Source organism: Rhipicephalus microplus, chromosome 6 (genome assembly GCF_043290135.1).
Source record: "Rhipicephalus microplus isolate Deutch F79 chromosome 6, USDA_Rmic, whole genome shotgun sequence".
Taxonomy (NCBI): domain Eukaryota; kingdom Metazoa; phylum Arthropoda; class Arachnida; order Ixodida; family Ixodidae; genus Rhipicephalus; species Rhipicephalus microplus.
Window position 1 is genome coordinate 90947253 of NC_134705.1, and position 72089 is coordinate 91019341.

The 72089-nt window shown below is 46.0% G+C and overlaps 1 protein-coding gene and 7 non-coding genes across 8 annotated transcripts; all 8 read left to right on the top strand.

Moving 5' to 3' along the window:
• The first annotated feature begins 16621 nt into the window (after positions 1–16621).
• LOC142765945 (iris-like) lies at positions 16622–20476 on the top strand. Its single transcript, XM_075867750.1, has 2 exons — positions 16622–16692; positions 19312–20476. The coding sequence occupies exon 2, from the start codon at positions 19325–19327 to the stop codon at positions 20474–20476; it is 1152 nt and encodes a 383-aa protein (XP_075723865.1). The 5' UTR covers positions 16622–16692; positions 19312–19324.
• A 23057-nt stretch (positions 20477–43533) lies between these two features.
• Positions 43534–43607, top strand: TRNAT-AGU (transfer RNA threonine (anticodon AGU)). Its single transcript has one exon. It is a non-coding gene; the product is annotated as a tRNA-Thr (tRNA).
• A 1513-nt stretch (positions 43608–45120) lies between these two features.
• On the top strand, positions 45121–45202 carry TRNAS-AGA (transfer RNA serine (anticodon AGA)). The gene has a single exon. It is a non-coding gene; the product is annotated as a tRNA-Ser (tRNA).
• A 9974-nt stretch (positions 45203–55176) lies between these two features.
• Positions 55177–55248, top strand: TRNAQ-CUG (transfer RNA glutamine (anticodon CUG)). Its single transcript has one exon. It is a non-coding gene; the product is annotated as a tRNA-Gln (tRNA).
• Positions 55249–55855: 607 nt separating this feature from the next.
• Positions 55856–55927, top strand: TRNAE-CUC (transfer RNA glutamic acid (anticodon CUC)). The gene has a single exon. It is a non-coding gene; the product is annotated as a tRNA-Glu (tRNA).
• An 11-nt stretch (positions 55928–55938) lies between these two features.
• Positions 55939–56010, top strand: TRNAQ-CUG (transfer RNA glutamine (anticodon CUG)). The gene has a single exon. It is a non-coding gene; the product is annotated as a tRNA-Gln (tRNA).
• A 337-nt stretch (positions 56011–56347) lies between these two features.
• Positions 56348–56419, top strand: TRNAE-CUC (transfer RNA glutamic acid (anticodon CUC)). Its single transcript has one exon. It is a non-coding gene; the product is annotated as a tRNA-Glu (tRNA).
• Positions 56420–70320: 13901 nt separating this feature from the next.
• TRNAE-CUC (transfer RNA glutamic acid (anticodon CUC)) lies at positions 70321–70392 on the top strand. Its single transcript has one exon. It is a non-coding gene; the product is annotated as a tRNA-Glu (tRNA).
• The last annotated feature ends 1697 nt before the right edge of the window (positions 70393–72089 follow it).

A 72089-nucleotide genomic window follows, 5' to 3' on the forward strand; every position in this document is an offset into this window, starting at 1 on the left:
CCATGCCAAATTCCCAGCCATTTTGGTGCCCATCTCAAATGTATTAAAAAAATATTGTGCTGATTAACTGCATTGAAAGCAGTGAAACGGTAGAATATTTCCGAGAGAAAAAAAAAATGGTTGGTCACGTGGTTGGCTTCAGCACTTCGCCGAATGTCATTCAATTGTTGTTTGCGAAAAAAAATTATTTTAAAAGTACATTCTATACCAAACTTGGTTTATATGTTGAGTAAAGGTTCTTGTGTAAAGTGTGTGAAGATCAGTATTATTCGTGCAATTTTACTGGTGCATGCGCCTCTAAGACTTTATCCAAAAATGCGTTATATTTGCAATTTTTCTATTGCAATACTGCACTTTGTATGAATACCTGGGTAGTGAATACTTACTCCAAAGAAGGTATATTTTGAAGGAAAAAATACTTGATACCTCTCAAGCTGTTAAACTTTACGAGAAAAAAACATAAATTTAACAAAATCGTTACTTTTGCCCATATTGAGATGTAATTTACACCATGTGGTGGTCCAACTAAAATTACCTTTACACAAAAATTGAAAGCAAATAAACAGTTCTTTTCGTATGGCAAATCTCATCAATCTATTTTGTTTTTGTTTTAAGGAAGACAATCATTTTTGAATTCTCTCATTGGCGCCTATCTTCCCATTTGGTCATACAGCTGCCGCCTTGAAATTCTCCATTGCCATTAATGGGAAAGTTTAAATATTGTTTTTTTCCTTAAAACAAGAAATGTGTGATAAAATTTGGCTCATGAATATTAACTGTTTGTTTTTCTTTCGATTTAGGTTTGAAGGATATTTTACTTGGACCACGCAACGGTGCAAATCGCGTCTCAATATAGAGAAAAATGACGATTCTGCAAAATTTGTGATTTTTTCGCGTAATGTTTAGCAGCTTGAGAGGTCCCAAAATATACCGTTTGTGTAGTAAGTATTCACTGCTCGGATAATCACACACAGTCCAGTATTGCAATAGAAAAAATGCAAACACATTTTGGCTATGTTCTTGGAGGCGTGGTAGACGAAGAAAGTGCCTAATAGCAAAAACGACAAGAGGGGATAGAAGAGACGAGAACAGAATGCTGAACTAACAACCAAAGTTAATTCTAAACCAACTGCAATATATAGGAAACAGAATTTGTGCATAACCACGCAACGTAAGCAGAATTGCACATACATGCGCCATATGGCATACCTTATCATGAACCAGTCATATCCGTGGACCCTAGATAACTAACTTTACATCCGTGAAGAAAAATCGAGGGTACGCTAGCACAGGAAGCACCAAGTTGTTGAATGTGGAAGGCGTCACTAATCTCGTGCTCGCGCTGATTTTTATATCGCCTCATGATCAAACACGTTTCACGAATTGGCTGACCACAGGACTTATTACAATGGTCCGCCAAGTATCTGGGAAGGGAGCCTTTTAGAGAGTTATAGCATGCTCCCTCAACCGATCATTCATGCATCGCCCTGTTTGGCCAATGTAGTCGAGCCCACAAGTAAATAATATCTTGTAGGAAATCGCTAAAGCACATTCAGCATGGCACACAGCGTGTTTCTTAGTGCATGCTTCTTTTTTAGGTCCTTTGCTATTGACCCTGTGACATAGCCCAGTGAGCTTGTCGCGTGCGCAGAACACAACTCTTACACCTATTTTGCCAGCGACCTTCTTTAGCCGATGGGAAACTTCATGTACGTAGGGTATAACAGCCTTGCTAGAGTGAGGCTTGTTGAGTTAGCCATTGCTTTGTTTCTTATCAGGCACTCTTAGTGAAGTTAGGAGAGCCTCGGCAATGAAAGTTAGCAGGGGATTAGGAAAACCGGCTTATTAAAGGCAGTGAACTTGGAGCAGAAAACTGCATTCTAATTGGTGGTGACAAGAGCGAGTTAGACCTGTCTTTAGGCAGGAAAAAGTGAAGCTTCACTTGACTAGCTTAGAATTGGTGGACGAAAAAAGAAGGCTCTTTCTTGAGCGTTGTTTGTACCACCAATATACATGGTCAACCAAAGAAAGCATGTCCAAGTCTAGACATCGTAGCTTGTCGTCAGTAATAAACACTGACGTTAATTCCAGTTACACCATTTCACGCTGAAAAACGTCAAATATCTCACTGGTGCAGGTGTGTGCATTGGCTCATGTTTAGCTCCGTTTTTAGTGACCTTTTACAAGCGCGGTATGAAGCTATGTTGACGACTTTTTAGTGATTTACCGCATCGATCAACCTGACCCTCGGCGAACCATCAGTGAGATATTCAACATTTTTTGACGTGAAATAAAGCCACTGGAATTAACATCGAACTTTAATTCTGACAATAAGATATGATGGACTTTGGAAATGCTTTTTTCTTGTTGAACATGTATATTGGCGGTACGAACCGCACTCAAGGAAGAGCCTTCTTTTTTTGTCCACCAATTCTAAGCTAGTCAAGTGAAGCATCACTTTTTCCTGCCTAAAGGCAGCTCTAACTCACTCGTGTCACCACCAATTAGAATGCAGTTTTCTGCTCCAAGTTCCCTGCCTTCAATAAAGATTTGTGGGGTTTAACGTCCCAAAACCACCATATGATTATGAGAGACGCCGTAGTGGAGGGCTCCGGAAATTTCGACCACCTGGGGTTTTTTAACGTGCACCCAAACCTGAGTACACGGGCCTACACCTGCCTTCAATAAGCAGGTTTTCCTAATCCCCTGCTAACTTTCATTGCCGAGACTCTGCTAACGTCACTAAGAGTGCCTGATAAGAAACAAAGCAACGGCTAACTCAACAAGCCTCACTCTAGCAAGGCTGTTATACCCTACGTACACGAAGTTTCCCATCGGCTAATGAAGGTCGCTGGCAAAATAGGGGTAAGAGCTGTGTTCTGCGCACGCGACAAGCTCGCTGGGCTATGTCACAGGGTCAATAGCGAAGGACCTAAAAAAGAAGCATGCACTAAGAAACACGCTATGTGCCATGTCGAATGTGCTTTAGCGATTTTCTACAAGATATTATTTACTTGTGGGCTCGGCTACATTGGCCAAACAGGACGATGCATGAATGATCGATTGAGGGAGCATGCTATAACTCTCTAAAAGGCTCCCTTCCCAGATACTTGGCGGACCATTGTAATAAGTCCTGTGGTCAGCCAATTCGTGAAAAGTGTTTGATTATGAGGCGATATAAAAATCAGCGCGAGCACGAGATTAGGGACGCCTTCCACATTCAACAACTTGGTGCTTCCTGTGCTAGCGTACCCTCAATTTTTCTTCACAGATATGAAGTTAGTTATCTGGGGTCCACCGATATGACCGGTTCTTGATAAGGTATGCCATAAGGCGCATGTATGTGCAATTCTGCTTACGTTGCGTGGTTATGCACAGATTCTGTTTCCTATATATTGCAGTTGGTTTGGAATTAAATTTGGTTGTTAGTTAAGCATTCTGTTCTCGTCTCTTCTATCCCCTCTTGACGTTTGCGCTGTTAAGCACCTTCTTTGTCTACCATGCAGCACCAACTAGCCCAATCAAGCACTTTGTCAAAGTCTTGGATGTGTATGTGCCAGTGAAATTGCACTAATATTACTGAGATTCAAACGTTTTACACAAGAGCCTTCACTCAACATGTAGACAAAATTTGGCATATAAAAAAGGAGTAGTACTGTTAAAATACCTTTCCACAAACCACACTGAAACGACATTTCGGTAAGTTCAGAAGGCAACTACGTGACCAAATTTTTTTTTTCTCTCAGAAATATTCTACTGTTTCACTGTTTTCAATGCAGTAAATCAGCACAATTGTTTTTCAAATACAATTGAGATGGTCGCTAAAATAGCTGAGATGTTTGGCATGGAATGACCCATTAGTGAATCAACTTTTTAAGTTAGAGACATCTAGGAGGTCTCCACTTTCTCATACAATTCTGTTAACATTATGCATCTGCACATAGTTTTCTGCACGCACTGCTGTTAATATTATGGCAAATTGATACTCATATTGGAAAAAAAGATATATAGGTCACATAGCTTGAGATGAAGCCTTTCCATCATAGGCATGTTTCTAACATGTACAAGATGATTGGTGCACTCTCTGAGTAGCGTCCACCACTGCTGAAACCCTTTGAGTGAGGTCATGAGCCCGGAACAGCTGCTTTCAGGTTGCGATGAAGAGTGCACTGCATCATCAGCACCCAGTTCATCGTAAAAGATGTAGTGTGCTTTCCTTTCAACATTCTGCATGTAAGACATGGACAACATTCAGCTAAGTATTTAAAAATACTGGGAACAATCAGAACCTCATTATGATGCATCATATAATAAAAAGCTCTAGCTTCCCCACTATTCACTTCTATTTTTACAAGCATCTGTGCATATTAGTGTACGAATGCAAGAGCCGTGTTTGAGTGCACACAATGGTGGTGGTGAAAAAGTATTTCTCTCTTGAATCATGCACCTGCCAAGAAGTTTGAAATATACTGCAGTGCTCAAATTTCAGCGTCTATACCAAGATTTATTGCTTAGCTATAATACCCTAACCAAGAGGCCACTACAATGGGTGATACAAAAAATTATATAAAACAATTCAGACAAAAAAGCAGCAATAATTATCGTTTACTTTGAAGGATACTTTTGTAGACATGTACACATCACAGATGTACAATCTACTGTGTGAAACTACTGTAAAGCATCGAGCAAGCCCCAATCTGAAAGGATCAACAGTACTTATAAAATGACAACTGCTGCTGGAAACACAGCACTGCGTATTTGTGGAAGCTCACCTCTAAATTTCTTCTCCAGTTACATAAATTTGGTATGCTGAATAATTTTATATCATGTCTTTCACAGGTTGCTTATTGGTCAACAAAATGATTACTTTAGGCCACGAGTAAAATTGACTACTCTCTAAAATCAATAACATGTGCTAATCTTATTCTTCTTCGAGTGCATGCATAAGCAGCTTTTTTGCAGTAGAATTTTTTTTTTATTCATAAAAACAGCCATGCAACAGATAATGTATCACAAGTAAGTTAAATAGATGCTCAATAAGCTCTGAACTGCTGGACTATAAGTATGTATTAATTTTTAAAAATGCACGACTTATTGCAGAAGTAGCTAACAGGAATATATGGATGGAGGGCTTATTAGTTGGACCAGTGTGTTTACATTCGTAAGGATGAAACCTGCACAGACAAAACGCATGAAACAGACAAGAGCTGTTAGGTCTGCCTGCTTTCATCCACAGCCACCTGTGCCGTCATCCTCATTCTGTTTTTCGTGAGCGTGTTCTTTAGTGGCTAACTATACCTCCACCATTATCATCTGTGCTGTATCAGTGTAATTGTAAGTTTTGTGTGGGTGTGTGTTGGTACACTTTGGCTAAGCTTTCATATGTAACCACAGTGCCAAAACCATACACCAAAATATATAGAAATGTTTTATTCTACAACATTCTATGTGCCGCACTACAACGGTGCAAGAATGCAAAAATATGTGTGCAATTGAGTGTGGCTGTTCAAGCCCTTAATAAAGCAGATCAATATTTCTATATCCTGATTATCTACGATAACCTAGTAAAGATATAAACAAACCTAACAAGGCCTAAAAAAGCGCAAATCGCTGACCAAACAAGGAACATATAAATTCTTTGGTTAGCTGCACGATTTTTAACAAAACACATGTCACGCCGCTGCAAAACGCAAGCATCAAAAGGGTACTGATACGAATTTTAAATATTTTTGAATTGTTGCTTTATATAGCGTATTTACTCGCATTAAGAAAGCACCCCTAACTTTAGTCATTGAAATCTGGATTTTTTTTCCTCCCGCGTAATAAACGCGCCACATTTGTCTACTGCAGTCCCGCTAACTGACAACTGGCGCCTCCTTTTCCGTTGATCCGTTTCGTTTTTTTTTTTATTATTATTAGTATACCATCTCTTTCGCCCACCTCGACTCGCTCCCCCCCCCCCCTTTTTTTTTCTCACCCGCTACCGCATCGCCGTAAGGTCTATCTATGCACGGCATATCCCCTCGTTTTTATTTTTTTAACCGTGCCCCACAGCGAGGTTCACGAAATCTGCGATTGTTGAGACATTGCAGCTGATAAGCACACAGCGAGCGAAGGTCATGAAGCACCAAAAGACGGTCGCTTCCTGCAATTACGAGTATCGCGGGCAAATCGGTAGTTGGCAGGCAGGCACGCACTTCTGCACTTCGTTGTTCGCATGCACGAAAGCTTACCTTTTCAGCAATAGCACGAAATCCAAAAGCGTTCTCCATGCAGCTCCCAGCGTACACTCCGTTGAATGCTTGATCGGAAACACTCTGCTTGCGGCGTGCACAAGCTTCAACGAAAGCCGTTGACAGAGGACCCACACTCCGCCGCACCGACGTTGTTCTGTACTTGCCGACGCGCCACAGATTGCAGTGACTCGTACTGTGTCTACTGTAAGCGTGAGTTGAACCGCGCAAGCCGTATAAGTACACACCCTGGACAAAGCAAGTCAATAGTAAAATAATGCAACACCGTCAGCCTGCAGCAAACACGCACACGACATGTTACCACCCAATTCAAAGTCGGCCTGTTGACGATGGCGATGCACAGTTGCCCCGGGATCTCAAGACCCAAACCGAAACCTATAGCAGCACCGTTTTATTATATAATTTCCAAGCTATGTCAAGCCACCAAGATATAGTGTAATATTTTATGCTTGACAACATATTTATGTGCTAGCAGAGCTTAAAAGTTGTTTTTTCGCCACTGACGTGTGCAGGTGGCAGATTCGTAGCCTTCGTAATGCACATTTTTCTTTTCCCGAGTGAGGCGTTATTGCGGCGTTGTTTCGACATTTTGGAATCCGAATTTGTTACTTGTGCAACATAGATACAAATAAAGAATTAGGGAAGGGCAGCGGGAGGTTGTTCTATATTTGACACATCCCCAACCCTTTTTTATGTTCGTTTGAGGAGCTTTTTTATTCAAATTGGGGCAAATCTGGAACGGAACAAGCTCAACTAACGCTGCATTGGTATATACATGCTATCAACGTTTTTCTAGATCAGTAATATTTATAAATAGTGTTTTATTATTTCTAATTTAGAGGAAAGATGAAAGTAAGTATGAGCCAATGGAGTGATATTTCAGCTACTTTCGGGTCAAGATTTGGCTCATTTCGCAAAAAAAAAAAAAAAAAAGAAAGCTCTCGATTCGGATCCGCACGTATGCAACCACAGGCAAAAATGTACATACAAGTGAGTCAGGCCCCCTTTTTTCATCTTTCTATCCCCCTCCATGCATAAATCCTAGAAACACCCCTGCTGTGCTATCAGCTTCTTTTAAATAACACTCTGCCATTCAGCAAGAACCTGGGGACTATGCTTTTTTTTACCGGCAAAGAATGAATGACGCTTGCTTTTATTGCAAGTCTTAAATTTTGTGCGAGCATACGAATGTGCGATTATCAGTGCATTGTAACGCCATTGTAAGAAATGTCAATTACAATGCTGCAATTAGTCAACTACTCTCCATTCTTGTGGCACTGGCACAGTGCGCTAGTGTTGTCTGTGATCGTTCACGTGTATATTGTACGACGCGCAAGCGTTCATATCAATAAAATAAAAAAAAAACAGCAGCAAGTGCCCACAGAGTGGTGCGTCTCATTGGACGAGTTCACCCGTGCTTAGCGGATGTGCGCCAAGCTTGTCCTGCGGCGCGGCATGCGTGCACAGCAGCTGCATCAGAGTAAGCTTAGCCTGGTAATTGTAAACATGCCTAGTTCCATGGCAATGCGAATGCTGCAAACATTCACTTTGAACTGATCCATGTTCATAGATCTAAATATAACTCACTGAATAAATCAGCGACTTCTGTATTGAAGCGAAATAATTCAGTGTGAGGAAATATGTGGACCACCATTGTAAATAAACCAGGACCTCTGGTACGATAAACTTAGTGTGATTTCAAATGAACAAGCGAGCACGATAGCCTGTCGAAAACCGTGTGTAATCATTTCATGTTATGTTTAAGCGCAACATAATCTCTTTTACCGATGTCTCTGTGAGAATTAGGGATGAATGGGCATGAGCGGCAGCAAAATATTTTTTAGTAAGAATCCCAAAAAGTCAACCCATGAATTAAACCATTAAACATGTGAGGAATCTTCCGAATAATGTAAATAGGGGGTGGTATAATAAATATATTACATAGCACGATATATTTTGGCGAATGAAACGGGAAATGAAAACAAATGCCGAAACATTGATCTTTTCACTAGAACTTTGGCATGTGGTTTGATTGCATCCGTTGAGATGCGATATGTATTGATGCTCTAAACTATATACATATAAGATACGTGTAACCTTCAAGGAAACACACTTTGGTGTGATTTGTGAACATACACCTATAGTACACCCAATATTGACAAATGGGTGTACAAAGGTGTAATTGCATAAATTACACCCGTTCAGATAAGTTTGGCAGAAATAATAGGTGTAAGACGGGTGATTTATTGAAGAATCCACCCTTAAGGGTGTGAAATGGTTTGCAGTGTAGGCTCATTGCAGACGTGTCACGTTGCTCACCAGAATGGTTTTAAACGCTGATATGATGCACCATTTGAGTATGCAGTTTTTTAGGCTAATTTACAACCATCTTGGATGTACCCATTGTGATAGCGCTCGTCATCGTTCACAAAATTTATTTTGGCTTGGCGCTCTTTGGCCACAAATGACCTTTGCGCCACAAAACATTAAATATTAACATCATCTTTCTATACATAACCACGGATAATGAGCGCCGTCTATCAGTATATAGCCAGATACAGGCAGGATACAGGTGCCTGTTTCTACTGCGTACAAAACCTGCAGCCTAAGCATTCATTTCAACCTAAAATAAAAAAAAATACCTTCCCGTTTTGAGTTGGCAACTCTCGTATGCAGTGCGTATACCTCTTCACTGATTATCCGTTGCTCATTAGGTGGCGTCGACTCCTAGGTCTCGAGCATACCTACACAGCGTAAAGCTACAACTTCCAGGCAACTTACGTGACGTTATGAAGCGTGGAAGCTTGGGCAAGTTGGTAGGACATAACTGAATGCAGGAACAGCGCAACCTAGAAGTAGTTACGAAGTAACTACTTCTAGGTTGCGCTGTTCCTGCATTCAGTTACGTGACGTATTATGTCGAGTGCACGAAAACGCCGCATTATTCCGTTGTGTATCGATTTGCCAACTCCTTAACGAGAAGCTGGCTGCGTTTGTAAACAAAGGAAATCACTGCACAGTGAAGTAATATGTATTAAATTAAACAGCACCATATCCGAGCATGGGATGCGGTAGTTTGACACGGTAGCGATGCACAGTGGCTAAGGGTGGCCTTAATGTTGCTCTTGATTATTATGTGCCATAATTTCTCTTGAGCTAAACCTGATTCATAGATGCGGTGTTTAACGTCCCAAAACCACCCCATATGGTTATGAGAGACGCCGTAGTGGAGGGCTCCGGAAATTTCGACCACATAGAGTTCTTTAACGTGCACCCAAATCTGAGCACAAGGGCCTACAGCATTTCCACCTCTATCGGATATATATATATATATATATATATATATATATATATATATATATATATATATATATATATATATATATATATATATATATATATATATATATATATATATATATATATATATATATATATATATATATATATTTATATAAATATATATATATATATATATATATATATACATATATATATATATATATATATATATATATATATATATATATATATATACCCGATCCTGCGATCCTGGGCCAGCTGTTTTTATTCTGACTTCGTTCTTCTCTTTCTTCCTCTAGCTACCCACGCGCCGAAGCGCCAGCGTCTTTCCTGGTCATGACAATATATATATATATATATGTATATATATATATATATATATATATATATATATATATATATATATATATATATATATATATATATATATATATATATATATATATATATATATATACATATATATATATATATATATATATATAGGATCGCGGCGCTTTTCGTTTCCCCCTTCAACGTAAACGTAGCTTGCAAGACAGTAGGACAGTAGTATCGTTCAAGTCTAGTTCATTTAAATCTTGTAAAGAAACTCTAAACAGATCAGTCCCCAGTAAAAAAAAATAGAAGGCGACGAGTCACACCTGCGCCAATTTTGAGTATAATTTAAGACTCTGTCTTGCTAGGTGGGATGTTATGACAGCCGAGACTCGCAAAGTTGGCACTGTTGTTCCGCTGAATGAATTGAGTGGACGGTGGCTTTGTATTTAGCGTGACTTGGCAATCAGCAAAATGTCGCAATGCCATAAAGATGCTCATCAGAAACGCGCAAAAGATGTCGTTCGCCTGTGCGATGGTCATAATGCGATACTAAAATACGAACTGGGTGGTATCTTCCCTTGAGCCGGCCATGAATTCCTGGCCCGTTGCGGAACTTAAAACTAAAACCTTCTTACCTTATTTAAGGAAAAAAACATGAACTTTGCTCTCCTGTTAAGCAGGTTACTTTAACATGTTTATTTAGCACTACATAAACTGCGCTGCAGTGATGTTAAATAGCACATCTTCTATTATCATATATTATTGTGCAATCTATGATAATGTTTATAAATCACACTTAGTGCATGTACTAAGTGTAATTTCTAAGGCTGGGCCACTCCACTGCTTGAATTCTCAGAGATATAGCTTGCAATTATGTGCACACAAATGCCCGAATGGCGAAGCTCAATTTGACTTGGCCGAAATTTAGGCTTCTCATCCGCTAACCATCAAAATGCAATTTTCAAAAACGCACCTATTCGTAAACTTCAATGTGCGATATCTGAATTCATATCCATCGTAACTGCACGTGAAAACACTAAATCGTTCTTTGAATCCCAGGCAATAGAAACAGCATGCTCTACAGGAACATTGAAGAGGGCACCTACTGGTGCTGCTTCGAGTAGCAGCATTTTTGCACTAAGAGATACAATGGAAGCATTTGAAGAGGAGAAAAAAAGCACACGTGATGGTGATTTCAGTCAGTGGCGCAGCCAGGGCGTGGCGAACCAGGCCCGTGCCTTCCCTAGTAGTCCCTACCCACAATTGTTTTTCTTGCCATGGCATGCGGAGCACAAAATGACTCTCGACCAGATCTACCTAAAGGTGCTGCCCCCCCTCCCCCAACTCCTGACACGCCAAAAAAACTTTGGCCTACACAATACTACTTCCAGTGATAACGCTAAAATGTATTCGCTCACGCATCCAGCTTAAAGGGCCCTTAAAGTAACCTCGAAAAATATTTCAGACCAGCCCCTAGCGTTTCTCAGGTTCCACGCGTTTACCGCCTTTTCGACATAATTCGTGAGGTCATCAGTCCGTTCTCTTGACGTCATGAGGAAATACAGTCTCGATTGGTCCACACGTGGGGAATGTGTATCGTGAACTACCACTTACACCGTTTGGTCACGCAGTGGCACGCCCGTTCTGCCTCGTCTCTCACGACTATCGCGTGCTATGGAGCGATTTCACTTCGTTTTGTTCGTTTTCTATTACGCAGGCAGCGATGACAACATGTATGAGACAAGCGTAAGATCTTGATAGGCTCAACGCTGAGTGCTGACATCGTCCACCTGTTTTGAGAAGACATTGATGGCGAGGAGGAAATAGAGTCTTGGAGAACGTTAGCGAAGGCGAGGAAGGCACCGCTCTATCGTGTTTAAAATACTATGTTTAGGGCACATTTAAAATTTGTGATGAGTGAATGCTTTCTTTTAACGCCGCCGTATGCCACAGCGTGCTATGCGGTCGTTTCCAAAGCCATGCCAAACGTGTTCACACGCACAAGGTTAGAAAATATCAAGACACCACTGGAACCTTCCTCTGCAGTTTATCCCAGTGGTGTGAGGACAGTTGTCACATGTCATCTTTAGCAAACGCCGCAAGTGACCGCTCTCAACTGATGCAAATGCTGAGCCGCGGAGACTGCATCGAAATATTGCACGGTATTCCGGCCGCCGGCCATCAGACCCGCGCGCCGCCTGCGTTCTCGAACGCAACCGCACACATGCACGGGCGGACGCACTGTCAGACAGACGGACGCATGCAAGCACGGGCATATAGACGGACGGACACACAGACGTACAGACAGACAGAGGAACGGACGGACGGATGGACGCGCCGACCAACACCCGGACGGATGGATGGATTGACAGAAGCATGGATGGACGTACGGATGCTTCGCCCCACTCATCATAATTCACTCCGTAAATATGCTGCTGTTTTTTATACTTGTTTCTCCTCTACGTCGGTTTCTGTTTCGTCCGAAAAGCTTCCGGTATTGTCGCCGCCGATGGAATTCGGAGGCGCGCGCTTTCTTGAGCTCTCGTTTGTGACACACTTCGCGGGGCTTTCTTCTTTTAAAAACTCCTCTATGCAGTGTGCTTGTTGTGGCGATGACATGACCTTTCTGCAGAAACGTGAGTGCCGGCGTCGCGTTGGACCAGTGTACTCGGCATGCCGGGTTAGCATTTGATATTACGCCCAGCGCCACCCAATTTGCAAAAAGACATCGAACCACCTTGTATGACTACATGCTGCAGTCAAGGCGCCAATACATTTCGACATGACGCGGTGCGCATGCTATACTCATGCTATAATATACTCATGCTATGCTCAGACTATAGAGTGTTCGCGTTTTGCTAACGTAGCGACGCTGTGCAACGTGCGCGCGCGTCAGCGCTACATTGGAGTATATTGAGCCCTTCATGATGCACTCGCGGCCGTTCTGCTACTCCAGATATACCGAATTATGTGTTACGGGACGTCAGTAGATCACGAAATATATGACTGGTGCAAATATGATAATTGTGACACGTGTGTCATGTAAGAACATGACAACATACCACGCTCATAGCATGCTCACGGCCGTATCGCTAGCTCCACACATACTAAACTTGGTATCACTTGACTTGACGAAGGTGAACGACACATCCAAACATGATAATCATGACACGGAAGTCATGTACGGCATCGTTTACCTCCACCTCGTAACGTTGTGCTGATTTTAAAGTGACATATCAACGTTTCTCATTCTTGCTTCGCATATCATCTATTCAACGTATACGTGGGATCTGCCAAGTTTTATTTATTTAATGGTTTTCTCGCAATAGTTTGGAGCTTCATTTCGCCTAAATTTAGAGGTTCAGTGCGGTAGTATGCAAAAACTCTTTTTGCTGTCAGATTCTATCTTCGTGCAGAATCGTAGCAACGCTGCTGTCATGCTCGAAACTATACGAGTTCAGATATCCACCTTATGAATTTATTCTTCCTTGCAATTTAAAACGTAGGCATGACGTGCGAAACCAGTCGTCGACTCATCAAGTCAAAGGTGTGTAATTATTACTTGGGTCCCGTCGTACTGCGCGATCAAAAGAATTCATCGCGACTTTCTGGCATTTGTGTTCGAATTGTTGCTATGCGGTGCTCCCACGCAACGAAAAGAATAATTGGTGTACGCAACGAAAAGAATAATTTTCACAATACATGTTCGGTTCGGACGCGAGTCAGCGTACCCTGAGCTAACAACAAAAATTTTTATGTTATGGCCTCGCCCAATTTCACTAGTTATGAAACCTTGTACCTTGAATGATTTACGCCTCGAAGTTGAGGAGGGATTGACAACGTTTTTCATAGACACAAAAGGGAAGACCTTTACCACGGGCTCCGTAAGGACCAGATCGTCGGAGGCAGCGGAAGAAGTGGCCATTGCACTGGCCGTAGTCAATGGTCGAAAACACGACAGATTAATAATCAGTGACTCCAAGATGGCCATTCGGAATTTCACAAAGGGGTGGGTCTCCACCGAAGCAGCCAAAATCCTGAACCGCAGAGCAGAAGACTTCCGGAACGGCAAAATTGTACCCAAATACCTCAAGTGGATCTTGGCGCACATGGGGGAATTAAACATCGAAGACACAACCATCCCTCAAAACCTCAACGAGAAGGCCCACCGAACCGTGCGAGAACTAACCCACCACGGCTCGGACAGCGACGGCCCGGCCCCCCGCAACCTCCACAGAAGGGGGGACGACTCCGCTGGAGGCGATGGGGACGATGGAGATGATGACAATGATGAATATGCTATACAAGACGACAGAGACAGACTGGTCACGTATAATGACATATTGGCACATTATAAGCGACAACGAGAAGAATATCCGCCACCACACAAACAGCTAGACAGATCTCAAGAAACAGATTGGCGAAGATTGCAAACCAGAACCTTTTGAAATCCAGTACACCTGAACAGAGTAAATTTCATACAATACCCGCAAACAAGCTGTACCCTCTGTAAGCACGAACACGCAGATATGGCACATATTCTATGGCAATGCACACAGGTCACAGTAATATACCGAGACGACAAAATAAAACCGGACCTCCTCGAGGAGCGTTGGCTAAGTGCACTGACTAGCTCAGATCTGCACGACCAACTGTGGGCAATCAAGCGGGCCTTGACAGCGGTGGAAAGGCTACGCCTCACCGCACAAAACGTCGGGGTGGCCTGAGCCCGGGCCGGTAACCCTGCAGGGTTTCCTTTTTTTTTTAAAATAAAGTTTTCCGTCCGTCGGTCCGTCCTAAAGAGCGGGTGCACGGCGGGCGCCGAAAAGGAGCCAACGGTGGCGGAGCAGGCGAGTCCTCCGTGACGTCAAACCACTGCGACCGCAGCGACACCAGTGTTCGTTCTCGGTGCTAAGGAAAAAAAAAAAGCCGCCCGCATCTTCTTACGCGGGAAGCGGGGAAACTCGAGTAAATGCGTCGCAGAGAGGTGGGGGTATAAGTTAATGTTGCATAATTGGGTATGACTTAAGAATGCTTAATTGTAATTTCGTCTTTATTATTCTAATTTATTGAATGAACGAGAAGCGTTGCCTCCGGCGAGTGGTGGGACGCTGATGCTGGGTTAAGCCCCACTATTGGTTGAAGGTACTGTTGCTTCCATCGCATCGACTAGAGTCAAGCAAAGCGTCAAGTCAAGCGAAAGTCAAGTAAAGACCCCCTTCCGTCGCTTGTATACACACCGCCCGCGTGAGGGGCAGAGGAGTACAGGGGATAAGTCCACACAGCCACTGCGCATGCTCGGCTTGCTGAACGCCCGGTGGTGTGTTATTCTCTTTTGGACGAACTTTTTTGGCGGTGTCTTCCTGGACCGGCCCGAGACGCGATCATGCGCAGTGGGGATCTGGACGGTGCCGCCGACGCCGAACCGCGACACCACGCGACTAAGAAATGCTCCTCATTAAAAAAAAATTGCCCGCAGCTTCCCTCGGGGGAACACTGAGGAGGATGCGGACCATATAATTGGTTAACGGGGTGTTAAAGTGCGACTTACTTGGGTCGATGGCTAAATTGGTTAACGTGGTTGTGAAATGGGGTGTTAAATTGCGACTTACTTGGGTCGATGGCTAAATTGGTTAACGTGGTTGTAGGAGGGGGTGTTAAATGAGTGAACACGTACACAAGTATGCGAAAGGGCGGCGCTGGTCGAAGGGACGTCGATCATTGTGTTTGTGGATTCGTTGGAATTCATTTCACCGCGACCTTGGACGTCGACACGCCGTACAAACCAACCGACGAGCGGCAACTGAGCGAGCGAGCGCCGACCTTGAGTATATATACAGCACGACGGCGCATGCACTGTCAGCTGTTGAATGTTCTCGAAGCGCGACGCCACATGCGCGTCCACTGGAGAATCAGGAGAATTGTAGATGTCGAACGCGGTGTGTAGAGGAGGAAGGGTGCACAGATGGTGGAGGAGTGAAGCGCGCGCGGTGTGTAGAGGAGGAAGGGATGCACAGATGGTGGAAGAGTGGGCGACGGCGCGACGGCGCATGCGCGCGCGTCAGCTGTCGAATGTTCGAGAAGCGGTGCGGACGGCGCACTACAAGGCGCGAGTATAAGATGCTCCGCATCTAAAAAAAAGTGGTGCAAATTTCCAGATACCACCCGCCATGACATATGCCTCACAGTAATTATCGTTGTTTTGACCCGTTAGACAACAGGTATTATTAATATTATGGTAGATTAGGCCACTACCTTTCTAATTTGAGTGCAGTGCCAGCCTCGGTTAAGCCTCGGTGTTACTATGAGTCGATTATCGCCCAGATATAAGGGCTTTTTCAGTTCACAGCCGTTCTCTATTCACGCATACTTCCCATTCAACAGCGCTAACGAGGTGCATTTGTTTACCGGCTGAAGCAGTTGCCTTCAGCTATAACCTCTTTTGTTAACTCAGGCTGGCCTGTAATGAGGGGGGGACGTACTTCGCAAGCGTTTTCTACTTTATGTGGACGCTGAAACACGTCTCATAAAACTATCGTGGTAACTTTTTTTTTAACTTCTAATCAGCCTCCTCGTGCGCATTTGCTTTTTTTTTGCAACGCATTAAAGATAAAAGCTCTTGATGACTGTCTATCTTCACTATTGCCGCTTTTACGGCGCCACGCTGACGCCAAACGCATTACAGAATGAATGTCTATAGTTATACATGATATAATGCTATGACGGTCCAGCTTAGTAGTGAATACCCTTGATTAGTGTCATCGCGTGGCGCAACTTTTCTTTGACCTGAAATTTTCACAGCATCAAATCATTCTAGGTTCGTATGCTTTGTATGAACTTTGTTATTTCGTTAGCGTTTCTTTGCTTCCTCTAAAAAGATCGCAGCACATCCACGGTGTGAATGATGATGAGTGGGGAGAAGTGTTCATCCGTCCGTCAGTCTATCAGTCCGTCCATCCATCCGCTCGCCCGCCCGCCTGTCTGTCTGTCCGTCCGTCCGTCCGTCCGTCTGTCTGTCTGTCTGTCTGTGGATATGCCGGGCTGGCTACACCACCAGGTGGACACGTGCGCCCTAGACCATAAAGAGCTTCGCCCCTTAAAAAATGCGCCCACGCACACAAGCACGAAAGTGTCACCGACGTTTTGCGAGTTCCGTACGCCGCAGAAGTTAACTCCAGCTGCGCCTTCCTCGCTTACTGGTTGGAAGGTCGAATGTTCCGTCACTCAAAAATTGACTGCTCCGAAACCGGCGTCTCATCGAGCCGTGCTAACGTTGCCCAAAGCTGTTGTCCTTGGAAGATAGGAGCTACAATGATGATATAGCCACAAAAGACGTGGGCGATGGTTTACTCACTGACACTGTGATCACACGCAGCACTGTCACTGAGCCATTCCGATTCAGCAAGCAAAACTGTTCGTGTGTGACACTCCAGTGACACTCAAACCGCTCGTGAATGACACTTTTGGGGGCCTGTCGTCTGCTGTCATCGTATGCTGTCATCGTATGCTGTCCATGTCGTTTGGCGTAACTATCCCTGAATAACATAGTCATTTGTAGCGTACGGAACGCGCGCTCTTGACAAAGAGAAGTCTTTTTCCTGTTGTTAATTCTTTGAGCGCGTTGATGATGATGTTAACGCAGGACAAACCATATTGTTGAGCATACATTGAAGACGATATCAATTGTGGAGCGTTTTGGGGTGCAGGACTGTTGTATTCTGCCTTCTCGTTGCGTAACCTAGGCAAAAACCACGTATAAAAAAAAAGTTGAGGCACACGAGAAATAGAAAGACAAAGAAAAAGGAAGAAAAATTGAAATAAATAAAAAAAACACATAGAACACTGGAAAAGAGAAAAAAGGGGAAAGGAAAGAAGGAGAGAAAGAGAAAACTGACGAAGGAGAAAGAAAGCCGCCCAGCCAGGCACTTCTTCCACGCTTGGTACCACTAGAGCAAAGCTGCCGTTTTTTTTTTTTTGACACACACATTTCTAATGTGTATTGAGTGAAACGCCGAAAATCAGCATCGTGATTGCGTGCTAAAATGAGAACCCTCGATCTCACCAAGTGCTGAGCGGTGTGTTTATATGTAATTTTTTTATTTACGTTTATTTTCAGTTAATATTAAATCAAGTAGTATGGCTGTAACAAAGAAATGATGAAAACTTTTTCGTTTGTCATTCATTGCAGTAAAAGAAAGTTACTGCCTACCCTTTTTTAGAAAACAAAAATAACGTGCGGTCATGAACCAATGGGACGCTAGAGAGGGAAATTGCCAAGTAAAACGTGTTACGTGAGTAATAAGAAACTCTTCGGGTACTTCAGGAAGTCGCCTAAGACGGCTCGACAACGAGCCGTCTTAGACGCCTTAGTTGTCTTAGGCATTAAACTATTCGTGTGATCGGTCAGCCAGTTGCTTTCCTGAGTAAGTTAACAATCGATATATGTTCACAGATGGTTTCACAACACGTGTCCTCCAACATCCTTCGACACGGACACCAGGCCTATGGTATACGAAACTCGGTTTTCCGCCAAAACGTGCGAACCACACGAGAGACATTGAATTTGGAGAGAATAAGAGCAGCATGAGGCTGAATAAAGTACAAGAAATACTCCAGCATCTTTTTTATGGCCGCCAAGGTCAGATCCCGATGAAAATAGTGCACCGTGGTGTTCGCATTTAATTTCATCTCCTCTGTACGGCACCTTCTATAATTGCCGGTCATCACGTCATGAACATTCTAAACCACTAGTTGAATACTTCTGTAACACTGGCACACCTGCGTGTTCCGGCCTTTTCCCCTAGTGTGGTCAGGGAGTGGAACAACCTTTGCGCAATAACAGTCACTCATTGAGTCACCATTAACATTTCGGAGATGCAATAAAAAAATGAACACTGACTACACAACGCTATCTTCTTCCTTATGACAAATCATTATTATGGTCTTTACGTGAATTTATTACTCTGCGCAAGGATGTGTCCACCTTCAACGGTCTCGTTGAGGAGATTTGGTTTTTAGGAAATCTATAGTATAGACAGCCATTAGTAATTCGTTATACCATAGTCATTCAATAATCTTGAGTGGCTATAGTTATAACAGGCCCCACCGCGGTGGTCTAGTGGCTAAGGTACTCGGCTGCTGACCCGCAGGTCGCGGGTTCGATTCCCGGCTGCGGCGGCTGCATTTCCGATGGAGGCGGAAATGTTGTAGGCCCGTGTGCTCAGATTTGGGTGCACGTTAAAAAACCGCAGGTGGTCCAAATTTCCGGAGCCCTCCACTACGGCGTCTCTCATAATCATATGGTGGTTTTGGGACGTTAAACCCCATATATCTATCTATCTATAGTTATAACAGAGTCATTCAATACGTATACTAGTGTGACATTTTCCCTCTCATCTCCTTTCTTCCGTATACATATTTTGTTACTGTTTTTCAGGGCTGCTAACGCCATGTTGTCATCAATAGGATCTTGCCTGCTGCGGTTCGCCATTGGAATGCTCATGGAGCTGCGGTCCGAACACGAACACGGGAACATTCTCTGCTCTCCGTTCATCACCGGCACCGCCCTATCGATGGTCGCCTTCGGAGCCGGAGGCAACACCTCGAAGCAACTGTTCTCCGCCCTCCACCTCGCACGCTGCAGTGACGGCGTGGACGAGCACCTCTCGACTCAAATGGGCAACTTGTCCGAGCACTCCCCTAAAACGTCCTTACTCACGGCCAACCGACTGTACATCGATGCAAGATTCCAGGTACTCGAAACGTACCGGCTGCTTGTGGAGAGACTCTTCGAGACTTCCGTGGAGCTTGTAGACTTCACGTACGACGCGGAAAGGGCCAGGTCCGAGATTAACTCCTGGATATCGGATCAAACAGAATCGAAGGTGACACATCTGCTTCCCAAAGATAGCGTGGACAATAGTACGCGCATGGTGCTCATCAACGCTCTTTACTTCAAGGCCTTCTGGGAAAGGCCCTTCAGACTTAGGAAGACGAGAACGTTTTCCATGAACCCCAAGAGAGAAGTGGACGTCGTCATGATGCACATGCACGGCGAACTCAACTTCGCCTACGACGATCAGTTGTTGTCCGTCGCTATAGAGCTGCCTTACAAGGGCGGACATTGTTCGTTGGTCATCTTCCTCCCGTACGAGGTGGACGGCCTGCGGTCCGTCGAGGAACGCTTGTCGGTGGATACGCTTCGCTTGGCGTTATCACAGCTCAGCCCGGGTCGAGTGGCCCTGACCATGCCCAAGTTTAAGATCGCCATTAAGACAGATCTTGAGCACACCCTGAAAAGGCTCGGCGTCAGGGATGTGTTCAGGCCGGGCGTCGCAAATCTCTCCGGCATTGTGGATAGTGGCGACCTCTGGTTGTCGGACATCTTCCACGAGACGTACTTTCGAGTGGAGGAGGACGGCACGGAGAGCGCAGCCGGCACGGTTGAGGTCAGTGGAGCCAACGCTAGCTGGCCTCCACGTGACCCGAGTGATCTCACGTACATCGACGTAGATCATCCATTCCTATTCGTAGTCAGGGACAACGTTCAGGACGTCATATTGCTCATGGGATCGCTTATAGATCTGAGAGAAGGTTATTAGCGTGCCAGTACTTTCGCGTATGGCTCATCCTGAAACTCAATAAATTTTAATGTTTTGAAAAAGTTCGATTCATTGATCGTTCTTTATGCTGTTGAGCGGATTCCATCTGATTATTTACGGTGGGGGTCTTAAAAGCATTTGAGTCGACCGCATGCATCCCGTTCCGTACATTTTTTTTGTGATTGTGTTTATGAGCTTCGCAACGTCACTGGAATTAAACAATTTTTATTTCGTGAGATACCCATGTAGTCCCCGTGTGTTAAAACCTTCTTAACCTTGAACGAAAATTTTATATTTCAGAATCAGTGTCCATAATTCAGTCATCATGGGCATCACTGTCGATATTTTTTTCGATACTTCATCTCAAATACCCTTCAGAAATGGAGAGAGAGAAAGAATATGTTTGAGAGAAAAGCAGGGAGGTAAAGCAGCCTTGTAGCACCCGGCTTGCTACCCTGGGAGTGGGAATGGGGAAAAAGAACAGGAGAAAAGTAAATGGAAAAGTTGACTCGCGAAAAGAAAAAGCGAGGTGCTATAGCTTATTTGGTTGGCCACTACCACGCAAGATCATCAATAAGTCATTGAATGATTTTCTGAACAAAGACAGATCATGTCGGCATTCGCACCCTGACTCTTCTGACTAGGGTTTCTCATCAAGGTTAAAGTCCCTGAAAAGTAATGTAACAACGATAAGTAATGATATGGTCGATTTATATCTTGATCTGTTTAGCGAAAAAAAAAGCATACAGCTGGACCAGAGTGAAGTTCACATGGAGGCATGTCGGGCTGCAAGGCTTCCTCTCGCTACCTGCGTATCACCTGCTGCAGTGAACAACAGCATTTGGGCACATGCCCAAATGTTTCTATACTCTTATCTTGTTGTAAATGCACAGCAGCTGAAGATTTTAAGTATTCTCAACGTCTTTTTAGCTCATGCTGTTTCATCATTCACCGATCATCAACGCCGTCACCATTTGACGAAACCTAACTGGAACCAAGCATCTCGTGTTTTTTTTACTTCTTTTTTGGGCGTCACGAGAATGAACGACTCTTTTGGTATTCTTCACGATTACTTTCAGTGGAGCCCTCAACTCTGTTTTCCCGAATATTCACAAAATGTGTTTCCAAACTATAAGACTGACAGGAAATTGATGGTTGTACGCGGTTCAAGTTGCAAACTATACTAGATATATGGTGTAGCTGACTGTTAGTTTACTCAGGATGAGAGCTTTCTGACTGTCAGAAGGAAAATTTATGAGAATTAATTGAAGGAGTTCACTGAAAGAGCCGAAGCTTTCCTAACGAATAGCTGGAATCGTTGCAGCAGCTGGCGGAACAAATCTCAATCACGTGCATTTCTCTGAAATGCCTTCGAGATTATAATCGGCATTGCGACTAAAATATATGATAGATCGAGTAGAGCTGTGTGCCGCCACCACTACCCGTTTTTGCTGAGGCCGTTCGCGCCATCGCCGAAATTTCGAGAGAGACCGCGCCACCGCCGCCGCCGCCGCCACGCAATAGTTGCGGAGCACCGCCATTTGTCTTATATTTAACCCCACAAGGAGTCTGGGCATAGAATACATCACGTCACTTTCTTTCCTGCAGCTTTAAGATTTTTCAGAGTGGCGTTTGCGGTGCCTTGACTGCTCTGTTGTGTGGGTGTATGTACGTCCTGTCTAATAAGGGCCATAAAACAGCTTCTGAAGATACAAAATCAATCTTGTTATTCTCTCTTGGCGTCTCTCGTTCCCTTGGCGCTCTTCATGACGCCAGAACGGGGATTCACGTGACAACATTGGGATGCGTACTCTAAAATTGTTCATATACGATAAATATCAGTTGTATATTGTTTTCTATCCCACTCTGCTATATTTTCATTTATTCGCAAATCGTTCGTTTTCAAACATGTAATAGGGTCAAATTTTTGCAGGCAATATTCACTCTCATGGTGCTGAAGAAAACACATTTATTGCACACATCTTTTCTGCGGTTCCAGCAGAAGGGTAAAACTTTTTCAGGCAAAACAACGAAGTTGCCCATTTTTCCTGGACCTCGAGGGGCCCCATAAAACTGCGGGGCCCGGTTCATTTCTACCCTGGATAATCCGCCCCTGTCCACGTACCAGGCCTGCCGCCGATTGCTTCTCAACCGGCAAAGAATCCCTGTCAGTCTTTCTCTAGACGAAGAAGTGTGAACAGATACTCAGGCAGGAGGCTGCGCGGCTCCATCTGCGACGGCGCGCATCGATTGTAAGGAAGCGGTCGGGAGTGCTATACACCAGAAGACAGTTAAAGTTGCTAGAATAGGGAAGTGTTGTAAGCGGCAAGCGGCGCCTACGGAGTGCACTGGAGCCTCCGAAGGGGAGCTGCTTGGGGGCGCGAGCAATCGTTCATACGTGAAGGTGAAGGAAGCTGAGACCGATATGTGGAGCACAGGCATGATTAAGAAGCCCGCACTAGAGATCTGTCAAAGTTTTAAGCAGGAACTTTGTCAAGGAATGGATCTATGACAATACTCGGGGTAGTTCTCTACTGTTTGAGGTCAGGACAGGAGTATTGGAACCAAGACATATCGGGCCAAATAGGAAGGGGTAGACACGGTATGCAGTGCGTGTGGAGAGGAAGAAGAAACTGCCGAACACTTGATGATGTTCTGTAAAGGGCTTCACCCTATTGTTCCGGATGATGGCGCAGAATTTTTCAAAGCACTGGAGTTTAGGGACGGGGAGGGAAAAATAGACTTGAAGCGGGTAGAAATAACTAGAAGGAGGTTATCTGATTGGTGGCTAAAGTCAAGGCACGAATGAAAATTAAACCTTTCACTTCAAAGTACCAGTCCTCAACCTCACAATTTAAAGTAGGAAAAAGATTAATATAGTTTCGGGTTCACTAAGTATTACGGCTTGGTGGCGTTAACCACCGCCCGATCTAAAGGGTACAGCCATATAAATCCATCCATCCATCGTTTGGGGGAGCGGAGGAGGAGAGAACAGGAGAGGGCCGGGACCAGCTTCTCGGCTCAAGTCGCAGGCATCTATCTAGAGGAGGCGTTAAGTGTACTTCCCTATAGGAGAGCATTAAGCTGCGCAGTCTGAAGGACTACAACTTGTATGTTCTAAACACACCGGTTGTCAGCGATTTAGAGTACTCGGTACTCTATTATGAGAGAGCTTAAAGGCGTCCGTTGGGCCCAAGGAGCTTTAAAATAAATTGCTGGAGGGGAAATTTGGGCCCATGACTGAAGCCGTGCAATTGGTAAGATGATTGCTGCGGCAGCCATCTTACTAGGGGCACGATCTGTAGGCGATCGGCAATTGTGAAAGAGCGTTTTCCTCGCACGGCCAACGCGTTTAACAGGGCAACCTTTTCGGGTCAAATATTTCTTTAAGTGCGTCCGCGTGTTACTAGTTTTCTTTCGTAATCCTCGAATTCAAGGCAAATTTTATTGGAGAATGGAGATTAAGCCGCCAATATTCAAGTCTCGGTTGATTATTTCTTCGGAAACAACTATGTTTTAATTTATAATTAACATAACCTTTAGAGTAACAAATCAAAGCCACTTGATGTCTAAGTGGGCACCACCAGAAAATAGCATTTTTCTCGGATCTTTGGCAAACTCTGGCTTCAGTACTGCTGGCTAAACATTGCGGCAGGATCCACTGTAACAATTTTTTCAAACCTCCTTGACTGGGCCTCACACTTGATGTGTCTAGAAAAAGTGGGTACTGATTTAGAATTCTAGCAACTCTACTATGGGACAACATGAAGCCGTCCCGTGGGGCCTGGTAGATATGAGACAACGCAGAAAAAGCGTTACAAATTGTGCTCATCCAACCATGCTTCTTTTAGCAACCTGACGATTTAAAGCCTACATGGTTGCCTCAGTTACTGAGTTCATTTTCCGCACAGTTGTACAAAAAATACTATACCGTGCTTATAAAAAAACTAAGCATAGTTAAGTCTGTCGCCACGGGCACAATTTCTTTAAAGGAATTAATAAAGAGCGCATGTCCTTCAAATTCATAAGCAGAACGCGACAGCGTAATCGCGAGCCACCTGCATCGCAGGCGTGGTCGGTCGTCACCTGCGTGTATGCACGGCCGCCCGATGACTACGCAGCGCACGGGGTGCTGCCCGCTACGTCGAACCGGTTTGTACGGGCGCCGCTGTGAAAAGAAAGTTAACAGTTGCTGCCACTTTTTAAGTGTGAATACACTTTATAAGCGACCCCAAACTATCCACCGCCGTCGGCGGCGTCCGCAGTTTTCTCTCTATCTTTAAAAGAAAGAGCACTTGGCGGGCCGCAGCGCGACGCTCTACCGAATAAGGGCCAAACCTCATAAGCGCGAAAATGCACGCGACAGCGACGAGCGACGCTATGAGCGACGAAACAGGGCGTTCGCGCGACGTGTCGCGTGCTCGTTTTCGCGCGATCGCTCGGTTCTCCAGATTTGGAAACCGTCGCTCATCGCCCGGAAGTGCTGGGCTCAAGCAGCCAATAGCGAAATACCGGAAAAGACAAAGACTACATAGGTGCACGTCACCCTGCCCTAGTCACGTATGCGCAACAAGAAATAACGCAATGTTTATTACGCATGTGCATATAAAAAGTGCTGCAAGGCAATAATAAATACTTTCCGTTTCATTACACAACAATATATCTTATTTTTTAACTGCATACCTCTCGCTACGCGGTTTTCTTGGTGCGAGTAGACGGCCTCATGCCAGCAACAGTGCAATTCGCGTGCCGAAGCCGTCGCGTGAATGAGGTTGGCGTGCGCTAGCGACTGATCGCGCGGAGCCGATCTACGTCGCGTCGCTTGTCGCTGTCGCGTGCATTTTCGCGCTTATGAGGTTTGGCCTTAAGCCACGGACGCGACGCTGATATCGGTGTCAGTAACGTGCCTTATACCCCCTCCCCCTTCGCTCGCTCCTCCGCTCTCCTCGCTCGCTGCAGCTGAGCGCGCTCCCCTCTCTCTCGCGCTCCCGCCTTCTCTCTCAGTCTCCCGTCGAGAGCGGGTCGTGCGATGGATGTCCCGGAGGCAACGCTACCATCAACAACGAATGCAGTACAACCGAATGCCAGCACTGCACCCGTCGTTGGAGGTGACGATACCGCGGTGGTTTCGCCGACGTTGGAAGACAAGGCGGCGCTGCGAAGGGCTCGTGAGACCGAACGTAAGCGGGCGAAGCGTGCAGCGGATGCCGAACTGCGCGCTCGCGAGGCCGAAGACAAGCGGGCGAAGCATGCAGAGGATGCCGAACTTCGCGCTCGCGAGGCCGAGGACAAGTGGGCGAAGCGTGCAGCGGATGGTGAACTGCGCGCTCGCGAGGCCGAGATGAGGCATCAGCATCGAGCCGCGAACGCAGCCCAAGAAGCGGAACGACAACGCAAGCGTCAGGCGGAGAAGGGCGATGAAGGCCGGCGTCAAGACGCCGCTCGCAATCGTCAACGGCGAGTGGACGTTCCCGAAGCCGTTCCAGCCAGTGAACGTGCCGCGTGGGAGAGGGTGCGAGCCCTGGACTTTGCTCATCCGGACGCGTCGTGAAGTGTAAATAAATAATACTTCGTATATAATGTATCTGTTGTTAAGCTTGGAGGAAGAAAGGTCGCTGCTGATGGCATCCCACCGCTGCCACCAGTTGTTAAGGCCGAAAGGAAGGTCGCTGGAGGATACGAAAACAAAACATGGTTTTATGGCACTATTTACACATATTTACAGCAAAGAAGGGTTAGTGGTTTCACAAACCACGAGCGTGATGGTTGAACCGTTACATGGTTCAGAGCGACGTCCAGCACTCTGCGGCGTCGTTTTAAGCCCTGTAGGGCTCTTCCTCTCCGAGTGGAGCACCAATCGCACACGCAGAACAGGTGAGGGGGACAAGCATGCACGGTCCACGTGAACGTCCAATATTGGGTCGTGGACACTGCACTGCAAGGTGGCGCCAGCAGGGCTCTTCCTCGTCGTGTGTGTGCCGCTAGTCGAGAGTTCCCACGATCCGGACAGCGTACATCAAAGGGTCCGCCGATTTGTTCGCTTCATTAGCGGGGTGATTTGCGGTGGCCGCCGCGGTCTCTTCCAGGAAGTTGCTATCTTTGTGGGCCTCTTTCGAACGGTTAACGGCGTCTTGGCGACACGACGTCTCGTCCTCCGGCTAGCACGTACAATGCCTGACGAGCATAGGCAGCCGGCCGGTCGTCTACTTGATTGGGAATTAAAAAGGAGCGCCGCTCTCCTGTCAGCTCTGGCGCCGGTCACAGCAGATTCCCCGTCGCCAGTGAATCACCGAGGTCATCAGGCACCACTGCTGCTTGAAGGGACGACAAAAGGGTCCGCATTTGAAAGACGGAAACTCGCCTTTGCTTGCTGCATGGTCTGGATAATTGCTCAAATCTCCGACAGCGTCTGTCAGACTGGGCGCCGAAGGGATTGAGAGCCTCCCCAGTGGACCGACTTACGCACAATGGCGTCTGCCCAGACGAATGCTTCATGACAAACAACACTTAAATTCATTAATTACACTTTAATCATCATCATCATCAGTAATAAAACTCCCAAGCATTTCCCCGAGGGTGAACAGGGTTAAGTGCGAATGCACGGGGTGATGCTGTGAGGGGGAGTAAAGTTAAAATCCGTTGGCATTCGCCAGTGAGTTAACGTAAACTCCCCCGTGTGATCAAATTGCGATTCCCAGGAACCATTACACCATAGAGGCACCATAGTGTGATTAATAAATATAATAGTGCGAATTAATAAATACCCCTCATAGCATCACCCCGTGCATTCGCACTTAACCATGTTCACCCTCGAGGAAATGCTTGGGTTTTTCTGTGGGGGCGCTGATAGTATGGGACAACTCTCTTCGGGACGCCGGAACGAATCAGTAGTGGACGACTTTTCTGTGCGGATTGGATAGATTATAGTGCCTAGAAAGGTTTTCCTAGTGTAGCAAACGAAGCGGCAAAGCTGAGAGATTTTACTATACAGTTTCCAAAGGGCGCAACCACTACCTGGCGCGCGGCATTTACGCGTCCGAGTCTGTGCTCTCTGGCGTTTTAGGAACGAAGCTCCTTAAAACGGCACCTGTTCGTCCCTCGTAGCGGTTGTAGTATGTGACAAGTATAACATTTTGACCTCCAAGGTGGTGCCGGTGAGAGATTTCTTCTGTGCGTTGTTGAACAATAAATGATAGTGCTCAATGTACATGTCAATGGCTGCTAATTCGGCTTTTAGTTAACGTGCACGCTGCGAATTTTTCATTGTGCAACAACACACAGGATGATGATGTTACAATATTTTTATTTATGGAGAAAAAAAAAAGAAAAAAGGGAGGAGATAATGTCAAGGGTGGTTTCCCCATTCCAGGATACCAGTGGGCGCTGCAGCTCAACCGGCTTGATCCAGGAGACCCCTTTGGGTCTTCAGGTCAGGTCGGGCGAGGACGACTTCCAAAGGCTCCCCCAGTAGCGTGAGTATCAGAGGCGACTGAACCTTCATAGGACTGCTCCGGCAGGCCCCGCCACGGTGGTCTAGTGGCTAAGGTACTCGGCTGCTGACCCGCAGGTCGCGGGATCAAATCCCGGCTGCGGCGGCTGCATTTCCGATGGAGGCGGAAATGTTGTAGGCCCGTGTGCTCAGATTTGGGTGCACGTTAAAGAACCCCAGGTGGTCGAAATTTCCGGAGCCCTCCACTACGGCGTCTCTCATAATGACATGGTGGTTTTGGGACGTTAAACCCCACATATCAATCAATCAAATCTGCTCCGGCAGTCCCATGTGACATGTTGCAACGTCGGTCGTGACCCACACCATGGACATTGGTTTACATATGCATTGGGGTTTATGTGATCCCACCTATCCAAATGTGCATAGGTGTCAACGCACAGGAGAAATCTCCCACCGCCACCACCTTGCAGGTCAAAGCGCAAGACATGTTACGCAGTACTACGAGGGACGAACGGGTGCCGATTTAAGGAGCTTCGCCCCTAAAAAAAGTGTGGCCTGTTAATTGCCTGGGTATTATTTTCTTTTGTTGCTTTATCCGTCTGGCAGATGACCATTCCAGCCTTTGCCAGCTGCTGTAACATCCACCTTGGAGAAGGGCGGAAGTTAATCGCAGCAACTTCCCTCTTTATCGATCCAATGTATGAGGCAGACTTAGCACCTCCCCCCCCCCCCTCTTAGTGAGGGCGGCTGTCACCCTACGCCTCTTCCACCTGCACGCACACACCTAAGCAAATGACACACTGATTTTCAAGGAACTTTGTCACAGCTGCTTTCTGCGTGCGTAAAGAGCCCTAAAGTGGGTATATGTTCACTAAATTAAGAACAATTAGTACAGACAAAGAAAAGGTGCGTACTTTGTGGCATACTTTTTTCGTTGGTGCTTTATTTGTCCTGCAGTTATTTATTTATTTATTTACTTATTTATTCAGATACCTACAGCACCCAAGGATCATTGTTGTAGGGGGGCAACAAAAAAATAATACTATACAGGCGATATAAAACATCAAGAGTTAACATAACGAGATCAGCAATGTGTTTAAAAAACAGATCACGTGACACGCGTACATTGCTAACAGGTCACTCCGAAAATATATCGCGTCAAACCTAGAACAGTACATTACTTGTTCACCATTCCAGCCTTTGTCAGCTGAAACACCCACCTTAATTGGGGGGGGGGGGGGGTAGGCAGGAAAGCACTGGTAAAACTGCATTGTGACGCATATGTCATCCTAAGACAACTAAAATTGTGTGCGCGCGACAAAATTGCGTCGAACTCCTAGTTTGTGCACCTGTAGAAGGCTATCTGAATAGTAAAAATTATATTTATTTCCTTCTATCCCTGCCGCGAAGATATCTACAGTTACGATAAGTGTTTCGGGAAGCAGTTTTGCGGCAGAGACGCAGTTTCACTGCCGCCAGCTGCACCCCGTCAGAAATTATTTATCCGAATATATCATTCTGGAAGCATTCGTGAAGTTTTAATTTTACGGATTTTCTATTCCTCAGCAAATGAGCACACTCAAGAAGGTGGCGGCTCAATAAATAGCTCGCCAATTCTTTAGAACGGTGGTCATGTGGCTCAAGGTACGTTCGCTTGTAAAGATACGCCATTCGGCTTTATGTGAGCTCATTATCGGCGTTGAAGGCATCGGTGAGATATTGCTTTATAGTTTGGGAACATATTGCGCCACTCTCGCAACTATGAAATCTAAACGCGTTGCGCGAAGCATGCGGACACAGTCAAAGGAACGTTCTCATCCGCATGCGCTTGTCCAACATTGGCTTGTCCCGCCACAGTGGCGCTGCTACGGCGGCGCGGCGAACAAGCCTCCTCACGTCGGGTTCGGGTGACGTAGCAGGCCGCACCCCGTGCGGTGCGTAGCCATCCAGCGGCCGTGATGTATGCATGTATGTATTAACCACCTCACAGCATGTCTACCGAGTGAATGGGTGAAGCTTCGCAGGGTTTCATCGTCAAACCGTGAATCATTCGCTGGCCGCATCCGTCCGTCGTCCGTCTGCCTGTCTGTTTGACGCACGGACGGACGCTGACGGATGGATGAACGGATGAATGCACGGACGGACGCATGGATGGATGGAAGCAAGCACAAACAGAGCGACGGAAACGCGGACAGACAGACGGGCGTTTCGCCCCTCTCGTCGTCATTCGCTCCATGGATATGCTGTTTTTTTTTTCGCCGCTGCAGTGACCGCGCTGACAGCAATAAATAAATGGGGATAGAAGCCATCGATTTGTTTCATCTTATACTCCATTTGGCGGACACCAGGTAGTGGAGCTCTGGCTGATTGAAGATAAAGAAGGCGATCTTGCTGTTCGGCTGCTGAGAGTCGCTGTGTCAACGTTTATCTGCCTTTGGTTCGCGCTGTACCGCGAATATATATATATATATTTTACTATACAGTTTATTTTATTTTACTATATATATATATATATATATATATATATATATATATATATATATATATATATATATATATATATATATATATTGTCACGCAGTTTATTCACGTACAGACCTACTGAAAGGCCGAGGAACGCCAGAAGAGCGAGGAACGCCAACAGGCCGAAAATACAAAACAAACGCAAGCTCGGGTCGTGCGCGTGCACCAACGCTGTGGCTTGCCGTTTCATGCTGCTTCGTCGTCGTTCGCATAGTTCCCTACATTGGCCCCCGGTGAATAGCGTAGCCAACCTGGCGACTTAAGGCGTAGTCACTATAGCGGGGTCGTAATACGGCTTAAGGCGACTCACATGCACAATTTCTCGGCCACGACGGCGTAAGTCATGAGACTGTGTCAATGGCTCAATCTCATAATTGACGGGTGACGTACGGGCGAGAATGCGGTAGGGCCCGTGGTATCGTGCCAGTAATTTCGACGAAAGGCCAGGAGTGCTCGGTGGAACCCAGAGCCAAACGAGAGCACCAGTCGTGAAAGTAGAGAGATGTCGGCCGGTGTCAAGCCGTAGCTTCTGGTGGCCTTGGTCCTCGGTTGTCAGAGAACGGGCCAATCGTCTGCAATCTTCTGCGTACCTGGCAACATCAGAAATTGCAGTGTACTCAGAGGAGTCGGGCGTGTATGGGAGGATAGTGTCCAGCGTGCACGATGGTTCGCGTCCGTACAACAGAAAGAAAGGGGAGAATCCTGTTGTCGCGTGCGTAGCGGTGTTATACGCATACGTGACGAATGGAAGGACAGTGTCCCAATTAGTCTGGTCTGAAGCTGTGTACATCGTCAACATATCACCGAGAGTGCGATTAAATCGTTCTGTGAGGCCATTCGTCTGCGGGTGATATGCTGTCGTCAGGCGATGAACCATGTTGCACTGAGCGAGCAACGCTTGAATGGCGTCAGACAAGAAAACACGCCCCCGGCCGCTCAAAAGTTCGCGGGGAGCACCATGGCGAAGAACAAAGTTGCGCAAGATGAAAAACGCAACTTCCCGCGCGGTTGCTGCGGGTAGTGCTGCTGTCTCCGCGTAACGCGTGAGGTGGTCCACGCCGACAATTATCCACCTATTTCCAGAAGACGACGTGGGAAGTGGTCCGTATAAGTCGATACCGACGCGGTCAAACGGACGCGCTGGACAAGGCAGAGGCTGAAGTGTACCGGCAGGGCGTTGAGGTGGGACTTTACGTCGCTGGCATGCAGTACAAGCACGTACGTACTTGCGGACAAATGTGTACATGCCGCGCCAGTAGTACCGCTGACGTAGACGGTTGTACGTTTTGAGAGCGCCAGCGTGAGCGCTTTGCGGGTCGTTGTGGAAAGCAGTACAGATTTCCGAGCGCATGTGGTTGGGTATCACTAACAGCCACTTCCTACCTTCAGACGTGTAATTCCGCCGATAGAGTAGGTCGTCTCGAATAGCGAAATGTGTGGCTTGACGGCGGATAGTTCTTGACACTAAATTAGCTAACGGATCAGTCAAAAAGGCGAGGAGTTGGGAAATCCACACATCTTTGCGTTGTTCCGATGCCATGTCTGTGAAGTCGATTGGTGTTATGACAGCTGAAGAAGGTGACGAGGAGGCTGGGTCAGCCGGTAGCGGCGAGCGGGATAGCGCATCAGCGTCGGAGTGCTTGCGGCCGGATCGGTATACAACACGAATGTCGTATTCCTGTAGGCGAAGCGCCCAACGACCAAGGCGCCCCGACGGGTCTTTGAGCGATGATAGCCAGCATAGAGCGTGGTGGTCCGTGACGACTTCGAAAGGGCGGCCATAAAGGTATGGGCGGAACTTCGTCAAAGCCCAGACAATTGCGAGGCACTCTTTCTCCGTGACGGAATAATTACACTCGCCTTTCTTGAGGGTTCGACTCGCGTAAGCGACCACGTATTCTTGGTACCCTGGTTTTCGTTGAGCCAATACAGCACCAAGACCGACACCACTGGCGTCGGTGTGGACCTCCATAGGCGCATCAGGGTCAAAATGTCCTAGAATTGGAGGTGATAATAATAACCGCCGAAGTGCGGTGAAGGATTCGTCGCACTCTTTTGACCAAGCAGAAATGCCTTCGGAAGTTGTCAACAGGTTGGTAAGAGGCGCGATGATGGAAGAGAAGTTGCGCACAAATCGACGAAAGTATGAGCACAGGCCGATAAAACTTCGAAGTGTCTTGATGGAATTGGGCTTCGGATAGTCGGCCACGGCGCGGAGTTTCGCCGGATCCGGGAGAACACCCTCTTTGCAGACGACGTGACCCAGTATGGTGAGCTGACGTGCGGCAAAATGGCACTTCTTGATGTTAAGTTGAAGGCCAGCAGAGGTGAGACACGTGAGAATAGCACGAAGACGAACAAGGTGAGTGGAAAAGTCGCGAGAAAAAACGACGATATCGTCTAGGTAGCAAAGGCACGTGTTCCACTTGTAGCCGCGAAGGATGGTGTCCATCATCCGTTCGAAGGTAGCTGGGGCGTTGCAGAGTCCAAACGGCATGACGTTAAACTCATACAGCCCATCAGGTGTTACAAATGCAGTCTTCGATCGGTCAGGATCAGCCATTGGAACTTGCCAATATCCTGAGCGTAAATCTAAGGAGGAGAAATATTCTGCCCCTTGCAAGCAATCGAGAGCGTCGTCGATGCGTGGCAACGGGTACACATCCTTCCGAGTTATCTTATTGAGCCGGCGGTAGTCGACACAGAATCGGATAGACCCATCCTTTTTGCGCACAAGTACAACAGGGGACGACCAAGGGCTCTGCGATGGCTGGATGACACCACGCTTGAGCATATCGTCGACTTGTTCGTTGATAATACGGCGCTCTTCCGCTGAAACTCGATATGGTCGTTGGCGTAAGGGAGCATGAGTACCGGTGTCAATGTGATGCGTGATGTTCGCTGTGCGACCCAAAGATGGTTGAGCGCAATCGAAGACAGAACGGAACTCTCGAAGAAGGGACAAGAGTTCGCTTCTTTGTGTCGGCGATAGCTCAGCGGCAACAGAGGGCTGGAATGAGTCTGGCGCGGGCACTGTGGCCACAGGTGGCGTCATAGCATTGAGCTGGAGGTGAGGTGCGTGTTCGGCGAACTCTAGAGGGCGCAAGAGGTCAACGTCTTGTATGTTACCCAAACATTCTCCGCGAAGTAAGGTAACTGGCGACGATAGCGAGTTCGCGACGAGCATGGCGGTAGCACCGGATTCCACGGTGAGTACGGCAAAGGGCAGGTGTAGGCTACGGCGGCGGGTAAATACGTCAGACGGAGTGAACAAAACAGTTTCGGCAGGAGCGGCCGTACAGGTCAGGGCTACAAGGGCGGATGTTCTCGGTGCTATTTCCGTGTCTGCAACAACGAGAAGTTTGTAAGGTTCAGGAAGAGAATCCACAAAACAAGAGGTTGGCAGCGGTGTAAGGGCAACTTCTGCACGTGAGCAATCTATGATGGCCCGATGACGCGAAAGAAAGTCCCATCCAAGAATGACTTCGTGGGAGCAGGATGCCAGCACAAAAAATTCAATGGCATAAAGTTCACCTTGGATAATGACACGTGCAGTGCACACAGCTGTAGGTTCTATGCACTGCGAGTTGGCCGTGTGGAGCATCAGGCCCGAAAGAGGCGTCGTCACCTTTTTCAACTTGCGGCATAAGGGCTCACAGATTATGGAAACGGCGGCCCCTGTGTCGATAAGCGCTTGTGCGGCGGTCCCCTCAACATTAACGTCAATAACGTTTTGCGGCGAGAAAGATGGAGGCCTTAAGCAGTTCGAATTGTATGCAGCTGTTGCCTCCGGAGCTGCAGCGATCAGTTTCCCTCTTCCGTAGCAGGTCGGCGACGCATAGGTGACAGGGAGCGTCGTCGTGGCGATGGTGACCGATGGTTTGCGTAGGGTCGAGGACCGTCAGTGGTGTACCTTGATGGCGTCCTAGACGACGACGCCATTGGCCGGCCCACGGCGTCGACTGGAGAAGGATCTCGGCGACAGTGGCGGGCGACGTGTCCAGCGATACCACAGGCGAAACAGATGGGCCTATTATCTGGCGTCCTCCAAGCGTCTGAGCGACGGTAAAATAAAGCTGAAGATCTCGCGTAGGGATACGGCGCCGCAATTGGGGTTGTAGGCACGACATAGGGTGGTGTGGCAGGTTGAGCATACGGCATACGCTGTTGCGTAGGACGAGCAGCGACGGCGGCGTACGTGAGAGGCGTTGTGACTGGTGGTTGCTGATGCACCGGCGGAATAATGATCATATATATATATGATCATTAGTGTGTGCCAGCTAGAGCTCGCTTCGAATATTCGAATACAGCTCTTCCTCATAAGTGGTGAACGGTGCTTCTCGATCCCCAAGTCCTCTGGCACGTTACCACTGGAGCTCCACTCGGGTCGTCGTCTACTACCACCTGTCATGTCAGTGCGAGACGATCCTGGTCCATCCAACACCACCAGCCCAGTGCAGCCTCCGCCGCCGACCCTGGCCATCCACAGCCACCAGCGTGATCCGCCAGTATTCTCGGGTCTGAAAGGGGATGACGCTGGAGAATGGCTACACACTTACGACCTCGTCAGCGAGTTGAACAGGTGGGATACTCTACACAAGTTGCGTACGGTTCCTTTCTACCTAACTGATGTTGCGAAAACCTGGTTTTGAAACCACCTCCAAGGTCTTCCCGACTGGGACACGTTCGTACGGCATCTCCGCCAGATTTTCGGTTCCCCCAGTGTTCGCGCTGAAGCAGCAACGAACAAGCTTGCTGTACGCATTCAGCTGGCAGGTGAATCATAAACCTTGTACATTGAAGATGTTCTTGCCTTGTGCAAGCGTGTAAATTCAGCAATTTTTTATTTATTTATTTATTTAAAATTCCTTACAGGCCCTCTACAGGGCATTGAGTAAGGGGGTAATTGGTGAACTTTTATAGATCACACAAAATTAATTCACGCGTTACAAAGCGTATCAGCACAATGAAAATATGACGCGGATTGCAATATAAGTTGAAGTTAACAGGTGATAACAAGAAAAAAGAAAAGGCGATTTCATAGTGCACACACGACAGTGGGAACCGAATGCAGTCATTATAGCATATGAAGGCGACATCAACCAAAGATAGCCAGCTGGCTTTACCTCAACGACGTGCCGTATTTTGTTTATAAGTTGCAGAACATACAATAGAAAAAGCACCAAAAAACGCAGAACCTATGCCCATATACAGAAAACATTTCCAGTGTGCAACAAACATAATCGGGCACAAAATCCGACACGTGCAGAACAGTGGCAAGTCTATTGTGAGAAGAGGGTAAGCAGCAACTGACGGAAAGAATTATTGTCTGATACAGATGCAATGTTATCTGGAAGACCATTCCACAAACGTATGGCGCGAGGAAGAGCAGATGAGTTGAATGAATCCGTTGCCCCGTATAATCGCTTGAAACTGAAGTGATTATGCAACATATGTGAAGTAATGGAAGGAACATCGAGGTGGAGTGGGAGGGGTCTGTTGGTGTACACGTATTTGTGAAAGAGGCAAAGAAGGGAAATGTCGCGACGAGTACTCAGGGGTTGAAGAGAAAGACTATTTTTAATTTGCGTTATGCTGCTGTGATAGTCGTGATTGCGTGAAATGAAACGGGCCGCCCTATTCTGAATAGCTTCAAGCATGTTAATTAAGTAGTTGTGATAGGAGGGGACCAGATAGGAGCGGCAAATTCAAGCTGGGAACGGACAAAGGTTTGATAGGCTAGTTGACGGACGTGAGCGGGACAGCTGTGTAAATTACGGCGTAGATATCCTAAGGACTTGGAGGCTTTCGCGCTAATGGTGGTGATGTGGTGAGACCAGGAGAGATTGGGTGTGAAATGGACACCAAGATACTTATAGGATGATGCCTGTGATAGTGCAGAATTATTGATAGTGTAGTGGAAAGTGCAAACGTTTTGTTTGCGCGTAAAGGAGATTATTTTACATTTTTCCGTGTTCAGGGACATTAACCATTTGTTACACCAGTCATTAATGCGGTGAAGGTCGCTTTGTAGAGTTAAGTGGTCGTCGGGGGATGATATAGGACGGTAAATTATGCAATCATCTGCGAAAACACGCATGCAGGAAGATATGTTATTTCGCAGGTCATTTATATAGATTAAAAACAGTAGGGGGCCGAGGACGCACCCTTGTGGAACGCCAGAAGTTACGTGGGAAAGAGGGGAAGGGGAATTGTTAATTATAGTAAACTGCTGACGAAGTGAAAGAAAGTTGCGAAGCCAAGATAGGGTAAGAGAGTCTAATCGGAGGGCAGATAATTTAGAAATCAGACGGCGATGGGCTACGCGATCGAAGGCTTTAGAAAAATCGAGGAAGATACAATCAGTCTGAAGGTTACTGTTCATATTGGAATGCAGCTCGGTTGTTAGTTCTAGCAGCTGTGTCCATATTGGAATGCAGCTCGGTTGTTAGTTCTAGCAGCTGTGTGCTAGAACCAAAGCTATGCCTCAAAGCGACCAAATACACCATATTATCAACGGCATAAATACCGTCGCATTCAACGCCCTTGCATCGCAAAACCCTACCACGACTCAAGATGCCATAACCATTTGCCAGAGACTAGAATAACTTCAGTCTCTTCCTCTTTGCCATGATGCCTCGTACATTCGTCTTCCTGCGGCCCTCGACATCCGTGCCCTGGTCCGCGACATTGTTCGTGGGGAGCTTCATGGGCTCTGCTCTTCCTTTGCTCCACCGTCTACTTTAGCCTCAGCTCCAACTAACTTGCGGGAAATCATTAGGCAAGAGATTGCATCTGCGTCACATTCATCTTGTTCCGCTGAATCCAGACCTCGTCAGGTACCAACGTACGCAGAAGTCGCGGCGCTCTCAGCACCCACCACTATCCCAGCGGCTACACCAGGTGGCCATGTACCTGTGGCGTCAGTGTCACCACCAATGCGCCCACAGCCGTATTACGCCATGCCGCGTTCTCAACGCCCAGTCTGTTATTATTGTGGCTATAGGGGTTATATATGTCGCTTTTGATGAAGGCGTCAACAGGACGAGCAACGTGGCTACGCTCCAGAGGAACGCGGACGCTTCAGTCCACTCACGAACTACCAGCACACGCCTTACCGGTCTTCTTTTCAGCAGTTCGCCCTCTCCACCTTACGGTATTCGTCTGCCTGTGAACTCCCGTGAGTCTCGCCGCCACTCACCATCTCCCAATCGCCGTTCCGTGTCGCCTCTGCGACCCGCCTCCAATGTTCTGAATGCCCACTCGGAAAACTCCCCAATGCAGTTTTAGGAGGGGAAACTGCATCGACCGGACAGCCAGCGATTCCTCCAGACAGGCCATCGAACTTGGTAACAGTGTTAGTAGAAGGTATACGCGTCGAAGCTCTAGTGGATACTGGCGCTGCTGTTTCCATTATTCACTCCGACCTTTGCTCCCATCTCCGCAATGTAACAACACCTTACCCGGGCACGTCTCTCCCTGCGGCGACGAACGCCATTTGTCACCCACTCGCCCAGTGTACCGTTCGTGTTTTCATAGACGGTATTCGTCATCATATTGCTGTTGCAGTTCTCCGTGAGTGCACCCACGAACTCATTTTGGAGTGGGATTTTCTGTCGTCTGCACGCGCTTCTATATCTTGTCGTACGTCAGCGCCTCATCCACCCCAATCCCACCGACTTATCTGTATCGGAACCCGAACAGCGCATTCGTCTCGTCACCACTTCAGATTATGTTCTTTGGCCATACCCGAGAAGTAATTAGCGTTGATTGCATCAACATTGTGGATGGAGACGTGCTTCTACTACCTTATGGCCACACGGTACATCGAGGCATTCTGATCATTCCAGGCCTTGTTCATTGTCTGAAGGGTCTGCTTTTATTACTGCGTTAAATCAGACCCCCGAACCCTTATTGTTGCCCTGTGGATCAACAGTCACATGCGCTATTGACCCGCATCTCTTTGCAATTGTTGCCCTTCCAAGTCAAGAAGACCTACCAGAGCCGAGCACGCCGCCACTCAACTCACCCACTCCTCTATCAGTGACGATAAGCCCTGATCTGACAGCAGCCCAGAGTCAAGAATTGCTGAATTTATTGAACAGATATCGCCCTTTGTTTGACGTTCATTCTGCTGTCCTTGGTATGACAACTTCTGCGACTCACCGAATTCAGACGGACGGCTCCCGAATAATTCACCGGCGCCCATACCGCGTGTCTCTCGCAGAAAGGAAGATAATCGAGGAAAACGTCTCAGACATGCTTCGACGGAATATCATACGTCCTTCCTCGAGTCCATGGTCTTCGCCAGTTGTGTTGGTGCAAAAGAAAGACGCAACAGTACGTTCTCGCGTTGATTGCCGGGCACTGAACAAAATAACGCGCAAAGATGTTTACCCTCTCGAACGAACTGATGATGGACTAGATTCGTTGCATGGCACAGAGTATTTTTCCAGCCTTGACCTGTGATCGGGCTACTAGCAAATACCAGTGTCCGAATCTGACAAAGAGAAGACGGCTTTTACCACCCCAGATGGGCTATACGAATTTAACGTAATGCCTTTCGGACTTTGTAACGCGCCTGCTACCTTCGAACGAATGATCAACAGCGTACTGCGTGGCCTGAAGTGGAAAACCTGCTTATGCTACCTAGACGACCTCATAGTGTTTTCGTCTACCTTTTCGCAACATCTTCAACGTGTGGAAGAAGTCCTAGGTTGGCTTGCAAAGGCTGTTTTACAGCTGAATACGAAAAAATGCACCTTCGCAAGCAATACGATCAAGGTTCTAGGGCACTTAGTCAGCAAAGTTGGTATTCGACCGGATCTTGAAAAGCTTGCCGCCGTCCTCGAGTTTTCCCGTCCGTTGTGTCAAAAAGACCTGCGCAGTTTTCTCGGCTTGGAATCCTACTTTCGGCGCTTCATACGTGATTTCTCAAGGCTTGCCTCTCCGCTCCATCAACTGCTCGCAAGTAACACGGCGTTCGCCTGGGCCGAAGACTGTGAAAAGGCTTTCCTGGCGTTGAATCAAGCCCTGACATCCGATCCGGTACTATGTCACTTCGATCCAGGTGCACCCACAATTCTTCACACTGACGCCAGCGGTCATGGTCTCGGTGCCGTTCTACTGCAGCGTGACAACACTGCACGCTAATCTGTCATGGCTTACGCTAGTCGTGCTTTGACGGATGCCGAGAAAAATTACACAATAACCAGACAAGAGTGCCTTGCTGTTGTATGGGCGGTACAAAGATTTCGTCCATACCTCCACGGCCGCCACTTCACAGTCGTCACCGACCACAACGCATTGTGCGGGCTTTCGTCGCTAAAGAACTTATCTAGTCGTCTTGGCCGCTGGGTGCTCCGTTTACAAGAGCACAACTTTGATGTCGTCTACAGGTCTGGTAAGAAACACCAAGATGCTGATGCTCTCTCTCTCGCTGCCCTCTACCCAACCGTAATAGCCCACCGTCACCAATTTCCACCACAGCATTACCGATCGCAGGTCTTATTCGGCTACGATCCGGTCACTCTTCTACCCTTGTGTCGCATCAACGCGTTGACCCTTACTGCCGCTCCATAATAGCACGCTTAGAAGGCACATCCACTCCCTCGAACGGCCGACTTCGCCGACAACTGAAACAATTCAAGCTTCACGATGGTGATTTACATCGCTATATTTACCACGTTGAAGGAAACAAATGGGTCCCCGTTACACCACGTCGTCTACAACGTCAGGTTCTTGAGACATTCCACGATGATCCTGCTGCTGGGCATCTCGGCTATCACAAAACGTACGACAAAATACGCAGTCAGTTCACCTGGCCTGGCCTCTCATCCGCGATTGCCAAATATGTTTCTTCGTGTTTCTTATGTCAACGGCGGAAACGACCCATACTGCTCCTTCTGGCTTTCTCCAACCTCTTCCTTGTCCCGCTTTGCCATTCGAAGTCGTCGGGATTGACTTGTACGGCCCCCTTCCCGTGACCTCCACTAGAAATCGTTGAATCGTAACGGCTGTTGACCACCTCACTTGTTACGCGGAAACCGCCTCACTGCACGCTGGTACAGCCACTGAAATAGCTGACTTTTTTTCTGCGTAATATATTTTTACGCCATGGAGCTCCACGCGTTCTGCTCAGCGACCGCGGCAAGGTCTTTCTTTCCTTTATTGTTGCTGAGGGTCTACGTGCCGCCAACACCATCCACAAAACAACTTCTACTTATCATCCTCAAACAAATGGCTTGATAGAACGCTTTCATCGTACCCCCTCGGACATGATTGCCATGTACGTTAAGCCTGACCACACGAACTTGGACGTCATTTTGCCATTCGTAACGTAAACTCGCAAGTCTCGCTGCGACTCAACTCACCGTGCTGTCACCTTTTCCCCAGAAGACGAAGTTCTTCTGTGGACTCCCGTGCGTGTGCCCGGCTTATGTGAAAAATTCCTCAGTCGTTTTATAGGGCCTTATACGGTGATTGAACAAACGTCCCCCGTGAATTACCGTATCTCACCACTTCACGCTCCCTCCGACCACCGTTGCCGTGGGACAGAAATTGTGCACGTTTCTCGGCTGAAAGTGTATACCCGACGCAATTCCTAATATTATCTCTCGCGCGGCCAGGAGGCCGCTTCTAGCGTGACGGGAAATTAGTGTGAGCGCAGTCACTGACTCCTCTTTATCAATTGGACGTGTCATCATCATTTGTGTAATTTCCTCATTTGCAGATATGATCATCATTTTCTGTCCAAGCTTATGTACCGCGGGTGGATGTATTTAAGTTTTCGTTTCTGGTGCGATCTATTGTTGACTGGAATGCGCTTCCTCCCGAGGTACTTACAGGATGTAGATCCTCACAGGATTTTCAACGACGGCTGGACTTGTTTTTTGCCTAACATTGTTTGTGTATTGTTCACTTGTTCACCTCCCACCCCTGCTACAGCCCGCAAGGGCTAGCAGTATCGTAAATAAAGAAATAAATAAATCAGTGTGTGCCAGCTCGAGCTCGCCTTGAATAAAGCTGTTCCTCACTATATATATATATATATATATATATATATATATATATATATATATATATATATATATATATATATATATATATATATATATATATATAATATATATATATATAATTATATATATATAATTCATGGTTTTCAGTTGCAGGCAGTTGAAGTTAGGCTGTTTGCATATGCAGATGTATTGGCTATTTTTTCATGGGACTAAACACTATATAGAACAGACTGTTGGAGCTGGGCGTGCTTTTAGCAAAGCTACTGGGAGCGGTGTTAAGTGGTGTAAGTGTTGGGGCTTTGGCATAGATCGTGGCCAACGAAGCCATACCACTTCGCTAACGTGCCCTGGGCAACGACCCCTGGCAAGTACTGAGGTGTGTCGCTTGACCCATATTGCGCGAGCGACCAGTTTTGGAAAGGTGAAATTCAGGACACACAAGAGAAAGCGAAGGAGTAGAAAGGAGACGCGTTCACGATCTTTGCCAGGGCCAACGTCTGAAATATCTTCTTTACCAGCTAGCCCTGGTACAATGAAGGTTCTGAATTGCTCTAGGACGAATGTGGAAATGGTTCCACAGAATATTTGCCGTCTTTTTGTGGGTTTCTGGGTGGGAATGCTACTGCCGTACTCACTCGTTACGACGAGTAAAAGAGGAAAGGCTTTGACTAGTTCACCTATCTATGCGGCAGCTAGTTAACCGGTTTTTCTTTTTTCGAGATGTCAATTATCCCTTCATGCGCACGCTATGTCAATTACGACTGGGCAGACTCATGTCGAAGTGTATGTTGTCTCAAATGAATATAGTGTAGGAGCGATGGAAGGAAACACAAAGAAATATGTCTAGTATACGATTATACGGTTTTCAAGAGAATACCTTTAGAACGTTAAACGAAAAGAACTATATTTCACTTAATGTGACATTGTCTTTACTGTTCTGTTGCACAAGTCATTGTTTAGTGGAGGCCCAGGCAGCAACGTTGTGAAGAGAGTAAAAGTGTATGCGCAGCCTGAAACAAAAACTTTTTTTATTTAGTTGCACTCTGGTACATTGCCAGTTGAAAAACTTTTGAAAGGTAAAGGATGTTGTTTGCCTTGGGACACGCATGAGGCCAAAAACTATAGATCTTGTGTTTTTACATTGTTGGAAAGGGTTTTATTTTTGGGAAGTGCTGCAGAGCGCTCCTACTAAAGAACTCCTGTTGGACTCATATGGGAGTCGGCTTTTGAGTGTAGAGAATGGAGATGGCCTGCCATTCGACACATGGGCCTCCACTAGTTGTGGCGTTCAAGAATGGCAGGCTACATAGGCGTGTCAGCTGGGGGGAGGAGGGTAAGGGGGGCGCGAGCCCCCTTCTCCATTGAGAAAATTTGGGGGCGGTTCGGCTTTTCGAGAATGGTCACTCTAATCACTAAACCACCTTCTTACGAAAGAATTTAATTGTGATATATATATATATATATATATATATATATATATATATATATATATATATATATATATATATATATATATATATATATATATATATATATATATATATGTATATATACACGCCACTGGCCGGCTATCATTTTGATAAAAATGCGTGACCTGTCCGAGACTTTTTCAGAGACAGCATTCATCGCTTTGTTGAAATTCACAAAGTGGCACCGGAACCACAAGACTGGCTTTCAAGAGTACAGCCGCTGGTCACATTAGCCGAATTTCAATCCGACGGTACCGGCACCACACCGGTTGACTTAATTAAAATGTCACCGTATGTACGTAATACATGGGGTGGTTTTAACATCAGTGATGTTTGGTACATGTGTTATGAACCAAAGACAGGTAATACAGAAAAAAAAGGAAGGGGTCACATATGCGTCACAGAAAAAGTGAAATCAAATCACTAACTGCCTGATGGACACATGCAGCGCATATCATGCGTGATCCACATAATGCATTTAGATGTGAATATAGCTACCGCCCTGCTTTTTCATTCGGATCATGCGCCTGAAGTAGGTCATCCTCCAAACTCTCTGTGCTTCTACAATGGGTTCCGCCTGTAGCGAAAGGCATGGGCGCCGTGGCTTAGTTGGTTAAAGCGCCTGTCTAGTAAACAGGAGATCGTGAGTTCGAATCTCACCGGTGCCTTGGAAAATAACTTTTTGTTTTTTCTTTTACTCTGCTCCTTTCAGGTGTACCTGGTAGCATCCTGACTCCAGAGTCCAGCGGATAATAATACCTCATTTCCTTATTTACATAACACCATGTCGCTTTTTCGTCAATGTGACAGTTTAAAAAAGCAAAGAACTGAAGACCCTGTCGTCAAGTCTCCGCTGAAAGAGCTAGAGTAAAAAAAATAAAAAAAGATCTCTTTAACAAAGGCATCCGGATCTTTCCATATGTTCAAAAAGTGATGCGCAATGATCTAAATAAAGTGTCACGAAAATCCAGTGTCAAAGACGTTTCCAGCGCACGTCACAAGCTATGTGCCTCTTCAAGAAGACTGATGGTGATCCGGCCTAAACTTGTTGCAAAAAGAAGCGCTTGCAACATTTCCTTAAATGTCGAGGGAACGTTGTGTAAAATATTCCCCCACTTATGGAAGTTGTGACATCGGCCAAAGGAGCCGCTGCACAAATAAAGATTACGTGAATATTCATAATCGCTAAAAAGGTCTGTGAGTAGCCACCTTGCAGACCACTGCGAAAATTCTGATTGTAAAGCAGTGTTCAAGGATAAGGATATTCTATGCAATTACGCTGAGCAACGTCAACGGGAAATTGTTGAGGTCATATGCATCCAGGAAAGCGGAGATCATTGTGTCAGCGTAGCTCTGCTATCGCTTCGAGAAAAGTAAAACGAAGAACCTCTCTAAAGTTTGAGTCCGCATGTTTCGTTGATAACATGTTCCTCGAACCGCTCACTGATTGTATTTTCTTGTAAATATCGACGTGCAAACGCAATAATACAATGTTTTTAATCAGCGCCCTGTTTGTATCTTCTCATTTCTGTACTGTTCTAGCACTGTTTCTTCAATCAAGGTCATGCCTTTATGACATATCAAATTATCAGCTTAAGACTGGTTTTATGCATTTGGCGCCGCAAAACCTCCCAGCTTTTATAGCGCGGTCCCACTTGGATTCCCCTAACTAAACCATCATCTTAAAGTTGTCTGACGCTGATTCATTACGATGAACCGTTCAAGGTGACCTTGAATAAAACACACCGACTGAGAGAAAGAAACGTGGCGTACCTATGTAGACGGGGTTTCAATGTATGACGGGTCTAGTGGCTAAGGTACTCGGCTGCTGACCCGCAGGTCACGGGATCAAATCCCGGCTGCGGCGGCTGCATTTCCGATGGAGACGGAAATGTTGTAGGCCCGTGTGCTCAGATTTGGGTGCACGTTAAAGAACCCCAGGCTGTCGAAATTTCCGGAGACCTCCACTACGATGTCTCTCATAATCATATGGTGGTTTTGGGACTTTTAACCCCACATATCAATCAATCACTGTATGACGTGAGAAAGGGGGCAGAAGCTCAACCTTCTCTCCACCCGTGCCGCTTCCGCATTGATTGCAATGAGAATAAGAAACTGAATGAGGTTGGCATGCGTATTCAATAAGGAGCCCTTTAAAAAGATATAGCGCTTGGTTGGCGTGCAGTCGTGGCCGAGTGGTTAAGGCGATGGACTAGAAATCCATTGGGGTCTCCCCGCACAGGTTCGAATCCTGTCGACTGCGCTGGATTTTTTTTTTCGTGTGGTATCTAACACTCTTTATTCAAATGTGATGCGGGTGTTTGGTTTGGAAGGTATCGTAACTAATGAAGTGTTTTGCCGAGTTTTTCCTGCTACGTTGTGCATTTTACGCAGTTTGTGCAAGTTGTGCACGAACTGGTGTAACCGGTAACTGATCTCTAAGCGGGAAGTGAGTGGCTTAGAGGTAATACGCGAGAACGACAGTAGTCTGACAACAGAATACCAGGGGGTAACAAAATAGTCATAAAAATATGTATTTTATTTAAAAAGGAACACCATGTTTACCAGTGCGACAAATTTTTTCTTAAACTGAAGAAAACAAATCGAGAGAGAGAAGGGCAGACCCATTGCTTTCAACACAAGAAAAACGCATCAGAGAGCATGTTCGAAACAGATGAGAAGTTATGGCGTCTTGATAAAAGGTAAGAGTATCGTGAGCGAGCAAAAAAAAAAAAGTCTAGCAGAGCGTGGTTACGATCCACGGACCTCTGGGTTAAGGGCCCAGCACGCTTTCACTGCGCCACTCTGCTCTTTTTTTTTTCTTTATTAGCTGCGCCACTCTGCTCAGTACAAGGAGCGTGACATGTAGCAGCTTTTTCACACTGGAGCGCATAGCGATCTCGCCCTGCGAAGACCGGTGTCCTTCACGCATGTAAAGGACGTGAACCGGTCGCTGCAATTGCATCCGCCTGCAGGCGTTCCGTATGAAAGAGATAAAAGCTCGTCGCGCCATCTGCATGATATAGCTGTTGCTGTAACATCGCGGCGTACGCAGTTAAGTATTTCGCGTTCACTTAAAAGTGTCCCTTTTATAAGGGTACTTCCTGTATGAACGAAGAACAGACTTCTTAGTAACTAATCACTTCATTCCCAGCCATCGGCCTACCCGGGGTGTAGGGAGGGTTCAAACCACCCACCCCACTGAAGTTTTTCTATTCTGCGTATGTATGAGTGTATGAGTAAGCTCATAATTACAAGCGCACGCACGAGCATTCATAAAAGGTGGTCGAACACAGACACCAACCGTGCCCCCCCCCTTCCCACTGCCCTTGAAGATATCTGGATACGCCCCTGACTTGTGTTGCAGTTGTTGTTGTTGTTGTTGTTGTTGTTGTTGTTGTTGTTGTTGTTGTTGTTGTTGTTTACCTATTGATAGTGGCGCATACCCACTATGGGGGATCGGCCAAGAAACAAGTGGTTTTAAAAATTACTATTCAGATTTGGAATAATAGAGGGATAATAGATAGATTGCCGATAGCCTAGGAAGGTGTGGTGCTTAATGTAATGCATACAAATATTTACATATATGAATTTATCCTTAGAACAGAGCAATACTCTGATTTTATACGTATATAATTATGTGGAAATGTTAGGATAATAGAACTGGTTAGTTTGTCAACCTATTAATTTCATCAATATAGTTCCGGATGACCGCACACACTGTCGCATTAGAGAAACCAGAATTGAAAGCTCCAAAAGACAAAATGGCAGGCGCAGATAAGTCCATACCAATACCACGTAAAGGTATTTCTAAACGGGTTTTACGTAATATGTTAAACCACCTGCAGGTCAAAAAGAAAGGATCTATTGTTTCCAGTTCATCACAGAATGCACACAGTGGCGAAGGTGCCTGAGCAGACCTGTGTTTATAGAAATTTAGATTTGGTACCCGGCAACGCAGCCTTGTGATAGCTACTTCTTGTTTTCGAGTGCGGCAAAAGTCTCTTCGCCAGGGATATAATAAATGGCGATATTCTGTAGTGTTTGTTAGTGCTGAACTTTACAGACTTCCTCTAGCGTACGACTGCGGAATCGAGCGGCTGTCACATAAGCGGATGATGGACATGCGGTAAAATCGGTTCGCTGATTGACCACTTAGCTAAGGAATCGGCTATTTCATTTAGAAATAAACTTTTATGTCCAGGCACCCAAACTACTCTAATGCACAGGTACTAGGGCACGGAACGCCTTTGTTACTTGATTATCAGCACCAACAGAAAGTGCCCCACAAAGAGATAAGGAATCTGTTATTATGACAGCTGATGTAATTGCTGTATCTAAATTGCGTAAGGCGAGCACTACTGCCAGAAATTCAGCCACAAAAACGGGTATGAAATCGGGTAGTCGAAGGGAATACATCCAATCTAAAATCGGGCTGAAAATGCCAACCCCTGACTTTTTGTCTGCCCCGCCGCGATGGTCTAGTGGCGAAGGCACTCGGCTGCTGACCCGCAGGTCGCGGGTTCGAATTCCGGCTGCGGCGGCTGCATTTTTGATGGAGGCGGAAATGTTGTAGGCCCGTGTGCTCAGATTTGGGTGCACGTTAAAGAATGCCAGGTGGTCGAAATTTCCGGAGCGCTCCACTACGGCGTCTCTCATAATCATATGGTGGTTTTGGGACGTTAAACCCGACATATCAATCAATCAATCTGACTTTTTGTCATATTGCGATGCGTCTGTAGCTATAATAACTTTCGTTGTAATTCTGCGCAGGTGATCTTGTAGTGCACCATCCAAAATATTGTGGGGAAGTAATTTGGCATTATTAGGAAAAGTGTCGTCAAACTGAATTTCCACCGAAGCTTAATTATCACGACTCGGCATGATGTCGCATATACGTACGTTTAGAGGCTCCAGTAAATTTTGCACAAATATAGTTTGTTGGGTGTGAAATTGCAGCAATCTAGCACTAAAAAATGATTCCGGGGTGGAAATAAAGGCTGTTTCTGAATGTCATAGTGGTGACTCATAAATTCTTAAGAATGTCTGAACAGTCAGAAGGCGAATTCTACAAGAAAGCGGAGGGACCCTCGATTCGAGATACAACACATTGTTAGGAACACTTATGGGAAGGCCAAGGCATAAGCGCAAAGCTTATCTTTCGAGAAGAATTAGAGGCCGCAACTTGTAAGACAGGATAATGTACTTACAACGAGGATGATGGTGATGCCTCAATTATGGCTCATACCCACTCAAGGGGACTGGACAAGAGTTGGTTATATGAGCTTTTAGTCCTTTCAAGTAATCGACAATCCTAACATCAAGGGGAAAGAACGTACCTAAAAACAGAAAGGGTGCGATATTTACTTGTTGTCATTCTGACCAGACAGTATAGTCTTTATCTTGAATGTAAGCAACAGTGCCATCGAACGTGCTTAAAATGTTGTGAACTTGCTTAATAATACTATAATAATTTATATACAAATCGGAATTTATAAGCGCATTTGTTTTGTTTCATGAAGATAACTGCGAACGGCATCAAACGCGTTCCTATGGCTGAAGCCCAGACCCGTAGCACCAAAGGTATACGCATAGTGTCAATGGTCAAGGTCAGTCCTCGGTTATCGGATGGGATGACAAGGAGTCGTTTTCACAAGCACATGAAGTGTAGGGCTCCACGATGAAAGAAATACGTGCTGATTTCCTAAATAAATGACATTACGAGGTAAAACACAAAGTAAAATCAAATAAACTTCAGCAGAATTTCAGCGATAGCTGTACAATGTTCACAACAACAGTTGCACCGTAGTTGTCCGCCGCCGCCGGTGTCCGCGACCGCTGTCCCATGAAATAAGAAGAAAACAATCTTATTAATTGAAAACACCAAAAACACCACGGGATTTCAACACGAGTCTGCTACGTCCTAGGCTATAGTATTCTACCACAGTGTCACGCCAGGGCTTGAAACTTCGTTTCAAACTTGCCTTACGCAGGCTTGATGTGGTTAAATAAAATGCATTTGTATGAGTAACAAAGCGTTGTAAAACAGCAAAACAACAGCCAGGCGTCAACCAATGCGAAGTCTGTAACGAGTGGGTCGTCCAGTGCTCCAAACAAGCCTGTGAAGGCGACTTTTCAGTGCATAGAGCAACACACCAGTGGGTAAATGCGAATAAATCATTCAAGAGTAAATGAAGGAAAAATAAGGCAAAGTACCGTTTCGATGCACGATCGTCTGGGTTATAAGTCCAGCACGCCTCCACTGCACGATTGTGTTTCGCCTCTATTGATTGATTTGTGGAGTTTAACGTCCCAAAACCACCATATGATTATGAAAGACGCCGTAGTGGAGGGCTCCGGAAATTTCTACCACATGGTGTTCTCTAACGTGCACGCAAATCTTAGCACACGGGCCTACAACATTTCCGCCTCCATCGGAAATGCAGCCACCGCAGCTGGGATTTGAACCCGCGACCTGCGGGTCAGCTGCCGAGTACCTTAGCCACTAGACCACCTCGGTGGCGGTTTTGTCTCTATTTCTTCTTTCTTTTTCTTCTTTTTTTGTTAAAACTGCACTGTTGAGCTCCTTGTATGTTCAGCTAATATTATACATTCAGCAGAGTGGCACAGCGGAGGAATTCCACTTCCGGCTACCGTCACGTACGGACGAGAAATGTTGTGCTCCTCTGGGGTGGTTCATGCGGCCCAGCTTGGCCGCGGTATCAGGCTTGCGGAAATGTTGACCCAGGATTATCAGCTAGTTTTGCCCCAGCTTCCATCAGGTACAACTTTATGCAATACTGTGTTTTTGCATGATGATGTAAAGGCTCACCCGTTCCCAGTTGAGCATTTCCGCGATACGCTCGATCGTCTGAAGCTTATGCCGGATGTGATGGCCCTAAGGGCGTATCAGATGAACCACGTTTGGGCAATAACATTCAAGGACGAAAAATGAAAAAAATTAGCTTTTGTCGGCGAAAACGCTAATCGTTGAGGACCACCGGTGCGTCGCCATCGACCCCTGCCATGAAGACACCAGAATGAAGATGTACTGGCTTCTTCACACAACGCCCGACGAGGACGTTCGAACAGCCTTAGCGCCCTACGGCACCGTGACGGAGATATGCAGGGAAAAGTGGCGTGTGCCTCGATTTGGGGACAAAGGCTGACACTAGGCTGGTTTCGCAGCGCTTGAAAGTTGGAGTGACAATTGAAGACATACCACACCAACTACGGGTGGGAGAATGCCATGCGCTCGTGTCCGTGCCTGGCAGAGCCCCGCTGTGCTTCCGGTGTCACGGCACCGGCCACATTCGGCGCGAGTGCCGAGTGCCACGCTGTGGGCCCTGTCGTCCATACGGCCACGACGAGACCCAGTGCGTGAGGAGCTACGCTAACTTGACCGGCTGTGGTCGGGGCGACATCATGGAGGAACACATGATGGACTAGGCTGACGCAGAAGCAACTTCGGCATTGACTATCGACTCACCTGCTTTGCAGGAGAGACCCGATCTGAAGACTGATGATGAATGTCAGCCCTGCGGCCAAAAAGACCAAACTCAAGAGAAGAAAATTAAAAGCGAGCCTACAGCGGAGGTAACCTCGGTACGTCCAGAGGTGGTGGCTACTTAGAGGGAGGCACTGCGAAGCTCCTCTCAGATAGATACTGCTGAAGAGCCCGATGAAGGCATGGACACTACTGCGCGGAGCTCAATGTGGCCCAGGGGCACGTTAGAGAACGAAGAAGGACGGGAAGGCGACGACGGCGGCTGCGAGGGTCCCCCTTCGAAAGCTAACCTTCATAGACGTGCAACACTGAAGCCGAAACCAAACATTCCGCCTGACAAGCGGAGTACGCCGACGGCTGCCCCGCGGTAACGAGTCCGCCCACCGGGAGCGTGTTGTAGATCTGGTCGGCCTATACGTACGGATCTTTCCCACACCTGTGCTAGTCTGGGACGGAACTGAAGGGCCTACAAACTATGCGTCAAGCAGAACGATGTGACTTTAACTGCAGTATTACTTGTTGTACGCGAATGCTTTAATATGTCACTTCTCCTATCGTGGCCAATAACCATAATGTAACACTTCGTATATAGCCAAGCTTAATGTTCATGGGTTTTAACGGCCCGGCGACGACAAGTGCAATTAAGTCACCTTTTCCTGGATAACGAAATAGACGTACTTGCTGTCCATGAAACAAAGATCGAAAGTGAAGAGCTAACAACGAATATTGTTGGCATATTTAAATCAAGGTTTAATGTCTGTGTAAGTCATGCACTCGGCAGGTCAGGGGGTGTTTGTTGATGTTGAGTAACTGCATCGGTATCGTTGAACAACATGTGTTAACTTCCCAGGGTGGAAGACTGGTACTGTGCGATTTCGCCTTATAAGGTGTATGCTGGCGAATAATGTGTGTTTATGCATGAAACAGTGTAGAGGAAAGAAACGTTTTTTTTCGAATATGTAGCCACCCTTCTGACAGCCGAAAAAAAAGCTGATCATTCTAGGAGACTTTAATTGTGTTTGCATGCCAGACGACCGAGTGCAGAATACGAGAAGTAACGATGTTAGTGCAATGAGGCTTCACGAAATCGTGTTCAACTATGAATCAGCAGACGTGGGAAATATTTTAAGTGGAAATGAAGTAGTTTACACTCACATTCAAGGGCAAAGCCATGCTCAGCTAGATCGAATATACTTTACCGCGGATCTTATGCCAATGACTACGAACTATGCAGTGCAACATGTGAGTTTTAGTGACTATAGCGTAGTGATGTGTACAATAGAGAAAAGGTGTAATGCGTCGAAGTTTAACTGGGAGCTCTGGAAAATTAGTGATAATATTTTAAAGGATGAGTGCTTCATGAAAGCCGTGATGTAAAAAATACAAACAGTAAGAAAAGATTATGTATCGAACATAGCAGAGGCATGGGAAAATTTTAAGAACGAAGTCAAACTACTTGCGATCTAGAGAACAGCGGTGTGGCGCTTGAAAGCAAAACAAAGGGAAAATGAATTACTAAACGTACTCGATTACTTTCAAAATGCCGAGTGCGCTGTACCGGGGTTTTTTAGCGCAGAAACGAAAAGGATCAAAAGTGAACTTGAAGCGATAGATGCGGAGCGTTATCAAGGGACAGTTATAAGGGCGCGAACTGAGCGACTATGGCACGGGGAGGCACCAACAAAAGGTGCACTCTGTGAAGAGAAATATTACGGATCAGGTAACCGTATCAAGGAAGTCTGGTTCAACGGCATGTTGTCGGCAGACCAAAGAAAATTAGTGACAGCTTTTGTTGAGCTTAACCAGACATTGTTCGGCATACGCGTCGAGGCATCCGATGAGTTCACAGATACTTTCCTGGCACTGTTACCAGAGATAGAAGATGAAGTGAAAGAGAGACTTCAAACGCCAATTTCGGTCACGGAAATTCTACATGCGATAAAAAAACCTTGCATGCGGAAAGTCTCCTTGACGAGATGGCCTAGCAGCACTCTTTTACAAAGCTTTTAAAGTTGAAAATGCAGAAACACTTCAAAAAATTATAGCGGAAGCATACGAACTTAAACAGCTACCACCCTCGTTTAGAAAAAGCAATGTTGTGGTAATACCTAAAACAGAATACCCCGTTAAGCTACAGTAAGTTAAGGGATATAGGCCTATATGCCTCACGAATGTGGACTATAAAATTTACATGAAAGTACTAGGGAAAAGACTACAATCTGCTATAACACAATATTTGGCCCCACCAAACGTGCGTAATAAAAGGTAGAACCATATTCACTAACATTCACGTCGCTAGAAGTATGCTGGAGTGCTGCGATGCGAACCTCGGATATGTAGCAATGGTCCAGCTCGATTTGGAAAAAGCTTTCGACAGAGTTGCTCACAGAATTCTTCTGGCCACGTTGAAAAACATCAATGTGGGTGTAATCATCCGCGATGGTGTCGCCATGGCATATGAGAAATGTTTTGCTCAACTGATAATAGATAAAAGACTGAGTGACAACATACCGGTCCTATCAGGAGTGCGTCAAGGGTGTCCTTTGTCGCCGTTGCTCTTTGCTATCTTTCTCGAGTCCTTCTGTTTGAAGATACGTGGCAACCCAAATATCCGTGGATATCGCCTAATAAATCAAGAAGTAAAAATACTGGAGTACGAGGCGATATCGCGCTGTTCTGTACAGACCATGGAAGTATTCGCTAGGCACTGAAAGATGCGATACAATTCTGTAGTAGCACTGATAGTTCCATAAACTGGCAAAAAAAGCTTAGGATTCTGGCACGGCCACTGGAGTAGCAGGCCGACAGTTTTCGAATGCATATCGTTCATCGACACCCCAACCAGTTACCTTGGAGTGTCCTTGCAATGTTATCAAGATACAAAGAAGCAGCGGACAGAACAAGCTGAGCGGGTTTAGGCACAAACAACCACGTGGGGAAGCAGACGCCTCTCAATATTTGCGAAGTTGGCAGTGTGTAATGTGTTTCTTGTCGCCAAATGTTTTATATGTCACATGCATTATGTATGGCCCGGACGAGTGCGCAGGAAATGCACAAAATTTTTGCTGTTTTCGTGTGGCCGTCATCGTGGGAGCGTACAAGCCGCCTGAATTTGTTTCATTCAGTGAAAAAAGGCGGGCTTGGATTACAGAATTTGTTTTCGAAACGAATAGTTGCCCGATTCACGTTCCTGCGTGATGAAAGTAATGATTTTTTGCGAGGCGTCATCCAGACGAGGTTGGGTGACGCAATTCCAGAGTATATAGTTACGTCATGCACTGCACCAATAGTGTCAGTGAAAGAGTTTTGGTTTGAAGGAATGAGTGCTTATCGGTTTCATGAGAGTGCATTTTTCGCTAGAGTATCTGATTTCTGCCAAAAAAAGCAATTGTACAGAGATTTGGTTGATTTTATGTGTCCTGTTGCAAGATACAGGGCAATATATGTACTGGTGAACAAAAAAAAAAATGTTTTAAAGAGCGTTAAAAGAATGCCTGTGAGAGCGACCAACAAAACATTTTTATTCATGCTACATACGGGCACGCTTCTTGTAAAACCGTGGCTAAAAGACAAGGGAATACTTTTACCTTGGGGCATAAACTGCTACATCTGCAAAAAAAACGGAATATATTGATCATATTTTCCTGGATTGCTCGGACTCTGTCTTCCTTTGGGATATTCTGTAAAAGAACATTCAAAAAGGAATTCCCATTAACTCCATTCGGAATCCAGTTTTTACCATTCGAAGATACAGGAGCTGTGCCTTACGACATGGTGATGCTTCTTTGCATGCACAGTGGGTGGAAAACACGAATGGCTTTTCAAAATCTAGATGTACATATAAAGCCTGCCAGTGAATACATTAAAGAAAATATTCTGTTCATTGGAGAAGTGTACGAATCCCTTATTGAACCACCAGAGTGGTTACCTGTCTTTGAAAAATTGGCTGCGATCAAATATTACTAATTTATACTGTCAACAAAATACACTCGCACATCGCACCTTTAGTTTTTTTTTTGACTGGGGCCGATACCAACTTTTCTGTATTTATTTATTTATTGAGAAATCCCTGCTTTTACCAAAGGCATGTAAACGGGGGGGGGGGGGGGGGGAGGGGGTTACCTGTCTTTGAAAAAAACAAGTCTTCGTTATGACAGCACACTTGGTCACAAGACAATTGATTCCACTCTTGTACAGTATGAACAAAAAAAGAATAAGCATAAAGGTTCGTTCCAGTTCGATATTCTTTATATTTAAGGTCATGATCAGACCTTCTAAACTGATAATGCGGTAGTTTAAGGTGTCTTTAATAATGCCGGTCTTCTTATGGTATATCTGAAATAACAATTTCAAACGCAATTTTCTTCTGCGAGAGGAGAGCGCTTCCCATCCCAGCTCGTTTTTCATTTCAGTACACCTGTCACCTCGCTAATGTCTGTATCGCTATAAACAGGTTTTAAATTAAAAAAAATAAAAAAATGTCTCAAGGAGTAATGGTTAGCACTCTGGACTCTGAATCCAGCAATCCGAGTTCAAATTTCGGTGAGACCTTTCCTTTTTTTATTACTCTATAGCGTTTATATATAGATTTCAATAATTCAACTAACCACCTGGAAGGGACTTCTTTTTAGACACGGTGACGTCCATTACGGCGTGGTCTCGTGGCTAGGATACCTGGCTCTCACCCAGGAGGCCCGGGTTCGAATTCCGGCGTCGGAAAGTTTGGTTGCGGTCTCATGGTGTAACGGTTAGCACTCTGGACTCTGAATCCAGCAATCCGAGCTCAAATCTCGGTGAGACCTTTCCTTTCTTTATTACTCTGAAGCGTTTATATATACAATTCCAATAATTCAACTAACCGCCTGGAAGGGACTTCTTTTTAGACACGGTGGCCTCCATTCCAGCGTGGTATAGTAGCTAGGATACCTGGCTTTCACACAGGAGGCCCGGGTTCGATTCCCGGCGTTGGAAAGTTTGGTTGCGGTCTCATGGTGTAACAGTTAGCACTCTGGACTCTGAATCCAGCAATCTCAGTTCAAATCTCGGTGAGACCTTTCCTCATTTATTATTACTCTATAGCGTTCGTATATACAATTCCGATAATTCAACTAACCGCCTGGAAGGGACTTCTTTTTAGACACGGTGGCCTCCATTCCGGCGTGGTCTAGTAGCTAGGATACCTGGCCTCCTCACACAGGAGGCCCGGGTTCGATTCCCGGCGTCGGAAAGTTTGGTTGCGGTCTCATGGTGTAACAGTTAGCACTCTGGACTCTGAATCCAGCAATCTCAGTTCAAATCTTGGTGAGACCTTTCCTCATTTATTATTACTCTATAGCATTCGTATATACAATTCCGATAATTCAACTAACCGCCTGGAAGGGACTTCTTTTTAGAGACGTTGGCCTCCGTTCCAGCGTGGTCTAGTGGCTAGGATACCTGGCACTCACCCAGGAGGCCCGGGTTCAATTCCCGGCATCGGAATGTTTGGTTGCGGTCTCATGGTGTAACTGTTAGCACTCTGGACTCTGAATCCAGCAATCCGAGTTCAAATCTCGGTGAGACCTTTCCTTTTTTTATTACTCTATAGCATTTATATTTACAATTCCAATAATTCAACTAACCACCTGGAAGGGACTTCTTTTTAGAGACGGTGGCCTCCGTTCCAGCGTGGTCTAGTGGCTAGGATACCTGGCACTCACGCAGGAGGCCCGGGTTCAAATCCCGGTGTCGGAAACCGTGGTTGCGGTCTCATGGTGTAACTGTTAGCACTCTGGACTCTGAATCCAGCAATCTCGGTGAGACCTTTCCTTTTTTTATTACTCTATAGCATTTATATATACAATTCCAATAATTCAACTAACCACCTGGAAGGGACTTCTTTTTATTGACGGTGGCCTCCATTCCAGCGTGGTTTAGTGGCTAGGATACCTGGCTCTCACGCAGGAGGCCCGGGTTCAATTCCCGGTGTCGGAAACCTTGGTTGCGGTCTCATGTTGTAACGGTTAGCACTCTGTACTCTGAATCCAGCAATCCAAGTTCAAATCTTGGTGAGACCTTTCCTTTATTTATTACTCTATAGCATTTATATATACGATTCCAATAATTAAACTAACCGCCTGGAAGGGTCTTTTTTTTAGAGATGGTGGCCTCCGTTCCAGCGTGGTCCACCATTCCACTTCCGGTTGCGAAAGCGTTCGGACGTGTGTATCATGAGCTCCGTAGGAGCGGCATCGGCGGCTCAGCTTAGCCGCGGTTCCAGGATTGAAATGCCCCAGGATTATGCTGTTATTTTGCCCCCTCTGCCGACTGGGTATGTGGTTCAGAACACTGTTTTTCTGCATGCGGATGTAAAAGGAAGACCTTATCACGCGGAAAACTTTCGCGAGCCACTTTTTTGACGTGTTCAGCCCACCGAGGTTCTTGCGCTCGGCGCTTATCAAATGAACCACGTGTGGGCAGTGACGTGCCGAAGCACTGAAGGTGGAAAGAAACTTTTAACTGATCCGCAATTGACTGTGAAAGGCCTCAAATGCATGATAATCGACCCAAGCCACCGTGACGTCCGTCTGAAGCTGCATTGGTTGCTCTACCACGTACGAGAAGAGGACGTACGAAAGCACTGACCCCCTAGGGGACGGTGCTTGACGTAGGAATGGATAAGTGGCGAATTGATGGCTACACCCAGCAGAATACCATGACGAGAACCGTGACGGTCCGGCTAAAGGCTAAAGTTACGCTGGACGATATATTTCACCAGTTATGAGTTGGAGGAGAGCTCACACTTATTGTAGCAACCGGAAGAGCGCCGCGATGTTGGCGCTGCCAGCAGATTGGCCACATTAGGAGGGACTGTCGAGTCCCGAAGTGTGACACTTGCAAGCGTTTTGGGCACGCTCCTCGGAACTGCACGAAGACGTATGCAGCAGCTACACTGAACACCGGGAGCATGGATAAATCCGACCTCACTATGGACGAGGCCGAAGCAGAAGAATCGGTGAAATCAAAAACGCCTTGTGAAGGAAAAACGCCTAGGGCAGCAGGCATGACGCGATTGCAGAAAGAACCGCCAAGGTCGACTGACAGTGGGGGAGTACAACCTATCACGGATGCATTGGCGAAATCACAGGTGACTTCTGCGGAAAAAAACATTCAGTACAGGAGGCGTGATGGTAAGAAAGAAGCAGGAAAAACGGGTGAACCTGCGTGTATGCAAGCGGCCGCAGAATCATTGACGAGCGCAAAGGAGACAGATGTTTTAAACGACGCAACCGCTGCAACAGATGAGAGCGAATCATCTACTCTAACTGTCCAGGAACCTGCCGAGGGAGATGCCATGGAGTGGCCCGACGCCGAGGAACCAGGTACGGGAGGGAAACGACCACGAGACGCAGCCTCAAATGAATCAAGTGATATGAGCAATCAAGAACCACCACCGAAAGCAGCTCTCCTTCGGAGGCAACAACTGGCGGTCAAACATAATATAACAGAAGGGGAATAGAAGACGGGAAAACCGGCCTCTTGACAACACATTATGTGTCGCCTTCTATCAAGAAGGTGCACCGGACGACTAAATAGGCGGAGTTCGGCTAAGACGGTATGGTGAGCCGCTACATGTATTTAAAAAAAATGAGTCTGAAACTTAAAAGAGCAATACGTTTTGCCAGCTTAAATGTACGCGGATTACCTTCAAGAAGGCGGCAGTACCAGTTGAGTAGGGTGTTTTCAGAGCATGACTTGGATGTGATTGCTGTGCAGGAAACTAAAATAGCGACAGAGAAAGATACCGATCATATAACGTTACCTTTTCGCTCAATGTATAACATCTGTGTATCCCATGCTGATGGCTTATCAGAAGGGTGTGCGCTCTTCAAACGACGATCGAGAGGGGTTGTTGAAAGAAGTGTAGCAAGCAGCGATAAAGACGCTACGTAGTGTGTGATTTTTCTTTCTTGAATTTCGAATGGCGTGTCATGTGCGTTTATGCTCCGAACCGAGACAGTGAAAGGAAAGTTTTCTTTAAAGAAATAAGTAACTTACTGGAATGTGACAAATATGTAGTCCTTTTTGGTGATTTTAACTGTGTTTGTAGAAAGGAGGACCGTGCCAAGCCGGGCCAGTCATTATAAAAGCACAGTGTTCTTAAATGATATGGTTTCAGAAAATGGCCTGGACGATGTTGGTTTATGTATGTCTAATTGCAGTGTTCAGTTTATGCACTTTCATGGTCTAAGCCGCGCACGTTTAGACAGAGCGTACATATCACTGGACCTTATTATGTGCTGCGATGAATAAGTTGTTACACTAGTGTCTTTCAGCGACCACTGTATGAGTAGTTTCACACTTGGTGCTAAAGACAGGACTCCGAAATTTAACTGGCACTTGTGGAAACTAAACAACCATATCTTGAAAGATGAATCTTATGGTAAAGATGTAACTGAAGTTCTCACGAAACCCTACGCTAATCAAAAAGATGACTGGGAAACAAAGTGGGAATTTTTCAAACAAGAGGTTAAAATGAATGCAATAGAACGATCTACAAAAAATAGGTTCGAGAAGAAACAGGCTGAAAAGAACCTGCAAAGGCAATTACAAGTGCTCTTGCAGAAAGAAACTGTAAAACCCGGTTGCTTTACCAATGAAATAACCGATACTAAAAACAAACTGGAGATTTTAGATAAAGAGAAGTATAAAGGTGCTATAATAAAAGCTAGAAGTGAAAAACTTTGGATAGGTGAGACACCCACAAAGCGAGCTTTGGGTGACGGAAACAAATACGCACAAAGAAGTGAAATCAGACAAATAGTACGCAATGACAGACTGACGAATGAAAAAGGTCAGATAATGGAGGCGTTTGTGGAACATTATCGCGATCTGCTCGGAAAACGAGTACCGATGGCCATGGGTTTTAGTGGTGTCTTTCTTGGTATTATGCCCAAGCTTGACGCCGATACACGAGAAATATTAGGGGCTCCTATCAGCGTACAGGAAATAAAAAAAAAAGCTATTGACGACCTAAGTACAGGCAAGACGCCCGGCCCAGATGGAATCCGGGTGGAGTTTTATAAAGTTTGTAAAGAAGACGTAGCAGTTGCGCTATACGAAGTTATCGTAGGAGCATACAAAAAGAAAAAAACTGCCACGCTCTTACACGCAGGCGCATACTGCCTTGATTCCAAAGACAGATGATAGCAGCAAACTTCACTCTGTAACGTCATATCGACCTATCAGTTTTTCGAACACTGATTATAAAATATTCATGAAGGTTTTAGCCAGGAGAATTCAGAACATCATTGAAAAGATTGTAGGAACACACCAGACATGCGGCATAAAGGGTCGCAGCATCACAGCGAACATACATATACTAAGAAGTGTACTAGAGATTTGTGACGCCTTTGAAGAACGAATAGCAATCATGCAGATAGATTTACAGAAAGCTTTTGACCATGTCTCCCATGAAGTATTGTTCAGTGTATTGAAGCATGTGGAAGTTAGTGAGGTAATTTTTGATGGTTTGAAGATGGCACATTCACAGTGTGTAACGCAGTTGATGGTCAATAAGCAGCTCAGTGAAGCAGCTCAGTGAAATACTAAGTTCTATCAGACAGGGATGCCTGGCCTCAGCATTGTTATTCGCCATCTACCTAGAACCCTTTTGTTTATGTATTATTCAAAACTCAAGTGTGCAAGGCTTTCAGTTACAGAACACGGAAATAAAATTACTCGCATATGCTGACGATGTGGCAGTACTCTGCCAAGATAGACAAAGTATATGTGAAGTCGGTTACATGGCAAATACATTTTGTGACATGACGGGCAGTGTAATTAACTGGCATAAAACAACTAACTGCTTTTTGGTTCGGCAATTGGGATGTGAGGCCCAAGGTATACCTTAACGTAAAATGGGAAAGCAAACCCCTAAAGTACCTCGGTGTACCCTTGGACATCTATCGCGACAACGCGGATTACTGGAAAGGTGAAGCAGAAACCCTCAGGCAAAAAAAAAAAATGCCTGGAGTGGTCGAGATCTGTCTACATTCACACGTGCGACTGTATTCAACATGTTTTTGATATCGAAAATCTTGTATGTCATGCAAGTTATTTGCATGTCACGCATCATGGTACAGAAGCTTCACAGGATTTTTGCTCTGTTTGTGTGGAAATCGCCGTGGGAACGCACAAGCCGGTCTAATTTATTCCAGTCCGTTAGCAATGGCAGAGTCGGTTTATGTCATTTATTCATTAGACAAGTTGTCTCTCGGTTTATTTTCCTTCGCGATCAAAGAAAGAAATTTCTGCAAACAGTGATAAAAGTAAGGCTGTCATCACGCATCCCAGATTTTGATGTGTCTACAAACAGTGACATGTGCCGATATGTGACTGGTTTTTTTAGAGAAGTTATACAGTCTTTTGAGTTTTTGAAAGTGCGTTTTTCGCTGGAATATCTTGCCACTGTTAAGCGAAAAACTCTGTACAGGGATCTCCGTGATGTCTTGTTCCCAACACGTTTGTACAGATCTATGTTCAATGGAGGACCCGGACAGGACGTTTTGAAAAGGTCAAAAGGATGAAAGTAAAAGCAGAGACAAAAACTTTCTTTTTTAAATTGCATTCTGGGACTCTCCCCGTAAAGCACTGGCTAGCGGACAAGAGAATTGATGTACCATGTACTACCAATTGTTTACTTTGTAAAATACCTGAGACAATAGACCAAGTATTTATTCATTGCTGGGATTGACGCTGTCTTTCATTGGGACATCCTTCAAAGAACATTCAAAAAATATCTCCCCATTACAAGCCATAGCATTCGTTTTCTCTGTGTGGATGATGACGACGGCATACCGTACGACATGGTTATGTTAATTAGCCTTCACAGCATCTGTCAGACCACAATGACTTACAGATATCTTGACCAGAACATACGTCCTGTCCGGGAGAACTTCGTTGCAAATATGCGGTATATCACTGAGGTGTATAAACAACAAGAAGAACCTCCCAGCTGGCTGACAATGTTAGAGGAATTGTGCAACCTGAAAAAAATTTAATGTGAGCACTTCGGATCAAATATTGGTTCAAGTGCATTTTACCATTCATGTTTCTGTCTGAACATATGTAAAGAAAAACAGGTAATAAAAAAAGCAGAGTCGCGCAGTGGAAGCTATCTGGGCCCATAACCCAGAGGTCCGTGGATCGAAACCACGCTCTGCTAATTTTATTTTATTTTTTACTAGTACACATTTCCTTGCTGCACATTTTCCCACGTAACTAGAGGGCAGCAGAATGGCGCTTGTTTGCAATTTACCTCGAGCCCCTCTGTCTCTCCATCACTCAGAGCGAACCTATTACAGGATTTAGGCTACAGGCGGCACACGTTAAAGTATTGGCCTACGCAGACGACATCGCCGTCTTCTGCACAGACAAGGAGAGTATTAAACATGCCACGACTATTGTTGAAAGGTTCTGCGTTTGCACTGGTGCCCAGGTAAACTGGGATAAGAGTTATGGTTTCTGGCATGGCGAGTGGGAGGCGACGCCGGAGCATTTCTCCCGTTTGTGCTGGTCGACACTCTTAACGCAATAGCTCGGAGTTCCACTCGGTAGTTACCATGATCCTGACGCGTATTGGTCTGACCAAGCGCGAAGTGCAACGGAAAAGGCTACACCGTGGAAAGGCAGGCAACTGTCAATTTTTCTCGGGCCACCATCTGCAACCTTTTGCTTATCGCGAAGTTCTGGTACGTTATGAACGTAATATGACTGGGCACGGCGAACCGCTGTCGAACTTGGCTCTAAGCATGCCACCCGTTTTGCTTATCCAGGTTCTTCTTGGTTTCGCTGGTTTCAACAACGTGCTCTGCAACTTCGGCAATCCACCGGTATCAACTACGAACGTGACAAACACACTCCTGCTTGGACCATTAAATTGGTCTGCAGTATTGTATAAATAAATAAAATAAATAAATAATATGCGCATCACGGGTGAATATCCAGAGAATTCATCGAGTATTTGCAGTGTTCAATTGGGCGTTCACGTGGGAGCGTACCAGTCGCATGAATTTGTTCCGCCCAGTTAAGCTAGGCGGTGTTGGTTTAGCCCACTTTTTTCGCGACAACTTGTATGGCGTTTTATTTTTCTGCGGGATCAAAATGACCCTTTTCTTCGCACTGTCATCCAAGTGAAAATGCAAAGACTCCTGCCTGGTTTCATCGTGTCGTCAAGTGATAACTTATGTGCGCCCGTCACCGGTTATCTGCGAGAGGTGATCGCTTCGTATAGGATGCTGTGCGCCCGATTTACACAAGAATATTTGTGCAGTGTCAGCAAAAAGAAAAACTGTATAGAGATCTCGTTGATAGTGTGCTTCCAGTGCCTTTGTACCGTTTTCCACACCTCGAAGGCCCAAGACAGGACGTCCAAAAAAGAGTAAAGAAAATGCCGCTACTACCATCTGTTAAGACATTCTTCTTTAAACTCCACACAAACACACTCCCTGTTAAAACTTGGCTACAAGATAAAGGCTTTTTCATACCCTGAACAACAAATTTTTATTGGTGTAAAAAACCCGAAACCATAGAGCATGTATTTCTGGACAGTTGGGACCCCATTTTCTTCTGGGATGTACCGAAGCACACTTTAAAGAAAGAGTTGCCTCTAGACTCCTACAGAATACGCTTCTTGCCAGTAAACACACCGCAAAACATTCCTTACAATTTAATCATACTCCTTGGCCTTCATGCCGTGTGGAGAACGAAAATGGAATTCGAACATGTTCACCAGGTCGTTCGTCCCCTTTCTGATCATTTATTTGAAAGTGTGCTGCGTCTGAGAGAGGTGCATCGCACGCTCCCCGACCCTCCAGTGTGGATTACTGTGCTCGACGACTTAGTGCGCATCGAAAAATTTTAAGCTCGCGCGGGTCAAAGCATGGCTCACACGTTTTATATATGTAACAAGTGACTTGAATGTGAAAGTCGGAAATTAAAAAAAAAAGTGGCGGAGTGGCGCAGTGGAAGCGTGCTGGGCCCATAACCTAGAGGTCCGTGGATCGAAACCGCGCTCTGCTAATTATTTTCTTTTGTATTAGTGCGCGCGTCCTTACTGCACATTTTCTCGCGTAACTAAAGTGCTGCAGAGTGGCGCAGTGGCAGCATTCCACTTCCGGCTTTCGAGCGATACGGTCGCGGAATGTTCGGCTCCGACGAAGCAGCTTCAGCGGCCCGAACAGACCGCGGTAACAGGGTTTTCGTGCCTAGCGCCGACGATTATCATGTGATTCTGCCCAATCTGCCTTCCGGACGTATCGCTGCGAATACATTTTTCATGCATGGTGATCCGAGAGCCCGGCCTTACCGCGTCGAAGATTACTGGGACATTTTGGCTGAACTTGGTGCGCTAGCCGACGTTTTGGCGTTGGGGGCGTATTAAATGAACCACGTATGGGCTGTGACACTGACGAGTGCTTAGGCTGCTCGAAAGTTGCTCTCCGCCGTCGATGTGAAGGTAAAGGATCGCCCATGTGTGCTTATTGACCCAAATAACCGCGAGGTTCGCTTGAAGCTTCACTGATTGCTGAACGGCGTGACCGATGAAGACGTGCGTGTTGCCTTGACTCCCTATGGGAAAGTATTCGAAGTGAAGCGGGATAAGTGGAGAGCACCGGGCATCACTGAAAATGGCTCAACGACGCGGTCTGTGGGACTAAAGCTGCACTCCGACGTCAAGGTGGATGACATTCCACACCAGCTCAAGATTGCCGGAGCGCTGACTCTCGTTGTCGTTCCGAGCCGTGCACCGCTGGGCCTACGGTGCAAGAGTACCGGTCACATACGTCGCGACTGCCAAGTACCCCACTGCAGTCGTTGTCGCCGCTTCGGCCACGAAGGCGGCGACTGCGCGAAGTCGTATGCCAGTGTTACCGGACAAGCGCAGGAAAGTGACGCACTGGAGGACCTCATAGACGAAGCAGACTCGGAAGAAACACTAGGAGTTAACCCAAATTCTGCTGTGGAAGATGGGTCGTCATGCTGTCAAGAAGAGGGCGGGTGTGAAGCACCAGGTAACCCGACGCCGGGCTTCCATACGAAGGCGTAGAAGAAAGCAGTGAAAAGGTGGATGCAAGTAGCACCGGCGACACGTTTCTTGGCTTAGCAGACGAGACCCCCTCCGAGGCGGAACGAATGACTGGGATTGAAAGCGACAGTGGCACTGTGACGGGGAAGCGTCCCCATGACGAAGGGAAAAAAAGACAAGGGCACCACTGCTGCCTCGCCGAACAAACCACCCGCCAAAACGACTCCCGCTCGGCAGCCTCTCATTCGGCCACGGCCAAACATTTTGTCGGAGTGCAAGACGGCGGAAACGCCGCCTTTGCCACCTTAAGGACTGTACTGGGACAAGTCGTTCAGGAGGGAAATGCAGTTGTAAGGTAAGCGCCATGCCCCTGGATTTTTCGTAGCCTTACAATGGTGCAAAAAGAAAATTAAATACGTGTGGCCACTTTGAATGTGCGTGGCCTGGCCTCACGGAGAAAACAATGTCAGCTTTATCGACTAGTAAGTGACCTCACCCTTGACATACTGGCAGTCCAAGAGACTAAAGTCCATGGTGACGATGAAACTGGGGGCATGGTGCGCCAATTCTTGCCGCGGTATTCTGTTATAGTTAGCCATGCCATAGGGACTTCTACCGGCTGCGTGTTGTTCGTCAGACAGAGTCTGGGTGCTAAAATAGAAGCCTACACGTCATGTCCATCCGGTCAGCTCATTGTTTGTGATCTTTTGTTTTTGAATTTGGAATGGCGCGTAATATGCTTGTACGCACCGACTGTCCCTGACGAAAGACGCATATTTTTCGAACAACCAAAAGAAGTATACCAAATGTAATAGGCTTATTATCATTATTGGTGATTTCAACTGCGTCCTTTCAGCCAAAGAAGAAACTAGCGAACGACACTACAGGGAGGCAAGTACCGCTGTCTTAAGCGATACAGTAAGAGAACATGGTTTGGAGGATGTGGCTGAGTGTCTCGGTGGTGGTCGGACTATGCAGTACACCCACTTTCAGGCAGCCAGCCATGCCCGACGAGATAGGGCGTACGTGAGTGTTGAATTGGTACCACTTTGCAAGGCGTACCGTGTTAACGCCGTTTCATTTAGTGACCACTGCTTGCTTAGCTTTGTAGTAGCTAGCACGAAAGAAACGAAAAGGGCCTTCGAGTGGCAACTAGGGAAATTGAATTCAAATATGCTGAGTGATGAAAAATTTATGGAGGAAGTAATGACCGAAGTTGAAGAAATGAAAGTTCGCAGTAAAAAGACGTTTAGAGAAAAATGGGAGAACTTCAAGCAGGTCGTTAAATTGAAGGCCTTGGAGCGCTCGAGCGCTATAAGCAGAGAAAAAGGAGCAGAAGAAAAGCACATGCGCAGAAACCTGGAAAAATTGCTTCTCGACGAATGTAGAATGCCCGGCATGTTTATTGAAGATATTCGCGCATTCAAACGTAAAATTGAGCGGTTCGATGTCGAAAGATACCGCGGTGCTATGGTTCGGGCAAGAGCCGAGCGACTGATAACGGCAGAAGCACCGTCAAAAAGGGCGTTGGGCTCAGAAAAGTGGCATGCGCGACGTAATCAGATAACAGAAATTGAACATGAGGGTGAATTTAGTGATGTCGCAGATGTTATCGAGCGTGCTTTCTTTGAGCACTTCAACGGTTTATTCGCCACCAGCTCAGTTGATGTCAATCGTTTTAAAAAAGATTTTTTACCGCTGATGCCAAAGCTGACAATAATACAAAAGAAATATTGGAGGAACTCATTTCGGAAGAGGAAGTTAACAGTGCTATTCAAAGTATGCATCCGGGGAAATCGCCTGGCCCTGATGGTCTGAGTTCCGCCTTTTATAAGTGTTTCAAGTTAGAAGTAACACCAGTCTTAGCCGACGTTTCTAATGAGGCATTTGAGCTGAAAATATTACCCCCGTCCTTTTCATCCTCTCACACTGTTCTTATACAAAAATCGGAAGACCCCGTTGCACTGCGCAGAGTAACTTCTTACCACCCAATCTGCCTCACTAATGGAGATTACAAGATATTCATGAAAATCCTAGCTAAAAGATTGCAAACAGTCATTACGGAGCTCATGGGGCCGCATCAGACGTGCGGCACTAAAGGTCGAACTATCCTCACTAAGATACACGCAGCCCGGAGCATCCTCGAATGTTGCGACGCTATTGGTGCGCGAGTGGCTATGCTGCAAATCGACATCGAGAAGGCTTTCGACAGGGTGCCTCATGAAATTCTGCTGTGCATCCTAGATTATGTGAATTTAGGGAAAATAATCAAAGAGGGGGTTGCCATGGCGTACCGAGACTGCTCAACGCGGCTAATCGTTAACAAGGTGGTGGGGAAGCGCATCCCAGTCAAGCGTTCGGTCCGTCAGGGTTGTCCTCTCTCACCACTATTGTTTTGTTTGTACATAGAGTCCTTTTGTTTGAGTGTCATAGAGAATGACTGTGTCCGTGGGTTTAAGCTGCACGAGGTTGAAATCTGGCTGTTGGCTTATGCGGTTGATATTGCCATTTTTTACGCGGACTCTGACAGCATAGCAGATGCTGTCAAATGCGTTACTAACTTCTGTGCTGCAACTGGCAGCGCTGTAAAATGGGGAAAATGCCTTGCCTTTTGGCACGGTGATTGGGCAGAAACCCCAGACAGTTTTGCCAGCATAAGGTTTGTTACAACACCGGTGAAATACTTGGGTGCCCCCCTCAAATGCTACAAAGACAGCGATTCGTACTGGAGGAGCCAAGTGGATAACCTGCGGGAAAGAGTGAACAAGTGGATTGGCTGGAATTAGTCTATGTTTTCTAAAGCCACTATTTGCAACATATTCTTAGCGAGTAAAATTTGGTATATCTTACAAGTCTTGCAATTTTCAAGGGTAAACATGCAAAAATTTCACCATGTGTTCGCTGTCTTTGTGTGGGAATCGTTTTGGGAAAGATCGAGTCGGACCAATTTATTCCTTCGAGTGCGAAATGGAGGACTGGGCTTGTCGCATTTGTTTTTAAGACAGGTAGTCAATCTATTTTGTTTCTTTAGAGACGTCGACAACCCATTCCTTCGCACTGTCAACTTCGCCTGGGTAAATACTTGCCTAACATGGTTGGATGGATGGATGGATGTGGCTGTACCCTTTAGATCAGGCGGCGGCTAACGCCACCTAGCCGTAATACTTAGTGAACTAACCATTACATTTATCTTTTTTTCCTTTAAATAATGAAGTTGAGGATTCGTACTTCGCAGTGAAAGGTTTAATTTTCACTCGTGCCTTGACTTTAGCCACCAATCAGATATCTTCCTTCTAGTTAAGTCTACCCGCTTAAAGTCTATTTTGCCCTCGCTGTCCCTAAATCCCAGTGCTTTGAAAAACTCTGCGCCATCATCCTGAACAATAGGGTGAAGCCCTTTACAGAACATTATCAAGTGTTCGGTAGTTTCTTCTTCCTCTTTACACGCACTGCATATTGTGTCGACCCCTTCGTATTTGGCCCGATATGTCTTGGTTCGCAGAACTCCCGTCCTGGTCTCAAACAGTAGAGAACTACCCCAAGTATTATCATAGATCCTTTCCTTGGCTATTTCCTGCTTAAAAGTTCGATAGATCTCTAGTGCGGACTTCTTAATCATGCCCATTCTCCACATGTCAGTCTCCGTTTCCTTCACTTTTTTCTTAACCGATAGTTCTTTTTGGTTTGGCCACCTGCTGTTTTCTCAGTATTTACCAGTCAACTTCCTGGTTCGCTTCCTCCATTTTGTTTCGACATTCTTCATGTACAAGTAGTTGAAAACCTTCCTAGCCCAACGCTCTTCCCCCATTTCTCTCAATCGCTTCTCAAATTTTATCTTGCTGCTAGCCTCCCTGCCCTCAAATGATGTCCATCCTATATCACCTTGTACTCCCTGATTTGGTGTATTCCCGTGAGCTCCTAAAGCAAGCCTACCTATTCCACGTTGCTTAATTTCTAATCTTGCTTGAACTTCTGATCTCATGCACAAGACCGCATTGCCCAACGTCAGCCCAGGAACCATGACCCCTTTCCATATTCCTCTCACAACATCATACCTATTGTAATTCCACAGTGCCCTATTTTTCATGACTGCTGCATTCCTGTTACCTTTAGTCGTCAGGTATATTTCGTGTTCCCTCAGATACTCGGTCCCATTGCTTATCCATACGCCCAGATATTTGTATTTATCTGTCATCTCTAGCGTGACCTCCTGTATTCTAAGCTCACTACCTTCGTTGTCATTGAAAATCATGACTGCTGATTTTTCCCTACTGAATCTAAAATCTAACCTATCTCCCTCATTACCGCAGATGTCCATCAATCTCTGCAAATCTTCCTTGTTGTTGGCCATTAGCACTAAATCATCTGCGTACATTAATGCCGGTAGTGCCTGATCAATAAGTTTTCCTTGTTTGACTAAAGGGAGGTTGAAGCCAAGTCCACATCCCTCTAATTTTGCCTCTAATCCTTGTAGGTACATCATGAATAAGGTTGTATCAACCTGCAGCGTACCTGGTGGCGTTTATGGCTTTCTCCGCGAAGTTGTACTTTCTTGTAGGCTTCTGTCAGCGCGGTTTTCACTTGAATACTTGAGTCAAGTCCAACGTAAAAAGTTGTACAAGGACCTATGTGATGTGTTTTTACCAGTGCCTTTGTATCGGTCCCTTTACAATGTATGCCATGGCCACACTGTACTAAAGCGCGTCAAGGCGATGAAAATATCGCCAGGTGCTAAGAATTTCTTTTTTAAATTATATACCGGTACGCTGACCGTCAAAACCTGAATGGCTGCAAAGGGGTTTTACGTTCCTTGCGGCACGGATTGCATAATAGGCAGAAAGAAGGAGACAATTGAGCATGTATTCCTTGACTGCTGGGATGCTGTCTTTCTTTGGGACGTGCTCCAGCGCAAGATCAAAAAAGATTTCCCCAATGATGCACATGGCATCCGCTATTTGCAAATTCAAAGTGACGACGGTACCCCATATGATGATTATGCTTATGGCTCTTCATAGCATTTGGAAATCCAGGATGGCAGCCATGCACTTTGATGTAGATGCACGAGCGCCCACCCAGTACTTCAAAGAATATATAAGAAATTTTGGGGATGAACAAATTTTAGGAATTCACCCCAGAGTGGCTGCCGCGCGTCGAATTCTTATCGACGATAAAAACTTTTTAACAGATGCGTGGTCACGTCATTTGAGCCACGGTTTTTACAATGTTTTGGATTGCGTTGTGTAATTATCTGTTAATACTTGTATTGTTTACCTGAGCCGAAGTCAGGCAATAAAGAAAAAAAAGTGGTCTAGTGGCTAGGATACCTGGCTCTCACTCAGGAGGCCCGGGTTTGATTCCCGGCGTCGGAAGGTTTGGTTGCGGTCTCATGGCGTAACGGTTAGCACTCTGTACTCTGAATCCAGCAATCCGAGTTCAAATCTCGGTGAGACCTTTTCCTTTCTTTATTACTCTATAGCGTTTATATATACAATTCCAATAATTCAACTAACCGCCTGGAAGGGACTTCTTTTTAGAGACGGTGGCCTGTGTTCCGGCGTGGTCTAGTGGCTAGTAAACCTGGCTCTCACCCAGGAGGCCCGGGTTTGATTCCCGGCATCGGAAGGTTTGGTTGCAGTCTAATGGTGTAACGGTTAGCACTCTGTACTCTCAATCTAGCAATCAGAGTTCAACTCTCGGTGAGACCTTTCCTTTTTTTTTATTACTCTATGGCGTTTATATATATACGATTCCAATATTTCAACAAACCACCCAGAAGGGACTTCTTTTTAGAGACGGTGGCCTCCGTTCCGGCGTGGTCTAGTGGCTAGGATACCTTGCTCTCACCCAGGAGGCCCGGGTTCAATTCCCGGCGTCGCAAGGTTTGGTTGCGGTCTCAAGGTGTAACCGTTAGCACTCTGTACTCCGAATCCAGCAATCCGAGTTCAAATCTCGGGGAGACCTTTTCCTTTCTTTATTACTCTATAGCGTTTATATATACAGTTCTAATAATTCAACTAACGGCCTGGAAGGGACTTCTCTTTAGAGACAGTGGCCCCCATTCCGGCGTGGTCTAGTGGCTAGTATACCTGGCTCTCACACAGGAGGCCCGGGTTTGATTCCCGGCGTCAGAAGGCTTGGTTGCGGTCTCATGGTGTAACGGTTAGCACTCTGTACTCTGAATCCAGCAATCCGAGTTCAAATTTCGGTGAGACCTTTTCCTTTCTTTATTACTCTATAGCGTTTATATATACAATTCCAATAATTCAACTAACCGCCTGGAAGGGACTTCTTTTTAGAGACAGTGGCCTGTGTTCCGGCGTGGTCTAGTGGCTAGCAGAACTCTGTACTCTGAATCTAGCAATCCGAGTTCAAATTTCGGTGAGACCTCTCCCTTTTTAGGGGCGAAGCTCCTTAGGTCGTGGGCTGTGCGTCCCCTGTATGTAGCCACCTCTAGTTTAGTTTTTGCAGTGTTCACTAGGTGGCGGTACCGTCCCCTGTATGTAGCCACCTCAAGTTTAGTTCTTGCAGTCTTCACTAGATGGCGGTACCGTCTCCTGTATGTAGCCACCTCAAGTTTAGTTCTTGTAGTGTTTACTAGATGGTGGTACTTGTAGCTGATGATGAAAAGATGCAAGATGTTATAAACTAGAAAGCGGTACTTGTAGTTGATGAAAGACGCGAGATCTTATAAAATAGGAATAATAAATAGGAATAATATGGCGCGTGTCATTGGTTGAAGGCAATCGTTCGATTTAGTGCGGCGACGTACGCTAGGGGGAGCTATGTAATAAAATCGAGTGGACAAAATGTACAGAGGATTCATGGTTTACCAGGTTTACCTCCGGAGCTTCGCCCACTCATCATCATTCACTTCGTGGATATGGCGGAATTTTTTTATTACTCTATAGCGTATATATATAAATAAATATATATATATATGTATATATTATGGAGTCTTGGTTTGGAAGACCTTTATTAGGCCCGAAGAACCGGCAGCCGACAGCTGAGATGATCGGACCAAGATGATGATGCTACGTGACAAGGATGAGGATGCATGAGCAACAAAGGATAATGATGATAATGTACAGATGAAGAGGATTGGTATACTAAATGCCCACACTAATTCCCCCCACGTGAAAGCGGCCAGCCTGGCCGCGGCAAGTCAAGGGGACAAAGAACGTCGCATGAAGGGCTTCATACGGGAGACATGGACGACCTCTGTAGTTCGATAACGGCGATCTGCTGGGGCTAGAAGTGGCGTCACGCGATAATTCACTGGTGAAGTCTCTTCAAGAACTTTTTACGGCCCAATAAACCGTGGCTGAAATTTGTCGCACAAACCAGGTGTGCGAACAGGCGTCAAAAAGAGCACTTCGTCTCCAGGTTGGAAGGATACATCACGATGCGATTCATCATAAACTAGCTTTCTGTCTTGCTGGCGGGCTTCAGTGTTTATACGAGCTCGTTGGCGGCACTGTGCGAGTCGTGAAACGTATTCCTCTGAAGATGATGGAGATGAATTCGCTTGGCAGGTAAAGAAGGAGACGTCCAGGAAAGAAGTAGGGGAGCGTCCAT

Bases quoted from the DNA above. Each gene is read 5' to 3' on its own strand.
- LOC142765945 (XM_075867750.1), top strand. From the start codon at position 19,325: ATGTTGTCATCAATAGGATCTTGCCTGCTGCGGTTCGCCATTGGAATG.